Here is a 72,089-nt window from a genome sequence, read left to right on the forward strand (position 1 = left end):
ACACCTCCTGGTAAAAAACATCAAAATCATCATCATTAAAAATACTAACAAATCACTATGGTAACCTTAGTAGCTATAGTTACCTACAACAACTTTAGTGCATTTTGTGGTTATGATTTGCAAGAAAATGTAACATTACAATGTATTACACCCAGCGCGTACCCTGAAAATTTCTTACCTTAGCTTACTAAACAAATACTTGAAGGAACTTCTAGTATGTGTTTTAGTAAACTTCAAATTTTTAACTAAAACTTTATCACTTATCCGTTTGCGGATTCACTTTTACCACAACGGATAATACTGAGATAGTGAGCAACGTACATGTATGTCTAGTTCCGGCGTTGTAAAAGATATTTCAATGAATAGCATGTCGACATTATTTTTGTTATTTCATCATAATTAGTACAACAGTCGCTAAATTGTAATTTCAAGAGAAATTTTTGTTGATATCGTATAACAGGAAAACAAATTTGTTCTGTTTGAAAAAGCATCGAGTTTCAGAGTTGAAGATGTGGTTGCATCAAAAAAGCCGATTTAATGAGATTAAGACCAATAAAAGGCTAAAACATCAGCTATAATTTGATGTCATTTTTGTCTTTGTAGACTAAACCTGTCCATGCGTTTGAATGAGGTCATCTTTTAAAAAGCTCAGATTCCAACGGGTGCTTCATTCGTGGCGTAACTAGTGATACATTTGAAAAGAGTCAACAAGTGATAAATATAAGATCGTTTCATTAGCCAATCATCAGCACGAAAGTTTTAGAAATAGATGGATTTATGAAGAGTTATCAGAGCTGCATAAACATGCACTTTTGCATAGCTCGATCATTTGTTTAGTACTTGAATCAACTAATCAAATGAGACCATTGAATTTTTTTCTACAAATTGATACCAGTAATGACTCGATAACGTTGACAGTCGACTATACAATGTACACAACTTCCTTTCAAAGACGCAGCTTGCTTATTTTACTTAGTAAGAAACTAGTTTTCAATGTGGGCAATAATATACGGCCTCTTCCAAGGATAGGCGACGAGCATCATGTGGGTGGAACTTTTGGGGGCTGTATATCATTAGTGTGGGTATCGACGGAACTGTGCTGATACAAAGACCTTATTCTACATAGTTTGTTTGACATAATTACCGTAGACCGGTAGAATTGGTAGTCGGTACTAAAATGTTTACACAGCATTTAGAAGAAGCCAATATGACAAGTCTTTAATTTCCCTTGTTTGAGGCATTTGAGACATTGGTAATAATGCATCTGTAGCTGGATTTAAAAATTTATTTTAGCTAACATGAGCAAATACAAGATAAAACATATGCCAATAGAGCCGTGTAGGACTAGACTTGTATCGCAATAGCCAATGTGAATATGAGAGATAGAGACAGGTTGTATCACGCGTTACATCATTTTGGGCAAGTCTGGGCATGTTCTTTGGCCTGAGCGTTTTTACCGCGATCAGTTTTTTTCGATTTTACTTTTCAAATATCTTGACAATGAAATCGCCTAACACAACAAACAACATATCAACAGATAGGCCAAGAAAAATACTTTCTTTTAAAATCAACTCAAATTTGACGTAACCACATATTTAAGCGAAAAATATTTTGTTGTTATAGGGGCATCGTAACCCGTGAGCGCAATGTATCAATTAATATGGCATTTAGCGTGTGCAATCGAGAAAAGGCTATACGGTACATGATAAGAGCTATAAAATTATGAGAACTCCAGAGCCTTGTTGTTAGATGCGAGTATGGAAAATTGTGGTTGCATTCTTCGTGAGTTCAAATCCAGCAAAAAGTGAGCTTTTCAATCCAAAATTTTGATAGCTATAACTGAATAGGCAGACATCTGAACCTACAGATGACAATAAACTTTGAGATTTATATATATATATATATATATATATATATATATATATATATATATATATATATATATATATATATATATATATATATATATATATATATATATATAGATGTAGAGGCATATCTGTTAAACCAGACAATTGGCTAAACTGGGCCACCCACTTATTAGCACCACGGACCACTTCTTAGCGCCATGGACCACCTATTAGCGCCATGGACCACCTATTAGCACCACGGACCTCCTATCAGCGCCATGGACCACCTATTAGCGCCATGGACAAACTATTACTCTGTTTTAATGGGGTAGACTACATTAATATCTTCTTTCATAGTTTTACATTCAATCTTATCTCACCTACGATATATACCTAATAGTAAAATTATGTGCTCTTGATTCAAACCAAAGATTTTTTTCGTTATTTCACATCATTTAACCTATACTTACAACCATTAAAAGGTATAAATAAAAATTGTTTCATGAATTCACCTTCTCTTGCAGAGTTAGCCGCAGTGCTGTAAGCATTTGCTACAAAACACTTCAACTATGCTTTTAAAAATTACAATATGAAGATGGAAATTATGTTTGCAAAGCTTGTGTCCACGAACATGTAATCATAGGAAATAAAAAAAGGAAAACATTCAAATGCAGCTTGGTATCCTATATGGAAATCCATTTAGTAAATACACCTCAGTGGGCCATGTAATTAGTGTCAATCATTCGTAGCTAAAATTAGGCAGCATCTGATCTAAAGAGTTGAATCATGTAAGAATGACATGGGGCGGCATTGCTGCCAGTTTATATAATGTAAGTAACTTTTTAAAAGCATCTTATGAGCCAACAGAGAAGTGAAACTGCCCTACAATGCAGCTCGACAGTTCAAATTATGCCTAGTAAGGCTGAGTTTATTATGGTCAAAAGAAATTTACTAGAAATGTAACTTTCTGGTACTGCTGACCCTCTCCATACTACAACTCCTTCAAGTTGTTATTTCATAGCATTAGCTCATAGTGTGCGGTTTACGCCAATATGTTCAAAAATTCCTTACCCCAGCCATCGTCCTTCAGTGTAGAGAACTGTTGAATCACTCCAATAGTACTTGTTATCACCTGAGTTCAGTGTCAAGTCCATCAGTACATACTCAATGTTGTTACTGCAAATAAGAGATAAAAAAATCGTAACTACGATATATCTAGATATTCTTCATGAAATGAATAAATATCTCTGTTGTGTTGTCATATGCAGTATTGTCAATACAAGCAGGTAATAAGAAGTAGTTAAATACAAATATGTCTGTGTTATAAGATTAAAGATGCCTATGTGAGAGTAGATACTCAAGTTTGAGCGAATGTTCACTCATTTAAACACTTTTCTGCTAATCAAATGTAAATGTTCACTTACTTAAAAATCACACTCTCTACATCCTTAAAGATATCAGAGTTTGAAATAGTCAGCAATGAAGCGTATTGTCCTCGTGTAGTTTGACAATTAGTCAACATATCTACGCAGTCAGCATCTGACATGAGTTCAAAACAGAAGCTAGTTCCACTGTTGTAAGACAAGTGTGTTCCTGATGGACAATCTGTAAGAACAAATTTACATGAAACTGCAAGACAGTGCCATATCTTGTTTTTACTCCGAGTATGATATTCAGGTTTTGGTATTGATTATTAACCAATAGCTAACTTCAAGGACATACCAAGGTCAGATTCTTGTGACTCTGTAGCAGCGCTACAATCAGTTCCACCAAGACTAGCGGATGGTGAATCACAGGTTCTTGTTCTTTTCACAGCTGAGTCAGTAGAATCACATCCACCATTACAGTCCTGCCAACTTCCCCATTCACCATACCCTCCATCAACTACACAAAGTTATAAAACCAAACATCGGAACATAGTGAGAAAAGATGAAAATCCCCAAGTATAAGAAGATTTAAAGATAAAACTATATTAGGATAAACTAGTTAAGCTCACCCTGTGAGAATGTACAAATGGGCTTTGCATATGTTGGCAGTTCATCCCAGTCACCATCACGAACATGATCAACATATGAAGAGAGGACACAATCCCCAGATCCATCACATTCAAGACTTCCATATGGCACTGAAGGATCGTTTCTGCAAAAAAAAATAAAAAAATACATGTGCTGTCAGTGCTAACTTCTACAAAATAGAATCAACATGTAGAGTTTAAAATAATTATAAAAAGGGAAAAAATAGAAAATTTTCTGCTTAGAGTCAATGTTAGTTAGGTTGCTAAAAAACCTACCACCAGAACCTATAGTTACTGTAGAGGTGGAACGAGACACGAGACGTCTCGAGTATCGACCTGTCTCGTCTCGTATCGGTCTCGTCTCGACTTAACTATTGCCAAACTCGAGACAGGAAATAGAACTAAAGCGCCTGCGCACGGTTGTTAAAACATGGCTTCTTGCGGTAGCAACAACTCCATATATTGTAATGGATTTCGGGCAACTGCCTTTAAAGTTATACCCGGTCCGTTACTACCTGCTGCTACTGATTATGTTGGCCACTGAGTCTAATCATGTAGTCCGGACAACGGCCCTGTTATTTTTTAGTTCGGTTCTGTGTCCTTAAAACAGATACCGGGTCGTATCTAATTACTCTTCGGATAATCCAATTTAATAAATTAGACTTTTGCGGGTAAAATGTCTGTATTTTATCGTATCGTGTTTAAACACCAACTGCCTTTCATAAAATTTGGGCCTCTTTTACGTATATACTACCAATCGCGGGTAAAACTTGCCCGGACACAGAGAAACGAACGAAAGGCCGTATCGACCATAGTCCGTGTTCGGTTAACAATGACGTTTTGTTAGCTCAATATAAGAATATACATGTGCATGTATACAATAATTAATATAATTTCATGAGTACAATTTAAATATAATTCACATACTACAGCTAATACACAAACAAAACTTAACATTAATGAAACGATAAGAATGAAACTGTTATCGTGTGTTCTTTTAGTTGCGGTATTTCTTTGTAGAGCGACGGCTATCGGTTTCATTACACATTACATTAAAAAGTAAGAACTATTCAATAGATGGTAAAAATATACATGTACAAAGCAATATGTTTATAATAATTATGATCAATCAAGCTCAAAATTCTTAGAATATATAACTTTGGTATTTTAGAGCTGTTTGTGTCACTTTTGTTTACAAAAACTACATGCATATCACTATTAAAATGTTGTATTTAAATCGTTTACACCAGGTGAAAATTCAATTTAAAAAGAGTTTTATTAATTTTATATATACCAAGTAGCTAGTACTTGTGTAGTGAAATCATCACCAAATGCTCATTATTTTACTGTCTCGTGTCTCGAGTCTTGAATTTTTACAAGACAGTGTCTCGAGTCTCGTCTCGAGCTTAAAAAACCTGTCTCGTTCCACCTCTAAGTTACTGGTTTTGAAAAACATCAAACAACACTACATTTTACAATGGAAACCTTTTGTATCAAAATGTTGACTCATAACACATATAGATTAACTCAGCTGACTCATGTTGACTCAGCTTAGACAAGTAACTCACATTCCCCATCTAGAGTCTCCATCAGTCAAGTCCTCTCCAGAATTCCAAGTAAATTTCACTCCAAGATTTGACAGAGAGTCAAAGCCAACCCAGTAGTTAGTAGACCTATGAATATCTCTCTTACATGAGCATGAGCCGGCAAATTAAGTTCAAAGTTACTTATGAAATTTTATGCAAAATACTTCAATTTCTAATTAACTTTTGAAAAAGAAATGTTTACGTATATCAAGCAAAATGCTTTTGCTTTCCAGCAATACGTACGGCGAGACAAAGGTGAGAAGATAATTCCAAAGACCAGTTTCACTCTCTGGCAGGGAAATAAGTTCAGCACTAGCACCATATAGATCTTGACAGACTGTATGTACCAAAGTATCTGGGTTTACTCTGTAGTCTGTAGTACCAACTGCTATGCATCTCTCTACTCCACCAAATATGTCCAATTCTACACCAAGACTCGCACAATCTACAACATGTTATTCCCACTTGATGATTTTGTGCGTTAACGGTTTGAAAACTTGAAGCAATAAAACTTAAAATCAAGTTGCACCAACAACTTGAAAGCTTCACTCCATAGCTATCTCCTTACCTAGTCAATGAAGTGTCAAATTTCTAGGCTACATAAGTTAGAATAACTTACATGCTGCTAAATTTAAAGCTTAGTAATATTGTTATCAATTTCATGATTATTATTATTCTTATTATATCAACTCTCAAAATAAATGCTAGCCTAATGATAAAATGAAGTGGTTTGAATGCTTAAATCTGATTTCAAACATTTGAATTCAAGTATTTGATCTGATTGAAGGAAGTCAAATGCTTTTTCTCAAGTGTTATTCTCATTTAAAGATTATTTGTTAGTTAGGGTAAGTATGTTGGAAAGTTGACAAATAGTAGAATTTTGTACAGTTAGCTTCCATGTGAATTTCATTGCAATAATTCAACTACAAATAACGACTTAAGCAGCTAGAGTGCTAGTCAAAGTTTAAACTCGACAACTTCGTACATTAAAACATGTGCACAAACCTTTTATCCCCATTAAATCATAAAGAGTTTGCTTTGTCTTACCCAAAGCAGATTCTTGGGACGAGTCTCCAGGACAAGGGGTGCCGACTCCTAGTGGTGTTGGGTTGGTGCAGGTACGGGTTCTCTTAAGCAGAGATCCAGCAGAGCATGCTACTGATCCTCCACATGAGGACCAGGTAGTCCAAAGAGTCCAGGCTCCATCAACTTAATTAAAACAATAAATAACTTGGTCTGATATCAGAGTTGTAGTCTGGTTGTGACTCTGATATCCTATGATAACTACTAAAGAGCTTGTCTTATAATCTCTCAATATGGTAGTTTATTAAATCAGTTGGTCAGCGTTGTATTCGGAGCATATATAGTACTCTGGTGCTGACTACAGTAAAAAGACAGCACTCGGGATTAAGATAACATAAATACGGTTTTGGTTAAAAACAATATCTGCAAGTTAGGCAGTTGCTACAAGACAGCATTTGTTTACGTGAATTTTTATATGGTACAATTACAAACCACATTATATAAACAGAGTGATAGTTATAATATGATTTTTGAGACTACTACTTACTCCGTGCTACTTGGCAGATGTACGCTGTACTTGTACATGTATCATCCTCTGACCTGAATCCACACAGACCGTTATAATCTGTGAAACATCCGATTGCTCCAATCTCTTCACCTGAATTGGGGTCATCTCTGAAAAGACAACATGTCAATTTTCACCAAGTATGGCGTCATTCTTATGTAGGGGTTTTCTACACAGCCACGCCTGAACAGTTTTAACTTACTGCATTTGGTGGAGCCTATCGAACTAACTCGTCTTGAAAAATTATTAAATAAAAATTGGCTACAAACATTGAATTTCATATTAAAATACTAATAATCTTTACTATAATAAAAGCTGTATTTGTTCATCTTTCTACATGTATATCCACGGTCACAATGTTGAAATCAAATGCATCTCACGAGAATTTGACTCCGATACTGTATTTTACAGACCAGCGCACTTACAACTACACCACTTAGCTGCCTTGCCATTTTATAGAATAATTATACACATATCTATACTCATAACGATCTCTCAAAATATACCGGACTGCTAAGCAAACTACTAAGGTTTGCACATCGCTTGACTATCTGAAAATGGAAAACTGCAAAAACCTGAAATTGAAGAGTTTCTATCAAAAGGTCTCCATTGCAGGAAATATCAGAACTCTTGAGGCAGAAACCACGCCTACTTGTTGTTCCACAGTTGTTCCTTTGTCAACATATTTTACTCAGTAAAAACATTACTTTACAGAAAAGTAAATTATCATACAAAAGATAAAATATATACTGTAGATAAAATGAAGATATAAGATATATACTATAGCATATATTCTATATACTACAGAAAAGATAAAATTACTATACACAAAATACTATTCTACACTGTATACTACTACTGAAAAAAGGTTTGACTCTTCCAAGCTTTTTTCTCTTACACATAACACTTTTATCCTCAGAATAGCTTTAGTCGATGGAAACACTGACATTTGTCCACTGCAAAAGAAAACTAGTAATATTACTGTTTAAAAAATTACTGTTCCTGTAAAAGAAAGTATTTACCCTAGCCATCGTCCTTCAGTGTAGAGAACTGTTGAATCACTCCAATAGTACTTGTTATCACCCGAGTTAAGCGTCAAGTCCATAAGTGCATACTTAGTGTTGTCACTGTAATAAAAAAGTAAAAGAGAAATAATAATAAGACTAGGTCCTGATGAAACTTATATGCTAACTAAACAAACAGTGTCACCAAATGCTGCATATTAATATTATTAGATATTTTGGATATAAAACGCATAAATATTGAAATAGTAAACTTTAAACAAATTGGTAGAAATGCAGTAATCAACATAGATGAAAAGAGGCTAAATAGTTTCTCTGAGTTCTCAACACGCTTAGACAAAAAGCACAAGAATAGACAACTCCAGACATAAAATGTTTGATACTTCATGCTGACAGTTCTTATCAGGTGTTTTGGAACTGGGGCTAGTAAATTAGGTAGAGACGATATCTTTAGTACATTAGGACAAAGAAGAGTTGACAATCATATCTGTGTCTCCCTAACTATGTTCGTAAATGATTTTTGACATTAAATACTAAAATGTCAGATGGTTTTCACTTACCTAAGAATCATACTTTCTACATCCTTGAAGATATCAGAGTTTGAAATAGTCAGCAATGAAGCGTATTGTCCTCGTGTAGTTTGACAATTAGTCAACATATCTACGCAGTCAGCATTTGACATGAGTTCAAAACAGAAGCTAGTTCCACTGTTGTAAGACAAATGTGTTCCTGATGGACAATCTGTAAGAACAAATTTACATGAAACTGCAAGACAGTGCCATATCTTGTTTTTACTCCGAGTATGATATTCAGGTTTTGATATTGATTATTAACCAATGGCTAACTTCAAGGACATACCAAGGTCAGATTCTTGTGACTCTGTAGCAGCGCTACATTCAGTTCCACCAAGACTAGCGGATGGTGAATCACAGGTTCTTGTTCTTTTCACGACTGAATCAGTAGAATCACATCTACCATTACAGTCCTGCCAACTTCCCCATTCACCATACCCTCCATCAACTACACAAAGTTATAATACCAAACATTGGAACATAGTGACAAGACCAGAAAATCACTGCACAGGAAAGTCTAAAAATAAACATATACTGTATTTAGGTAAACCTGGTCAGCTTACCCTGTGAGAATGTACAGATAGGCTTGGCATAAGTTGGCAGTTCATTCCAGGAACCATCACGAACGTAATCAACATATGAAGAGAGGACACAATTCCCAGATCCATCACATTCAAGACTTCCATATGGTACAGTTGGGTCATTTCTATAAAATAACAGAAAAATTATAACTAGGATCACTAACACTATTCCTGATTAGCAAGTAAATATGGAGACCTTAGATAGAATAATAGAAGTAAATAGCCAAGTTAATATAACAGCAATGAGTAAGTAAAACAGAGTTGTACATGAGACTCTGTAGTTGAAGACTTCCTACAATCATCATATACTACAAATGTGCTGCAATCAATTGTAGTCAAACATTCAAAGTGCATTCTACTCGCAAAATAGATATATTACCTACCTAATATATGTTTATGGTATGTTTATGATTATGGTATGTTTTATTCTATCAAATTTTTCTTTTACTATTTCAAGCCAATTTCAGAATGTCATGGAAAATGAGGTCTAGTTATAGATGAGAGGTTTTTATTTAAAAATCTGGGAATATATAAGTGACTCACGTTCCCCATCTAGAATCTCCATCAGTCAAGTCCTCTCCAGAGTTCCAAGTAAACTTGACTCCAAGATTTGATAGAGAGTCAAAGCCAACCCAGTAGTTTGTAGACCTACAAATATGCATCCATTAAGTAAGCTGAAAAAAGCAGATAAAAACAAGAGAACTGTTCTCAAACTATTATTCTTACAACTGTATCTGTATCTGAATTATGTAGTATGAATCTACATATCGAAGAGTATAATTTGTAAATGACACTGTCAGCAATACTTACGGTGAAACCAAGGTGAGAAAATAATTCCAAAGACCAGTTTCACTCTCAGGAAGGGAGATAAGTTCAGCACTAGCACCATATAGATCTTGACAGACTGTATGTACCAAAGTATCTGGGTTTACTCTGTAGTCTGTAGTACCAACTGCTATGCATCTCTCTACTCCACCAAATATGTCCAATTCTACACCAAGACTCGCACAATCTACAAAATGTTATCCACTACTTGTCATGACAGTTGGTGGTCTAAGTTCTCTAAAGGCTGGTTCACATTACTGTATATCGCCAAATCTTGGCTTGGATTCCACAATACTTTGGTGATCGTCGATGATAACAATGTTCACACTATCACATTTTCATCCGCGTTTACATCAGCAAATACTCCGTGACGTAGTGCTCTCATTTTTCTTTTTAATTTTTGCGAGGAAACCTCTCTGTTTTCGCATGCTGGAATCAAAAACTAGTTCCGCAGCGACTATCATAAATGGAAATGAATAAATCCCACCATCAGTGACTGCGGATTATCCTCACCGAAATCGTTCACATTTAAAAGGCCGTCGTTGATGGTCGGCGACATATCGGGAAAGTTTGACAGCTGCAAACGTTCTCGACATGTCCACGATGCTTCGACGATGCCATCGTTTCACGGTTCACATAATTGACAATGTATGCCAAAAGAAAAACGCTGACTAACGGCGACATAGTGTGAGCCAGCCTTAATGCGCCAGAGATGAGACAAATGAATCCTCTTTGCATTCCTCGTCTGTGCAAGCTTGTATACATATATACGATATACTTGTATACAATATACTTGTACATATAGCTTGTATACATATAAACTACATAACAGAAAAGAACTGTGAGAAATATCGGTGAACTTTACTGGAGTTGTTTCTCATCGAGTTTTCGCACCAATTCCAGTAGCCTCGCAAACTATTTTTACGCTCAAAAAGTCATCTACTCACTCAATTCGAGACAATCAATCCATAACAATAGTCAAATAACATACTAGGATTCATTTTGCTCACCTTAGTCCACAGGACTTACAATAGTCCTGTTAATAGTGTTACATAACGTTTATACGTTCCATTTTTAAAAGCTAAAGAAACCGGTAATTACTTTTTTTACCAAATAATCGATTTGACAAACAGTTATTGTGGTTTCAGTGTCTAATTAGTTATTAACTCTTTGCGTGCCCCGAGCTACGCAGTCTCAGTGCAACTTTCACATATGGCCAAAAGCCGAGTGGTTCGGCGTTCGTAGGCTTTGCACAAGTGGGTAGTTTCTGATTAGTGGGTAGTTAATTAATTAACTTGTCGTGCCTGTGCTTAAAAAACAATAATCTGAGTGTATTGAGCCAATAGAACACATGTTTACAACCCACCCTAAGCATAGTTTCACTTTACAAAACTTTATTTTTATCATCATTTCTTCTTAGCATTGACCAGTCCAAACGAATTATAATTGTGGAGGCTTCACTAATTGTAGATCAACAGACTTTGGGTGATTTTTATTAAACAATAGTACTAATGAGATGATTTTTTTATTTCTAACAACAACAATAATAATCACAATGATAACAATGGCGTGAGCAGCAATAATATTGATAACTCGTCCGACTCGGACATATTAGCAAAAGTATTAGAGATGGCCAAAAAATTGACTGAGCTTATTTTGCAACACATTTGTGGTACATTTTATGGCATCAGCTGATGTAAAATTTTATGCTGATTAATTTGATATAAAAAATCTTTTACAGTCTGTGTGGTTTAAAATTTATGACAATTTATATGCGCCCTTGTCAAATATTAGGTTTATTAGGTTTTACCGAATATGTAATTATTTCCCAGTAAAATAATTAGTGTGACAGCAAAAGAATATATTTAAAGCATTAAATACTAAAAATCCAAAAGATTATAAAATTCATCCTGATTACCATTCAAACAACACCAAGATTTGTACTTTCTATAGAAGAAAAATCCAAAACTCTAAATGAAATATTACCCAAAGCAGACTCTTGGGAGGATTCTCCTGAACAGGGGCTGCCGACTCCTAGTGGTGTTGGGTTGGTGCAAGTACGAGTTCTCTTAAACAGAGATCCAGCAGAGCATGACACTGAACCTCCACATGAGGACCAGGTAGTCCAGAAAGTCCATCCTCCATCAACTGTATTAAAACATATAAATAAGTGAGTCTGATATCAGAGCTGTAGTCTGGTTGTGACTCTGATATTCGATGGTAACTACTAGAAAGCTTGTTTTATAGTCTCTCAATATGATAGTTTAGTTAATCAGCTGGTCAGCCTTGTATTTGGAGCATGTCTAGTTCTCTGGTGCTGACTACAGTAAAAAAGACAGCACTCGGGGTTAGGATAACAGAAATACAGTTTTGGTTAAACACAATATCTGCAAGTTATGCAGTTGCTATAAGACAGCATTTGTTTTCGTGAATTTTTATATGGTACAATGACAAATCACATTATATAAACAGAGTGATAGTTATACAATGATTTTTGAGACTACTGCTTACTTTGTGCTACTTGGCAGATGTACGCTGTACTTGCACATGTATCATCCTCTGACCTGAATCCACACAGACCATTATAATCTGTGAAACATCCGATTGCTCCAATCTCTTCACCTGAATCGGGGTCATCTCTGAAAAAGTCAACATGTCAATTCTCACCAAGTATGGTGGCATTCCTATGTAGGGATGTTTTAAACAACCATACCTGAACGGTTTTAACTTACTGTACTTGGTGAAGCCTATCGAACTAACTCATCTTGAAGTGTTATTAAAAGAAAAATTGGCTACAAACATTGAATTTTATTAAAATACTAACAATCTTTGCTATAATAAGAGCTGTATTTGTTCATCTTTCTATATCCACGGTCACAATGTTGAAATCAAATTCCTCTTACAAGAATTTGACTTTGATACTGTATTTTACAGACCAGCGTGCTTACAACTACACCACTCAGCCGCCTTGCCATTTTATGGAACTAGAAATTCCACTGTCATACAGTCCACGACCAAAGTGATATTGGAAAAAAGAAAGGGTACTGATGGTTGAGAAATGCAATATTAGCAGTCAAATGGCACTGCAGTGCAATAGGATAACTGCAATGGTAGCTGTAATGTACTGGGTGTGGGTGTTATTATATACAACAAATAGCAATAATGAAAGAGGAATTTGTGAAATTAGTGACAGATTAGTAAATTAAATAAAATTGAGTGATTTTAAAATTACAGTAAATTTAAAAATCAGTAAAATTAGTGACAGTGATATTTGAAAGTTGGTTGTTGGTTAAAATAAATATTAATTCAAGCTGTAGACCTAAACTACTGTACGCAATTTAACTAACAACAGCAATAATGAAATATGTTTATTATATCTCTAAAATGCAATATTAAAAGTAAAATATATTGTAATATACAGTTTGAAAGTTGGTTGTGTTGAATGCAGAACGGTTTTGACAACGATATGTAACAGAAATAAATATTAATAAAATAAATATTTAACTATCTCAAACTTATGTTTTACAATAATAAAATAAATATTAATTCAAGCTGTAGACCTAACCTACTGTACGTAGTTTAACTAACAACAGCAGTAATAAGAAATATGTTTATTATATCTCTTATTATATTGAAATGCAATATTAAAAGTAAAATGGCAAGCTGTCGTGTAATATACAATTTGAAAGTTGGTTGTTGGTTAAAATAAATATTAATTCAAGCTGTAGACCTAAACTACTGTACGCAAATTAACTAGCAACAGCAATAATGAAATATGCTTATTATATCTCTGAAATGCAATATTAAAAGTAAAATATATTGTAATATACAGTTTGAAAGTTGGTTGTGTTGAATGCGGAACGGTTTTGACAACGATATGTAACAGAAATAAATATTAATAAAATAAATATTTAACTATCTCAAACTTATGTTTTACAATAATAAAATAAATATTAATTCAAGCTGTAGACCTAACCTATTGTACATAATTTGACTAACAACAACAATAAATAAATATGTTTATTATATCTCTGAAATGCACTATTAAAAGTTAAACGGCAAGCTGATGTGTAATATACAGTTTGAAAGTTGGTTGTGTTGTGAATGTAGAATGGTTTTGACAGCGATATGTAACAGAAAGCAAGCGTTGGCATTTACGCGTCTGGAAGTTTTATGCAAACTGGAGTGAAATAAAGAAATATTCTTGTCATAAAAGGGCGTTGTAGAAACGCCCTACTTTGTAGATAAGATGTAAAAAAATCTGGCTGATGTTCTAGATAATTTGAAAAACCTTCGGTAATTGGACAAAAACGTAGGCTGATAAACTGTGTACCACATTTTTGTACCTGTAAATCGGTCAACACCTCAAACAGTCTCAAACAGTACACAAACCTTCTAGGCAAATAAACAATGCAATAGACTGGTGAAATGAGCACGTTTTTCTTGTGCTGAATTGCGCACTGCTAAATAGTTCTACTATCTATCGCACGGCTTTATTGGCGTTTCGTAGGTTGGTCGAAACTATTAATAAACCAAGCTGTTCAAGCGTTTTGTGGCAATTTTGGGAAGAATTAATCTGTCTATTTATGTATAATCCGATCAGATGGGTTAGTTTTAGAAATTTGCGATAACCTTTCAAAGGCTTGGTAACACATTTAAATAGGTTTATATGCGTTTTGTATCATTATTATACTTAACGACTTTACTAAAAAATAGTTAAATTTGTTGATAGGATTTCGTTACAAGGGTTTGGTGACGGCCGTTAACGGATAATTTTTTGGGAGTTGTGTGCACATGTGCATTTATCATAAATCTCCCAATAAATCGCTTCGCTCTTGTTTGGTCGTGGGATAATTATACACATATTGATACTCATAACGATCTCTCAAATTGCACCGGACTGCTAAGCGTAGGTAAAGCTACTAGTAACGTTAACACATCGCTTGACTATCTGAAAATGGAAAACTGAAAAAACCTGGAAATTGAAGAGTTTCTATCAAGAGGTCTCCATTGTAGGATATGTTGGAACTCTGACGCAAAAACCACTTCCACTTGTTGTTCCTCTGTTAACCAATTTTACTAAGTAAAAAAATTACTTAACGGAAAAGTCAATTACCATACAAAAGATAAAATATATACTGTAGATAAAATAAAGATAAAAAATAAGATATATACTATAGCATATATTCTTTATACTACAGAAAAGATAAAATTACTATACAGAAAATACTATACTACACTGTATACTACTACTGAAAAAAGGTTTGACCCTTCCGAGCTTTTTTCTCTTGTACATAACACTTTCATCCTCAGAATAACTTTAGTCGATGGAAACACTGATATTTGTCAACTGCAAAAGAAAACTAGTAATATTATTGTTTAAAAACAACTGTTCTTAGTATTTACCCCAGCCATCGTCCTTCAGTGTAGAGAACTGTTGAATCACTCCAGTAGTACTTGTTATCACCTGAGTTAAGTGTCAAGTCCATAAGTACATACTTAGTGTTGTCACTATAATAAAAGAGAAAAAGAGAAATAATAATAAGATTATATCCTCATGAAACTTATATGCTAACTAAACAGACAGTGTCACCAAATGCTGCATATTAATATTATTAGGTATTTTGGATATAAAAGGCATAAATATTGAAATAGTAAACTTTAAACAAATTGGTAGAAATGCAGTAATCTACACAGATGAAAAAAGGTTGATAGTTTCTCTGAGTTATCAACACGCTCAAACTAAAGTACATGATTAGACAACTCCAGACATAAAATGTTTGATATTTCATGCTGACAGTTCTTATCAGGTGTTTTGGAACTGGTGCTAGTAAATTAGGTAGAGACGATATCTTTAGTACATTAGGACAAGGGAAAGTTGACAATCATATCTCGGTGGCTCTAATGATATTCGTAAATGATTGTTGACATTAAATACACAAGTTGCAGCAGGTGTTCACTTACCCAAGAATTATACTTTCTACATCCTTGAAGATATCAGAGTTTGAAATAGTCAGCAATGAAGCGTATTGTCCTTGTGTAGTTTGACAATTAGTCAACATATCTACGCAGTCAGCATTTGACATGAGTTCAAAACAGAAGCTAGTTCCACTGTTGTAAGACAAGTGTGTTCCTGATGGACAATCTGTAAGAACAAATTTACATGAAACTGTAAGCCAGTGCCATATCTTGTTTTTACGCAGAGTAAGATATTCAGGTTTTGATATTGATTATTAACCAATAGCTAACTTCAAGGACATACCAAGGTCAGACTCTTGTGACTCTGTAGCGGTGCTACAATCAGTTCCACCAAGACTAGCGGATGGTGAATCACAGGTTCTTGTTCTTTTCACAACTGAGTCAGTAGAATCACATCCACCATTACAGTCCTGCCAACTTCCCCATTCACCATACCCTCCATCAACTACACAAAGTTACAAAACCAAACATCGGAACATAGTGAGAAAAGATGAAAATCCCCAAGTATAAGAAGATTTAAAGATAAAACTATATTAGGGTAAACTAGTTAAGCTCACCCTGTGAGAATATACAAATGGGCTTTGCATAGGTTGGCAGTTCATCCCAGTCACCATCACGAACATGATCAACATATGAAGAGAGGACGCAATTCCCAGATTCATCACATTCAAGACTTCCATATGGTACAGCTGGGTCATTTCTATAAAATAACAAAAAAATTATAACTAGGGTTACTAACACTATTTCTGATTAGCAAGTAAATATGGAGACCTTGGATAGAATGGTAGCAGTAAATAGCCAAGTTAATATAACAGCAATGACTAACTAGAACAGAGTTGTACATGAGACTCTGTAGTTGAAGACTTCCTACAATCATCATATACTACAAATGTGCTGCAATCAATTAAAGTCAAACATTCAAAGTGCATTCTACTCTCTAAATGGATATATTATCTATGTTTTATTCTATCAAGTCTTTCTTTTACTATTTCAAGCCAATATCCGAATGTCATGGAAAATGAGGTCTAGGTATAGATGGAAGGGTTTTATTTAAAAATCTGGGAATATGTAAGTGACTCACGTTCCCCATCTAGAGTCTCCATCAGTCAAGTCCTCTCCAGTGTTCCAAGTAAACTTGACTCCAAGATTTGAAAGAGAGTCAAAGCCAACCCAGTAGTTAGTAGACCTATGAATATCTCTCTTACATGATCATGAGCCGGCAAATTAAATTCATAGTTACATATGAAATTTCATGCAAAATACTTCAATTTCTAATTAACTTTTTAAACAGAAATATTTACGTATATCAATCAAAATGCTCTTGCTTTCCAGCAATACTTACGGTGAGACCAAGGTGAGAAGATAATTCCAAAGACCAGTTTCACTTTCAGGAAGGGAGATAAGTTCAGCACTAGCACCATATAGATCTTGACAGACTGTATGTACCAAAGTATCTGGGTTTACTCTGTAGTCTGTAGTACCAACTGCAATGCATCTGTCTACTCCACCAATTATGTCAAGTTCTACACCAAGACTCGCACAATCTACAACATGTTATTCCCACTTGATGTTTTTGCGCGTTGACTTTTCGAAAACTTGAAGCAATAAAACTTAAAATCAAGTTGCACTAACAACTTGAAATCTTCACCCCATAGCTATCTCTTTACTTAGTCAATGAAGTGTCAAATTTCTAAGCGACATAAGTTAGAATAACTTACATGCTGCTAATTTTAAAGCTTGGTAATATTATTATCAATTTCATTATTATTATTATTCTTATTATATCAACTCTCAAAATAAATGCTAGCTTAATGCTAAAATGAAGTGGTTTGATTGCTTAAATCTGAATTCGAGCATTTAATCTGATTGAAGGAAGTCAAATGCTTTTTCTCAACAAGTGTTATTCCCATTTAAAGATTATTTGTTAGTTAGGGTAAGTATGTTGGAAAGTTGACAAATAGTAGAATTTTGTTCAGTTCGCTTCCGTGTGAATTTCATTGCAATAATTTAACTAAAAATAACGACTTAAGCGGCTAGAGTGCTAGTCAAAGTTCAAACTCGACAACTTTGTACATTAAAACATGTGCACAAACCTTTTATCCCCATTAAATCATAAAGAGTTTGCTTAGTCTTACCCAAAGCAGATTCTTGGGACGAGTCTCCAGGACAAGGGGTGCCGACTCCTAGTGGTGCTGGGTTGGTGCAGGTACGGGTTCTCTTAAACAGAGATCCAGCAGAGCATGCTACTGATCCTCCACATGAGGACCAGGTAGTCCAAAGAGCCCAGGCTCCATCAACTTAATTAAAACAGATAAATAAGTTGGTCTGATATCAGAGTTGTAGTCTAGTTATGACTCTGATATCCTATGGTCACTATTGGAGAGGTTGTTTTATAGTCTCTCAATATGGTAGTTCATTGAATCACTTAGTCAGCCTTGTATCAGGAACATGTTTAGTACTCTGGTGCTGACTACAGTAAAAACAGCACTCGGGGTTAAGATAACAGAAATACAGTTTTGGATAAACACAATATCTGCAAGTTATGCAGTTGGTACAAGACAGAATTTGTTTACGTGAATTTTTATAAAGTACAATTACAAATCACATTATATAAACAGAGTGATAGTTATACAATGATTTTTGATACCACAACTTACTCCGTGCCACTTGGCAGATGTACGCTGTACTTGTACATGTATCATCCTCTGACTTGAATCCACACAGACCATTATAATCTGTTAAACATCCGATTGCTCCAATCTCTTCACCTGAATCGGGGTCATCTCTGAAAAGTCAACATGTCAATTTTCACCAAGTATGGCGGCATTCCTATGTAGGGATGTTTACAACAACCATACCTCAACAGTTTTGACTTACTGAATTTGGTGGAGCCTATCGAACTAACTCGTCTTAAAGTGTTATTTAAAGAAATATTGGCTACAAACATTAAATTTCATTAAAATAGTAACAATCTTTACTATAATAAGAGCTGTATTTGTTCATCTTTCTAAATTCATGGTCACAATGTTGAAATCAAATGCCTCTCACGAGAATTCGACTCTGATACTGTATCTTACAGACCAGCGTGCTTACAACTACACCACTCAGCCCCCACTCAGCTGCCTTGCTACTTTATGGAACAATTATACACATATTTATACTCATAACGATCTCGCACAATGCACGAGACTGCTAAGCATACTAGTAAGATTAACAAATTGCTTGACTATCTGTCATTGGAAAACTGAAAAAACCTGAAACTGAAGAATTTTTATCAAAAGGTCTCTATTGCAGGAAATATCAGAACTCTTGAGGCAGAAACCATTTCCACTTGTCGTTCCACAGTTGTTTCTTTGTTAACATATTTTACTCAGTAAAAACATTACTTTACAGAAAAGTAAATTACCATACAAAAAATAAAATATATACTGTAGATAAAATAAAGATAAAAGTAATATATAGAATATATGCTATATACTACAGAAAAGATAAAATTACTAAACAGAAAATACTATACTACACTGTATACTACTACTAAAAAAGGTTTGGCCCTTCCAAGCTTTTTTCTCTTGTACATAACACTTTCATCCTCAGGATAACTTTAGTCTATGGATACACTGAAATTTGTGCACTGCAAAAGAAAACTAGTAATATTACTGTTTAAAAACTACTGTTCTTAGTATTTACCCCAGCCATCGCCCTTCAGTGTAGAGAACTGTTGAATCACTCCAGTAGTACTTGTTATCACCCGAGTTAAGTGTCAAGTCCATAAGTGCATACATAGCGTTGCCACTATAATACAAAAATAAAAGAGAAATAATAACAAGATTATATCCTGATGAAACTTATATGCTAACTAAACAGACAGTGTCACCAAATAATGCTTATTAATATTATTAGGTAATTTGGATATAAAAGGCATAAATATTGAAATAGTAAACTTTAAACAAAATGCAGTAATCTACATAGATGAAAAAAGGCTAAATAGTTTCTCTGAGTTCTCAACGCGCTTAGACTAAAGCACAAGATTAGACAACTCCAGACATAAAAAGTTTGATACTTTATGCTGACAGTTCTTATCAGGTGTTTTGGAACTGGTGCTAGTAAATTAGGTAGAGGCGATATCTTTAGTACATTAGGACAAGGAAGAGTTGACAATCGTATCTCGGTGTCTCTAATGATATTCGTAAATGATTTTTGACATTAAATACACAGTTGCAGCTGGTGTTCACTTACCCAAGAATCACACTCTCTACATCTTTAAAGATATCAGAGTTTGAAATAGTCAGCAATGAAGCGTACTGTCCTCGTGTAGTTTGACAATTAGTCAACATATCTACGCAGTCAGCATTTGACATGAGTTCAAAACAGAAGCTAGTTCCACTGTTGTAAGACAAGTGTGTTCCTGATGGACAATCTATAAGAACAAATTTACATGAAACTGCAAGACAGTGCCATATCTTGTTTTTACTCCGAGTATGATATTCAGGTTTTTGATATTGATTATTAACCAATAGCTAACTTCAAGGACATACCAAGGTCAGATTCTTGTGACTCTGTAGCAGCGCTACAATCAGTTCCACCAAGACTAGCGGATGGTGAATCACAGGTTCTTGTTCTTTTCACAACTGAATCAGTAGAATCGCATCCACCATTACAGTCCTGCCAACTTTCCCATTCACCATACCCTCCGTCAACTACACAAAGTTATAAAACCAAACATTGGAACATAGTGACAAGACCAGAAAATCACTGCACAAGAAAGTTTAAAAATAGACATATGCTGTATTTAGGTAAATCTGGTCAGCTTACCCTGTGAGAATGTACAGATAGGCTTGGCATAAGTAGACAGTTCATTCCAGGCACCATCTCGAATGTAATCAACATATGAAGAGAGGACGCAATTCCCAGATCCATCACATTCAAGACTTCCATATGGTACAGTTGGGTCATTTCTATGAAATAACAGAAAAATTATAACTAGGGTTACTAACAATATTCCTGATTAGCAAGTAAATATGGAAACCTTGGATAGAATAATAGAAGTAAATAGCCAAGTTAATATAACAACAATGAGTAAGTAGAACAGAGTTGTACATGAGACTCTGTAGTTGAAGACTTCCTACCAATCATCATATACTACAAATGTGCTGCAATCAATTGAAGTCAAACATTCAAAGTGCATTCTACTTTCAAAATGGATATAATTATTATCTATGTTTAATTCTATCAAGTTTTTCTTTTACTATTTCAAGCCAACTTCAGAATGTCATGGAAAATGAGGGCTAGTTATAGATGAAAGGTTTTTATTTAGAAATTTGGGAATATATAAGTGACTCACGTTTCCCATCTAGAATCTCCATCAGTCAAGTCCTCTCCAGAGTTCCAAGTAAACTTGACTCCAAGATTTGATAGAGAGTCAAAGCCAACCCAGTAGTTTGTAGACCTACAAATGTGCATCCATTACGTAAGCTGAAGAAAGCAGATAAAAACAAGAGAACTGCTCTCAAACTACTATTCTTACAACTATATCTGTATCTAAATTATGGAGTATGAATCCACATATTGAAGAGTATAATTTGTAAATGACACCGTCAGCAATACTTACGGTGAGACCAAGGTGAGAAGATAATTCCAAAGACCAGTTTCACTTTCTGGCAGGGAGATAAGTTCAGCACTAGCACCATATAGATCTTGACAGACTGTATGTACTAAAGTATCTGGGTTTACTCTGTAGTCTGTAGTACCAACTGCTATGCACCTCTCTACTCCACCAAATATGTCCAGTTCTACACCAAGACTCGCACAATCTACAAGATGTTATGTACTAATTGTAATGACAGTTGGTGGTCTAAATAATCTAATGCACTAGGGATGAGATAAATAAATGCTCTTGGCATTCCCTGTCCAACTCTGAGCTCACTAATGACATGGCTGTACAAGCTTGTATACATGTAAACTACATAACAAACAAGGAAACATTTCTGATTAGTGGAAAGTCAAGTAATTAACCTGTCGTATCTGTGCTTAAGCAAAAAAAATCTGATTTTTGACACTATATTTCATGTTCGAAAGTTATTTAAACTGCTTTAAAATTACCATAATTACAGTACAGCTATGTCAAGATCTAATGTATCAACTTGTAATTTCTACATGCATGCATGTTTACTTATAAGTTCTCGTGTTACTCATAAGGCATTAATGAGATCAGCATTTTATTCAATAGGTGAACAGACAACAATGTGTTTGCGCATTCAGCCTTGTAACTAGTGTATGTTCAATCAACAGAGAATTTATTAGGGATTATTATACTACAAGTAAACTCATATAATTCACAATTTACATTCAATTGTTTTAATTTTAAATATTCTATATCACAGAAACATTTCTAAAAAGTTTTTCATGCATTGAGCAGATAGAAAACATGTTTACAACCCATCCTAAGCGTAGTTTTACTTTACAAAACTTTATTTTTGTCACCATTTCTTCTTAGCATTGACCAGTCCAGACGAATTATAGCTATGAAAGCTTCACTAATTGTAGATCAATAGACTGGGTGATTTTTATTAAACAATAGTACTAATGATATGATTATTTCATTTCTAAAAATAATAGCAATGCCATGAGCTGCAATGATATTGATAACTCGTCCGACTCGGACATATTAACAAAAGTAGTAGAGATGGCCAAAAAAGTGACTGAGCTAATTCTGCAACCCATTTGTGGTACATTTCATGGCATCAGCTGATGTAAAGTTTTATGCTGACTAATTTGATATAAAAATCCTTTATAGTCTGTGTGGTTTAAAAGTTATGACAATTTATATGCGCCCTTGTCAAATTAGGTTCATTAGGTTTTACCGAATATGCAATTTTATCCCAGTAAAATGATTAATGTGACAGCAAAAGAATATATTTAAAGCATTAAATACTAAAAATTCAAAAGATTATAAAATTCATCCTGATTACCATTCAAACAACACCAAGATTTGTACTTTCTATAAAAGAAAAATCCAGAACTCTAAATGGAATATTACCCAAAGCAGACTCTTGGGAGGATTCTCCTGAACAGGGGCTGCCGACTCCTAGTGGTGTTGGGCTGGCGCAAGTACGAGTTCTCTTAAACAGAGCTCCAGCAGAGCATGACACTGAACCTCCACATGAGGACCAGGTAGTCCAGAGAGTCCAGCCTCCATCAACTATATTAAAACATATAAATAAGTGAGTCTGATATCAGAGTTGTAGTCTGGTTGTGACTCTGATATTTGATGGTAACTACTAGAGAGCTTGTTTTTTAGTCTCTCAATATGATAGTTTAGTTAATCAGTTGGTCAACCTTGTATTTGGAGCATGTCTAATTTTCTGGTGCTGACTACAGTAAAAAAGACAGCACTCGGGGTTAGGATAACAGAAATACAGTTTTGGTTAAACACAATATCTGCAAGTTATGTAGTTGCTACAAGACAGCATTTGTTTATGTGAATATTTGTAAGGTACAGTGACAAATCACATTATATAAACAGAGTGATAGTTATACAATGATTTTTGAGACTAATACTTACTCCGTGCTACTTGACAGATGTATGGTTTACTTGCACATGTATCATCCTCTGACCTGAATCCACACAGACCATTATAATCTGTGAAACATCCGATTGCTCCAATCTCTTCACCTGAATCGGGGTCATCTCTGAAAAGTCAACATGTCAATTCTCACCAAGTATGGCGGCATTCCTATGTAGGGATGTTTACAACAACCATACCTCAACAGTTTTGACTTACTGAATTTTGTGGAGCCTATAAAACTAACTCGTCTCAAAGTGTTATTAAAAGAAATATTGGCTACAAACATTGAATTGCATTAAAATACTAACAATCTTTGCTATAATAAAAGCTGTATTTGTTCATCTTTCTAAAGCCACGGTCACAATGTTGAAATCAAATGCCTCTCACGAGAATTTGACTCTGATACTGCATTTTACAGACCAGCATGCTTACAACTAGCCCACTCAGCCGCCTTGCCACTTTATGGAATAATTATACACATATTTATACTCATAACGATCTCTCAAATTGCACCGGACTGCTAAACGTAGGTAAAGCTACTAGTAACGTTAACACATCGCTTGACTATCTGAAAATGGAAAACTGAAAAAACCCGGAAATTGTGGAGTTTCTATCAAAAGGTCTCCATTGCAGGATATGTTGGAACTCTGACGCAAAAACCACTTCTACTTGTTGTTCCTCTGTTAACGAATTTTACTCAGTAAAAAAATTACTTAACGGAAATGTAAATTACCATACAAAAGATAAAATATAGACTGTAGATAAAATAAAGATATAAGATAAATACTATAGCATATATTCTATATACTACTGAAAAGATAATATTACTATACAGAAAATACTACACTACACTGTATACTACAACTGAAGAAAGGTTTGACCCTTCCAAGCTTTTTTCTCTTGCCATAACACTTTCATCCTCAGGATAACTTTAGTCGATGGAAACACTGATATTTGTCAACTGCAAAAGAAAACTAGTAATATTACTGTTTAAAAAATTACTGTTCCTGTAAAAGAAAGTATTTACCCTAGCCATCGTCCTTCAGTGTAGAGAACTGTTGAATCACTCCAATAGTACTTGTTATCACCCGAGTTAAGCGTCAAGTCCATAAGTGCATACTTAGTGTCATCACTATAATAAAAAAATAAAAGAGGAATAATTATAAGATTATATCCTGATGAGACTATTATGCTAACTAAACAGACAGTGTCACCAAATAATGCATATTAATATTATTAGGTAATTTGGATATAAAAGGCATAAATATTGAAATAGTAAACTTTAAAAAAATTATTAGAAATGCAGCAATCTACACAGATGAAAAAAAAACTAAATTGTTTTTTTGAGTTCTCAACACGCTTAGACTAAAGCACATGAATAGACAACTCCAGACATAAAAAGTTTGATACTTCATGCTGACAGTTTTTATCAGGTGTTTTGGAACTGGTGCTAATAAATTAGGTTGAGACGATATCTTTAGTATATTAGGACAAGGAAGAGTTGACAATCATATCTGTGTCTCTCTAACGATGTTCATAAATGATTTTTGACATAAAATACTCAAGTTGCAGCTAATGTTCACTTACCTAAGAATCACACTCTCTACATCCTTGAAAATATCAGAGTTTGAAATAGTAAGCAATGAAGCGTATCGTCCTCGTGTAGTTTGACAATTAGTCAACATATCTACACAGTCAGCATTTGACATGAGTTCAAAACAGAAGCTAGTTCCACTGTTGTAAGACAAGTGTGTTCCTGATGGACAATCTGTAAGAACAAATTTACATGAAACTGCAAGACAGTGCCATATCTTGTTTTTACTCCGAGTAAGATATTCAGGTTTTGGTATTGATTATTAACCAATGGCTAACTTCAAGGACATACCAAGGTCAGATTCTTGTGACTCTGTAGCGGTGCTACAATCAGTTCCACCAAGACTAGCGGATGGTGAATCACAGGTTCTTGTTCTTTTCACAACTGAGTCAGTAGAATCACATGCGCCATTACAGTCCTGCCAACTTCCCCATTCACCATACCCTCCATCAACTACACAAAGTTATAATACCAAACATCGGAACATAGTGAGAAAAGATGAAAATCCCCAAGTATAAGAAGATTTAAAGATAAAACTATATTAGGGTAAACTAGTTAAGCTCACCCTGTGAGAATATACAAATGGGCTTTGCATATGTTGGCGGTTCATTCCAGTCACCATCTCGAACATGATCAACATATGAAGAGAGCACACAATCCCCAGATCCATCACATTCAAGACTTCCATATGGTACAGTTGGGTCATTTCTATAAAATAACAAAAAATTTATAACTAGGGTTACAAACACTATTTCTGATTAGCAAGTAAATATGGAAACCTTAGATAGAATAATAGAAGTAAATAGCCAAGATAATTTGACAGCAATGAGTCAGCAGAACAGAGTTGTACAGGAGACTCTGTAGTTGAAGACTTCCTACAATCATCATATAAATGTGCTACAAATGTGCTGCAATCAATTGAAGTCAAACATTCAAAGGCATTCTACTCTCTAAATGGATATATTTTCTATGTTTTATTCTATCAAGTCTTTCTTTTACTATTTCAAACCAATTTCAGAATGTCATGGAAAATGGAGTCTAGTTATAGATGAAAGGGTTTTATCTAAAAATCTGGGAATATGTAAGTGACTCACGTTCCCCATCTAGAGTCTCCATCAGTCAAGTCCTCTCCAGTGTTCCAAGTAAACTTGACTCCAAGATTTGAAAGAGAGTCAAAGCCAACCCAGTAGTTAGTGGACCTATGAATATCTCTCTTACATGAGCATGAGCTAGCAAATTAAATTCATAGTTACAGATGAAATTTTATGCAAAATACTTCAATTTCTAATTAACTTTTTTAAAAGAAATATTTATGTATATCAAGCAAAATGCTTTTACTTTTCAGCAATACATACGGCGAGACAAAGGTGAGAAGATAGTTCCAAAGACCAGTTTCACTTTCAGGAAGGGAGATAAGTTCAGCACTAGCACCATATAGATCTTGACAGACTGTATGTACCAAAGTATCTGGGTTTACTCTGTAGTCTGTAGTACCAACTGCTATGCATCTGTCTACTCCACCAAATATGTCAAGTTCTACACCAAGACTTGCACAATCTACAACATGTTATTCCCACTTGATGATTTTGCTCGTTAACTGTTCGACAACTTGAAGCAATAAAACTTAAAATCAAGTTGCACCAACAACTTGAAATCTTCACCCCATAGCTATCTCCTTACATAGTCAATTAAGTGTCAAATTTCTAGGTTACATAAGTTAGAATAACTTACGTGCTGCTAATTTTAAAGCTTGGTAATATTATTATCAATTTCATGATTATTATTATTCTTATTATATCAACTCTCAAAATAAATGCTAGCCTAATGATAAAATGAAGTGGTTTGAATGCTTAAATCTGAATTCGAGCATTTAATCTGATTGAAGGAAGTCAAATGCTTTTTCTCAAGTGTTATTCTCTTTTAAAGATTATTTATTAGTTAGGGTATGTTGAGAAGTTGACAAATAGTAGAATTTTGTACAGTTAGCTTCCGTGTGAATTTCATTGCAATAATTTAACTAAAAATAACGACTTAAGCGGCTAGAGTGCTAGTCAAAGTTCACACTCGACAACATTGTACATTAAAACATGTGCACAAACCTTTTATCCCCATTAAATCATAAAGAGTTTGCTTAGTCTTACCCAAAGCAGATTCTTGGGACGAGTCTCCAGGACAAGGGGTGCCGACTCCTAGTGGTGCTGGGTTGGTGCAGGTACGGGTTCTCTTAAACAGAGATCCAGCAGAGCATGCTACTGATCCTCCACATGAGGACCAGGTAGTCCAAAGAGCCCAGGCTCCATCAACTTAATTAAAACAGATAAATAAGTTGGTCTGATATCAGAGTTGTAGTCTAGTTATGACTCTGATATCCTATGGTCACTATTGGAGAGGTTGTTTTATAGTCTCTCAATATGGTAGTTTATTGAATCACTTAGTCAGCCTTGTATTAGGAACATGTTTAGTACTCTGGTGCTAATTACAGTAAAAAGACAGTACTTGGGGTTAAGATAACATAAATACGGTTTTGGTTAAACACAAATTCTGCAAGTTATGCAGTCGCTACAAGACAGCTTTTGTTTACGTAAAGTTTTATAAAGTACAATTACAAATCACATTATATAAACAGAGTGATAGTTATAATATGATTTTTGAGACTACTACTTACTCCGTGCTAATTGGCAGAAGTATGATCTACTTGTACATGTATCATCCCCTGACCTGAATCCACACAGACCATTATAAGCGTTGAGACATCCGATTCCTCCAATCTCTGAGAGGGGGTGATCTCTAAAAAGACAACATGTCAATTTTCACCAAGTATGGTGTCATTCTTATGTAGGGGTTTTCTACACAGCCACACCTGAACAGTTTTAACTTACTGCATTTGGTGGAGCCTATCGAACTAACTCATCTTGAAAAATTATTAAATAAAAATTGGCTACAAACATTGAATTTCATATTAAAATACTAACAATCTTTACTATAATAAGAGCTTTATTTGTTCATCTTTCTATATCCACGGTCACAATGTTGAAATCAAATGACTCTCACGAGAATTTGACTTCGATACTGTATTTTACAGACCAGCGCGCTTACAACTACACCACTCAGCCACCTTGCTATTTTATGGAATAATTATACACATATTTATACTCATAACGATCTCTCAAAATATACCGGACTGCTAAGCGAACTACTAAGGTTTACACATCGCTTGACTATCTGAAAAAAGAAAACTGCAAAAACCTGAAATTGAAGAGTTTCTATCAAAAGGTCTCCATTGCAGGATATATTGGAACTCTGAGGCAAAAACCATGTCCACTTGTTGTTTCACAGTAATTGTTCTCTTGTCAACATATTTTACACAGTGAAAACATTACTTAACAGAAAAGCAAATTATCATACAAAAGATAAAATATATACTATGAATAAAATAAAGATGAAACATAAAATATATACTATAGCTTATATTCTATATACTAAAGGAAATATAAAATTATTACGCAGAAAATACTATACCGCACTGTATACTACTATTGAAAAAAGGTTTGACCCTTCCGAGCTTTTTTCTCTTGTACATAACACTTTCATCCTCAGAATAAATTTAGTCTATGGAAACACTGACATTTGTCAACTGCAAAAGAAAACTAGTAATATTACTGTTTAAAAACAACTGTTCTTAGTATTTACCCCAGCCATCGTCCTTCAGTGTAGAGAACTGTTGAATCACTCCAGTAGTACTTGTTATCACCCGAGTTAAGTGTCAAGTCCATAAGTGCATATACAGTGTTGATACTATAATACAAAAATAAAAGAGAAATAATAATAAGATTATATCCTGATGAGGCTTTTATGCTAACTAAACAGACAGTGTCACCAAATAATGCATATTAATATTATTAGGTATTTTGCATATAAAAGGCATAAATATTGAAATAGTAAACTTTAAACAAATTAGTAGAAATGCAGTAATCTACACAGATGAAAAAAGGCTAAAGAGTTTCTCTGAGTTCTCAATACGCTTAGACAAAAAGCACATGATTAGACAACTCCAGACATAAAAGTTTGATACTTCATGCTGACAGTTCTTATCAGGTGTTTTGGAACTGGTGCTAGTAAATTAGGTAGAGACGATATCTTTAGTACATTAGGACAAGGAAGAGTTGACAATCGTATCTCAGTGGCTCTAATGATATTCGTAAATGATTTTTGACATTAAATACTGAAGTGTCAGCTGGTGTTCACTTACCCAAGAATCACACTCTCTACATCCTTAAAGATATCAGAGTTTGAAATAGTCAGCAATGAAGCGTATTGTCCTCGTACAGTTTGACAATTAGTCAACATATCTACACAGTTAGCCCTTGACATGAGTTCAAAACAGAAGCTAGTTCCACTGTTGTAAGACAAGTGTGTTCCTGATGGACAATCTATAAGAACAAATTTACATGAAACTGCAAGACAGTGCCATATCTTGTTTTTACTCCGAGTATGATATTCAGGTTTTGATATCGAGTATGATAATCAGGTTTTGATATTGATTATTAACCAATAGCTAACTTCAAGGACATACCAAGGTCAGATTCTTGTGACTCTGTAGCAGCGCTACAATCAGTTCCACCAAGACTAGCGGATGGTGAATCACAGGTTCTTGTTCTCTTCACAACTGAGTCCGTAGAATCACATGCACCATTACAGTCCTGCCAACTTCCCCATTCACCATACCCTCCGTCAACTACACAAAGTTATAAAACCAAACATTGAAACATAGTGACAAGACCAGAAAATCACTGCACAAGAAAGTCTAAAAATAGGCATATACTGTATTTGGGTAAACCTGGTCGGCTTACCCTGTGAGAATGTACAGATAGGCTTGGCATAAGTTGGCAGTTCCCTCCAGGAACCATCACGAACGTAATCAACATATGAAGAGAGGACACAATTCCCAGATTCATCACATTCAAGACTTCCATATGGTACAGTTGGGTCATTTCTATGAAATAGCAAAAAAATTATAACCAAGGTTACTAACACTATTTGTGACTAGCAAGTAAATATGGAGACCTTAGATAGAATAATAGAAGTAAATAGTCAAGTTAATATAACAGCAATGAGTAAGTAGAGTCAACTTGGACACGAGTCTCTGTAGTTGAAGACTTCCTACCAATCATCATATACTACAAATGTGCTGCAATCAATTGAAGTCAACCTTCAAAGTGCATTCTACTTTCAATATGGATATATTATCTATGTTTTATTTCATCAAATTTCTCTTTTACTATTTCAAGACAACTTTAGAATGCTATGAAAAATGAGGTCTAGTTATAAATAGGATGTTTTTATTTAGAAATCTAGAGATATGCAAGTGACTCACGTTCCCCATCTAGAGTCTCCATCAGTCAAGTCTTCTCCAGAGTTCCAAGTAAATTTTACTCCAAGATTTGACAGAGAGTCAAAGCCAACCCAGTAGTTTGTAGACCTACAAATATGCTTCCATTAAGTAAGCTGAAGAAAGCAGATAAAAACAAGAGAACTTCTCTCAAACTATTATTCTCACAACTATATCTGTATCTGATTTATGGAGTATGAATCTACATATTGAAGAGTATAATTTGTAAATGACACCGTCAGCAATTCTTACGGTGAGACCAAGGTGAGAAGATAATTCCAAAGTTCAGTTTCACTCTCTGGAAGGGAGATGAGTTCAGCACTAGCACCATATAGATCTTGACAGACTGTATGTACCAAAGTATCTGGGTTTACTCTGTGGTCTGTAGTACCAACTGCTATGCATCTCTCTACCCCACCAGATATGTCCGGTTCTACACCAAGACTCAAACAATCTACAAGATGTTATCCACTACTTGTCATGACAGTTGGTGGTCTAAATACTCTAATGCACTAGGGATGAGACAAATGAATGTCCAAATGTTTTCCGCTACTTTTGAATGTGGAATGTAAGAACTCTTCGGTAATGCTTTGAAATTTTTGTATATGATTTTATGTATATTTTTGTAACACGTATATGATTAATGATGAGTATTCGTAACAGCAAATGATGCTGTTTAAACTTTTTTATTATTATTTCTTTTATTTATTTTCAGCAAAAAGTTTGTGTGATAAGCGGCGCTGCAGATCAGTAAAACTTTTTAGTTGAGAAAAGTACTAAAAGTCATGTACGACTAGGACAGCTTGTGTAAATGATATCGCTGACACTTATCATTGTCACTTCTATGCATATAAATTTTAAGCTCCTAAATATGATATAACTAGATGAATGCCCCGCCTTGGCAGAATAATAATAAAAGTCTTTGCGTAAAAAACTCATTTTTATTTAACATAAATAACATTTACCATTCTAACTTTTAAACTTCATATCATGAGAAAAGTGTTTTGGGGCAGCCCGAAAAGACTAAGAGAAAAAATAAACAATGAGTATTTAAAAGGGTGTGTATAAAAAAGGTTACTGTTGCAGCGGAAGCTTAATTTATTCAAAGTTTTGATGTACGGTGCTGATACCTATCGATACTGGTACCAACAAATGAGATATCGGACTGTCTTTGTGAATCATAGACCTATTAACTATACTACTAACTATTATAGTTAATAGGTCTATGGAGTGAATGAAGAGAAAATTTAGAGGCAATTCCTACTTCAGATAATATAATTGTCCATGTGAAAAGTATTATTTAGCTTTTACAGATTTACTGAAACCAGAATTAGGAGTGTAATGGCACATTTGAAATTGAAACGGCACACTTGAAAATTACAAATTAAAAAATAGGTAATAAGTGATGGTAAAAAAGTTGGCTTTCAAAACCTTCTAAAAAACAACAAACGTGAAAGGTAATATTAATTAGTAATGAAAAGTGCATATTTGGCATGCGCAATGGCGATAAGGATATATGTGGTACGAGCTTTGGGATTGGTAAAAAGCCTAACCGTTAGGCGCCTTTGATTGTAGTCTCGCAATTTAAATGTTGCGAGTTCAAATCCTATGCAAAGCATGTTTTTTGATTGATAGATTTTAATCCCTTCAACTGGATACAAGTTAGAAGACAAAAAGGCAAACACTGAGAATAATATAATACAATGAATATCAAGCCAGACTAACTGATTCACGCTCACCAATTGCAACTTCTTGAGTGTCACCACCTGTACAAGGGAGACCATTCATTACCGGAGTTGGGTTTGAACAAGTGCGAGTTCGTTTGTATATGTTGCTGCCAGAGCATGTACCACTGCATGCTGCCCATGATGACCAGACACTCCAGCCTCCATCAACTATGGCTACGACTATAACACAAGATGCGCTAAATATAAGCTTTTCTAATCTATAGTAACAGGTTGCACAGATGTGAACAAAAGTATCATTGCGGGAGTAAGATAGCTTTTCCTCTAGAAACAACTTATAGTGTTTTGCGAGCTAGAGGCATCCGATGGGATAGGATTTTGGTACAAGGGTTTGGCAACGGCCGTCGACAGATAATTTTTCGGGAGTTTTGTGCGCATATGCATTTATCATAAAGCTCCCAAACAATTGCTTCGCTCGTGCTTGGTCGTGGGATTAATATCTTTAGCATATATATTAACAACTTTAACATATAGTAACAACATTTTTGATATATGTGTTAACATATTTAACATATATACTAACATATTTAACATATATACTAACATATTTAACATATATACTAACATATTTAACATATATACTAACATATTTAACATATATACTAACATATTTAACATATATACTAACATCTTTAACATATATACAGCAGAACCTCTACTTACAAAAAGCTCTACATACAAAATTTTAAAGTTATGAAATGTCTTTTCACAGAATCCTTGTTATGACTTAAAAAGTATGTTTTAGATATGAAACGCAGTAAAGACTTTTTTTATTTCGGCAGAAAGAGGTAACCATTATTCTGTCATCCAAAATCAAAGACATTATCGGTAAAAATCATAAAAATTTTGAATTCATGGAAAAGAGTAATACAGAAAAGGTTCTTACCAATCAGGCTATCTCTCACTTCGAAAATAGTTGCCTTTTGCATTGAAAAAAATTCTAGAAGTCGACAACAGCGAACATTATTAGGTCTTAAGATTGCTTCATTATGTACACGTACATGTACAAATACATGTAAAAAGCTGTGTTGTAATACAATTGAAACAAAAATAATGAAATAGCTAAGCTAGGCTAATAAATTGAATTTTAAGGAATCTTAGGGCTTGTCATTGAAATTCAATAATTCAGTACATTGAATGGATACAAATGTACTACAATAAACATACACGTACATTGTGTGGATACAATGTACTATAATAAACATACACGTAAATTGTGTGGATACAAATGTACTATATAAACATACACGTACATTGTGTGGATACAAATGTACTATATAAACATACACGTACATTGTGTGGATACAAATGTTTATTTATAGAACATTGTGAAGGCAATATGAGTGTAATCATATAGTATTACACTAAATCATACTAAATACTAATAATTTTTGTTGACGAAAAAATAGTGTTGTATTATTGTGCTGTATTATAGTGTTGTATTATGGTACACTATGGTGCTGTAAGTCAAAACTTAAGTCAAAACTTAAGTCAAATCATGCCGCTCTCAAGTCATGTTGCTCCTAAGACAAGTCATGCCGCTCTCAAGTCAAGTCATGCAGCTCTCACGACAAGTCATTCTGCTCTCAAGACAAATCATGTCGCTCTCAAGACAAGTCATGTCTTTTAACTGTTACTGCTAATCAAATTTTCAAATTGCCTTTCCATACCAGTCCACGCAATTCAAGCAGCACCTTATCAAAACAAAAGCCTTTGCCGGCTTGTGCTTTTTTTGATATACATTTTAATACTACACTGGCACGTGCACCAAAGCTTAATAATTATTTTTAAAGAAACATACTTTTAGTTCATAAGCAGCACATGTAGCTAAAGATTTATAAGACCAATTCCTAGAATTTTATGGAGTGATCTACAATGTAAATTAAAAAGCTTCCTGAATTGATTTGCAGGAATTAGACCAATTCAAAATTTAGTGCTAGACAACAATAATCATTTCGCAACAGTTGTGCAAAAGACCTTGGTAGCCTATTCATCTAGGTTGAGTACGAGTCGAGCAAGTACCTTGCATGTGGTGGCAAATTACACAGGTCTAGATTTTTGCTTCAGATATATGTATATTGTTAACACATTACTAGATTGAAGCACTATTATGTATTGACTATAAAGTATAAATAGATATTAATTTCTTATACAAAAATGTAGACGATGGAAAGCAGAAAAATGAAGTAAAATTGATTTCTTTTGCTATTTTTAAATATTTTTTGAAAATTTAATAAGGATAAATTTTACACTATAGGCTGAATAAATACCGTAAAAATTCTTTTTGACGAATTTCAAATAATAAATGCTTTTTAAAAGGTAACCAGTGTCAGCCAAATCTGCTATCACAAACTATAAACTTGCAGCATACACTGTTTATGATTTCAGGAACATCTTACCATAATGCTAGCATAATTTTTACATAAGTATTAGGTAAAACTCTCTTACTTCATTAGTATTTACATGTATATTTTTTAATTTTGCAAATCTTCAAAAAGATTCTATGTGAATTACCTTATAAGCCATTCATAAATACATAGAAAGTAAAAACAGTAGTTAACTTGTACACTACTTACTATGCTTTTTGTGAATGCAATATTCATTACTAAAAGTTCAGAGCCAAATTACATGTTTAAACTTTGTTAAAATTTTTGCACGCAGGAAGTATAATAGAGAAGCCTTTGCTCCTCAGTATAGCTCACTTGATAGTGATATCCCTGATGACTCAATTGACACATCGCTTGTCCCCGCCGGCTTTAAGGTCATTGTTAAAGATGATGAGGAGAAAATGTTTCCCTAAAATATGTTACAAAGGCTATTTGTAGGAGTTCAAGATGTATTCCCTACACATTGCTAAAGAATTGAAGTATTTTATCTCTATTACAGTCATTGCAAACTGTATTAGGTTGTAACAGCAACACAAAGAAAGCCAACGGAACTAAATCAATAATAGTTATTTATTGTTTTCCAATGGCAAGGATTATATATAATGTATAATGAAAAAAGGAAAGAATCAAGAAAGGTCGCTTATTTTTGTATGAACTGAAAAAACAAGAATTCTCTGGTTTAGAAATGTTGTTGCAATATACATTTACAAGAACTATTTTAAGTATTGGTAGCTCCTGAATGAGTTCATCTATATATATATATATATATATATATATATATATATATATATATATATATATATATATATATATATATATCTACTATATAAACGGCAATCGTTGTCTGTCTGCGTGTGAGATTGATTGTCCGCCTTATAGAGTACCGTACTTTTCGGACTATTACTCGCTACTAGGTATCTAGGGCACCTTAACGGAAATCGACGGTTAGTACACGCCTCTATACATAACCTATTCATCATTTTTACACAAAAACACGTCACCTCTGGTTAGCGCGCCCCTCTTTACGGCGTCCAACGACACTGGTGCGTTTGAAACAGCAAATTTGCTGCCGTGTTAAAAAGCACCGTCCTGAGTTCTGCGGCCTATACAAAGGTGCCTATACAGCTATACAAATGTACTAATCATTAAATAAAATAAATTAATGAATAGTAATTTACATGCGATTAATATTTACTGCCAACGTGCACCGAGAAGGTCACGCAGACGTTGGTTTCTTGCAGTGTCGTATAGGGAGAGTTACGCCATCAACCGAGCCTATACAAACGCATCGAAAGTTCCAAACAAACATCGGCCACGCCTACTTTTATATAGAGTTACAATGGACTGCTCTTACCTGTCTTTGTTTATCGGTTGATAAAACTACTTTGAGTAACCTTATAGCACCATCAAGTATACCACAAGAAAGCTCAGGTTTTGCTCTAACTCACATAGCAGTTGTAAAAGTGACAACTCCATATTGACAGGTTTTCTGTTACTTCATAGTAAATAACTCCTATTATCTGCACTAGAATGTCTTAGCTAAATTGTGTGTACTTGCAATTTCACAACTTTGGGCGGCCAAACAAACAATTTAATGTATTCACAATGATAATTATATTTATAATACCATCACTTGCCAATTTATTTGTTCATAAAAATTATAAACAGGCTTGTTTTATGCAAATTAATGGACAACCACAAATTTATTACGAACAATGATTTCAACTAAATGTGCAAGAAGTATGAGGTACAACATAAAAATTGAACAACTTTCCATAATAAAACTGAATACTAAAAGGGCATATTAAACTACATAGGAAATCTTCTATAGCAATGTTACAATAAAAAATTATTAACTTCGAATAAACAAGTCAAAGAAGCTAAGCTATTACAGTACTAGTACTATAATAAGGTACGCCAAAGAAGTATTTTGTGTGCAATGGCTGACTTACACATGTTTATAACATATATACATATTATACTAGTCAACAAGAATGAGTGCAGTAAAAATACAGAAAGCATCAAATTTCACCAACACTGATTTCAACAACTGATGAATATTCTGAGCTAATGTTTGCATGGCCATGCTTTTGCTACCAAACTGCACTGACTGTGAGGTGGAGGTATGTTTTTGACTTAAAATATGAAGTCTAACATTCACAAACTTCCTCACTAGTTTCTACAATATAGGATGACAAGTGGACAGTTGATGTGGCATATCAATATTCAATATCAATGGCATATCAATATCAATCTTCTAAATCGCTTGGATGCTTGACCCCGTGTCTGAAGTAACAGCAACATCTTTCAGACCAATACCGCTTGCATGCATTATGACATCAATAATAAGAGAAGCTAGACTGTCTCCGGAAATAGATTTACCAGTGAGATGGAATGCGACAATTTGTTTCCATCTTTCAGTAATTCCTGCAAAGATACAGCCAACACTTGGATTCAAAGTACATGTAATATTAGTGGTAAAACTGCAGACACAAAGAAGAAAGTAATAAATGAAATAAACAAGAAACTAATCTCACCAACCTCTAAACATAACTACTAAACCATGACTAGCAAGGCCACTATGGCTAGGTAATGTCACTTCTATTACGGAGCTGTTGCTAGCATCATACTCAAGGGCTTCAGTAATCTCCATCTCATCCAACACAAGGCAACGCTGTCAACCCCTCTCATCCATACTCGCAGCCTAAATCAAAGAAGCTTGTAAATGCAATATGCAAAATACTATATTCTATTTTTATTAACTTCAATAATAACACAAATGCAAAGCAATACAACAGATAAGAAAACTTTGGTAATATACCTAATAATAAAACATGACAAAAACAATAGTGGTACTATACAAACAACTAAACTTATGAATAGCATTAATGATAATTATAAAATGTATTCTAACAACTAGCAGCAATAATTACAATGACAATAAGACTACCAATATGGTTTAAAAACCGATATACGTATAACAAGATAATTTTATATTGCATTTTGGCTAACCTCACAAATTATAGAAGAAACAGTTTGCCGCAAAAGTTTTGGATTCCTTTTGCTACTTCCATAATCCAACCTGTAATTTTCACATCGACACTGTTTAAATAAAATAATAAAAAATTACTCCATTCACATAGGCCTGCCATGGCTGTGAATAATAGTCTACAACCATCTTTAGCTTTCCTACTAATCAGTTAAACATTAAATTAATAGTAATATCTAAATCTATACAATTGCAAACACTAAAAACAACGTGAATCTTACCTGCCCACTATAACAATCCATGCATTCTTTCTTTCAGGATCTTTTGAGAACTGAAAACCTGTAGGCCTAACTCTGATCTGCCTGAGTATCTCAGAGCCCAACAATTAACCACTACGACGAAGATGCTGCTTAAAACACAATTAAATTTCAAATTATAAAAAATTAAGGGGAAAAGTGTCGATGTAAAGATCGAAATAACTCCATGCTGTTTGATAAACGGAACTTTGCGTTTAGCCTGCTGTAAATCTAAGTAACCACAGATAAGATCTTCATGTTATACATGAAAAAAATCAGAAAATTCTGACGATCTTTGTTGTATATAAAAAGGCTAAGAAAATGGTGATTCGACTGTGTATAAGTTGTGTTTCCGATTCGGCACCTTAATTTTCAACAGAACTTTATATAGTAAAGCAAGTTTGTTTGGAACTCTCGAAAATGACATAACTCCAGTTGGCGTAACTCTCCCTATACGACACTGGTTTCTTGCGGTCACTGGAGAACGCAGTTCTCACCTACTAACTTTCTACATAAAAAAGGTAAGTATTTCTTAATCAATGTTGTATTGTCTATGAATTGCTCCACTTCCACTACATAACTCTTTCACTTGCCTCGGTGTACAAATTTAGCTATCGGCCTAGTGCCAGCCATTTTGCCGATATTGCTTAATATGTATACAATATTTTTTCAATTTCAAACTCCATCTAGAACGTTTGCTTTGGTTATATATTTCATTTTGCCAACATGTTAACAAGCGCTGCTATACAAAAATTTGTATCTATACTTTGTGCATTTTAATTATCTATGTAATCACAAAAATCTGAATCAGCTATAATTTCATCAACAGAAATGGTTATTTGTTTTTTAACTCGGACGCATTTAATGAACTCGCACAAAAAATTTTCGTTTTCAAGTTAGAAATTCTCAAACAAAGATTTAAAATTAAATTTTAGGCAAATTTTATAGAGAAATCTTAGGACAACACAGTCACTACCATAAAATTCCTAAAGATGGCTGGTTATGTTATCAACGAATAATAAAATTCAGTTACTAGCAATTGCTGGGAAAGTCGCAAAAATGTGTCTACAGCGGTCGACCATAAAAAACGCATAGATGAGTCTACTTCGGTGGAAGGGTTGAAAACGTTGGATTTGCAACTGTTTGTGATAGTAAACATGTTCATTTCCTTCCGCAGCTGAGTTTCTTTTACTTTTTTCCAGCTAAGAGTACTACAGAACTACAGCCACTACAGAACTTGCACAAGCACTCCGAGCGTCGCGGTAGGCGACGGTGAAAAGAAAGTGAGCAGTGTATATTACAAAAAAAGCACACCATCTCTTTTAATTTTATTTTAGAAATGCTTGAAGCAGTGCAATGCCTTCCAAAAAGCCTACTGCCCAAACGCAAAAACAGATTGATTCCCGTAGAGAAAGAGACCGAATCCGCAAAGCAGCAGCTAGACAAGCAGAAACTGCAGAGCAAACACAGCTACGCCCACAACAAAGCAGTACTGCTACTGCAGCTGCTAGAAGTGCAGAAACTGCAGAGCAAACACAGCTACGCCTACAACAAAACAGAATAGCTACTGCATCTGCTAGAAGTGCATAAACTGCAGAGCAAATACAGCTACGCCTACAACGAAACAGAATAGCAGCTTCTAGAAGAGCAGAAACCGCTTAACAAATGCAGGTACATCGAGAGCGGGCCAGAATAGATGCTGCAGCCGCTCGAAGTGCAGAGACTACTGAACCGACCCAGCAGCGACTCAAACGGCTCAAAGCAGCCGCTACATCGGCCAGACGTGCAGAGACCTCCGAGCAGATGCAGCGGCGACAAGAACATGATGCACTAGCTACAACAGCTGCTCGGTGAGCTGAATTTTCGGAGCAGATAAAACGGCGACAACAGCGAGATGCACTAACCACAGCAGCTGCTACCAGGCACTGTGTATGGACAGAAAACTTCACACTTGACTATAGTCCTGCAACACAGTATAGGGCCAAATTTTCTATGGGATGAATGTCCAAAAATGCTCCAGATGTAATGACTTACGTTGGAAAGGCGAGAGGCCATACATGGAGTTTATATAGTAAATTTTATTGATAATAAATTTTATCAACATGACCACATTACTGCTGCACAGTTTGTATATACCATGTCAATACACAGGCTATAGACGAAGAACTGGTGAGTCATGATTAGTGTTTCAAGCATGTAGAAGTCTCAATTCAATAAATGCTGGCAATAGCTAAGCAGTGCAACAGCAAAATATTTTGTAGAATTTCCTAAAATATGTAAAACTTTTCAATGCTGCCAGTTTGAAGAGCTTCAGTTTGCCTAGCAATGTCAATTTCATTATCAGTTCTGTGTACAAAATTGGGACAATTCCGATTTGAGGGGTTCGAGACTAATACATTGTAGACTAGCTGTAAAACACATTGCATTTTTCCATTGGTCTGTCCAACATTATTGACATGTACAACTACATATGTGTATGCAGTCAGATCAGCACAAAATTTTAAGTAGATTGCATATTTGGAGTTGTTTTACAGTATGAAAGACAACTCTCAATAAAACTATTGCTTTACGTAAATCTGTTCCCGAACACGGGTAGTGCAACTAGTATATATATATATGTATATATATATATATATATATATATATATATATATATATATATATATATATATATATTATATATAAGCCTTTGTGCAAAGCTCATCACTTTTGTGATTTGAGCACTCTGGTGCCAGCACATTGACTTTCTTAAAGTCTGTGAAGCAACTTAGTTGTTTCGTGGCAGGAAGTCAACTCTCAGTGGTAATGGGATTTGTGTCCCTTGCCTAAGCTCTGAGCTGCACTGATGAGGCTTCAATAGCTGAAACAGTACTGTCTGTAGCATGAGTATATATATATATATATTTATATATATATATATATATATTTATATATATATATATATATATTTATATATATATATATTTATATGTTTTTTAAATTTTGTACCAGACCGACACCTTACTAGCTAAACCACACGAGCTTGGTGCATTTGCTAGGCAATATATGTTGCTATATGGCAAAAAAAAGGCGACCCACTTTTGGTCATGACGCAAAGTCATGACAGAATGTAGGTAGCTCTTATTAGTAAGCTTACTCAAATTATCCATTGGCAGTGTGCCATGCTAATAGCAAGTGGCAAGCAATTGTTATTACCTCTCATTGTTTATAAGCTAACTTTTAACACCCGGGCAACGCTGGTTAGCACAGCTAGTCATAAATAAAATGCATTTGTTTATTATTATTATTTATTCTATTTATAAAAAACATGACTGATGCCAAAAGTCAACATTCATAACAAATTATTCGTGTTTGAAGTCATTTAACTGTAGCCAACAGTTTTCTCATTTGAAAGCGTACGAATGTACCACTAGCAATTTATATAACCTATTAGGAAGGTTTTGTGATGCTAGAAATATATGCCCTTGGCTATCATCAGTAATCACTGATGAAAACTTTTAAACCATAAATGCACAGCAAAAAGTCTGTGCAAAATGCAACTCGATTGCTTTCTTATAAACCTCAGGCTGATCAAGTGCTAACTGTTTAGTTGAGTCCCCTTCCTCAGGTGATTCTGAATCTCTGTGTAGTGAAAATGATTCTTCGCCGACGCAAAGATATTACTACTTGTGAAATAAATATGCACAACCACGCATCAAATATTTTTGAAATTTTCAATTTTCATAAAATCACCATTGAAAATTGTCTAATGATTGACATATCGTATTGTTTGTTACTAAAAAGCTGTTGTATTTTTAAAGAAAATCTTTAATATTTCAAAATGCATTATATCACTTAAGCGCTTTGCCCAATTGTTTGCCTTACTTGCAGGTGAATACTTTCAGCTCGATGCAATTTTTGAGCACTATTTTCAAGTGCCCATTATAGTGACATTTATCATAAGCATTGCTAGTAGTGCTCAAGATTTACTTGTTTCAGACGAGAGTTAAATCAAATTGAACTCTAGCCCTAACAAAGTGGGCGGTTCCTAACAAAGTGGGCGGTTCCGACAAAATTTAGAAGAGAAAAGAGGACTTAGGGTCAGACTTAGGGTAAAGCAGAAAGTGACAATAATTATGAAAAAGATAGAAAGAGAGGAAAAGAGGAAAAAGAAAAAAACCGCAATGAGAAAAAAGACAGTTCGTTTTAAAGAAAAATATCCAAGCTTTTCAATTGCAACTTATTGTCGATTTATACACTGGACAGTTACTGTAATATCTTTCATAATTCACAGGTTCATATACTAATTGTCGTTTTTGCTTGTTCACTTTGGTAAGTTATAAATTAACGATCTCCAACATCATTTTGGTTAAGCCTTCTCGTCGGAGAACTGGTTAATCAAACTTGACATTTCATAATAGAAATAGCTACTCATCATAATGCTTATCATAGACCTTCTACAAAGTGACATATAACTTACAGAAGGACAGGTAGTAAAAACATCAGTCACTTGTGATGCAGTGAGTGAGTAGTCCCAGATATTGATGCCTGCAACTTCTCCTTTGAATCGTTTAGTGTTAGTTAGTTTACTCCAATCAGGAACTGGCGAGTCATCAGCTAAAGTGATGATTTGCTCAAATAGAGAAACTTGTACATACAAGGAGCACTATGAAGTTACTAAGAATGTATAAAGTTTAGTTATCAAGTATCTTCTTTCAGATTAAGAGATGATATTGTATGTCATTTATATTGTATGTCATAGATAAATATATATGATATATATATGATATATATATAATAGGTATCATATATATAAAATATATATTATATATATCTAATATATATAATACATATCTAATAAAAAATAATATTATATATATATAATATGCATGTAATATGCATAAATGTTAAATGTTCTAAAGATAATATGTACTCGAAGTCATAAAATACTCTTTGTGAATTCAAAGCTAAAAAATTCTACAGCTGGCAAGAAGATTGAAAGTACATTAAGTTATCATTAGCTAATTCAGAGCATTTTAAATACTTACAGTCATCAATTATATGATCATCAGCGCTAGCGTATATTCCGACAAACAAGGCACCGCCGGAATGTAAGTCTTTAGCAGTGTTAGAAGTGTAGACGCCGTTTGCTTCACCATCACAGTAGAGTGTATAAGAAGACCCCTTTGTATCTAGAGAAGTTCAAATTCAGGCACATTACATAAAGCTTTGGCAATAGATGTCTTTGTCTTTGCTTGTTAGTCTTTCTATAAATCATATTGTTAGTTTTATATGCTCACCAACCTACTATAGACAACAATCTATAATTCTGTTGAACTGCTTTCTGCTTTTTATGAACTACTTGTACCCTAACTGGAAATGTTGTCTGTAGCTCATCGATGAAATTATTTAAGTGGTCTTAAAAGTTGTCTTGTAGGAGTTGTGAAAGTTATAAACCTGTTTAGTGGGTCTTACTGAAGATTATAAACATATTTAGTTGGTCTCACTGAAGCGTATAAATCTGTTTAGTTGGTCTTACTGAAGCATATAAACCTGTTTAGTGGGCCTTACGGAAGATTATAAACATATTTAGTTGATCTTACTAAAGCATATAAACCTGTTTAGTTTGTCTTACTGATGAGGATAAACATACTTAGGTGATCTTACTGAAAAGATTAAACTTGTTAAGCTGGTATTGATGAAAAAATATACCTACTTACTTATAGGTCTTACAGAAAAGAATAAACCCATTTAGTGGGTCTTAGTTTGTAAGTGAGTATTGGTCGTGAAGGTAAGTTAATCCCATGATGAATTAACAACGGTATGTTTGAGTTTCTATTTCATGTCGTGATATTGCGATAAAACTACCTCATTAGTTAGATTGTTCAAAATTGGAATAATTATTGTTATATTTTTGTTACTACAGTTATACTTTAACATAAGAGGGTTCCAACGCATGAGAAACTCGACATGCGAGTAATGTTCTGAGAAAACTTTCGCGTTGAAATCCGAAACGAGTTGAAGATGCGAGCATACGAGATGATGCTCAATGATGTTGGTAAGTGGCTGAGCATGTGAAAAACTGTATGTAAGAACAGCATCGGTCCGTCATTCTTGCCAGATAAGTTTGAAAGTTTTAAAGAAAACTGACTAAAAGTGAAGGCAAAAAATATTGAAGCAAAAAGAACCAAGTAAAAAGAAAAAACTCTAAAAAACTGAAAATGAAAACAAAGTTAGAATTAGATTTAGGGTAACATAAAACATAAAATTAACTAGTATTTTAAAAAAGTGTATATAGTCAGTGGATTTAAGTTAAATTTAAAGATATGTTATGTTACGTGTTGAGTGTTAGGTGTTGCATACCAAATGTGTTGTCGTCAAGTCTTTCTTGCACTGCCGTTAGCAGGTACCGCCTTTATCGAAGTTAAAAACCCATGCAGGGCTGCACATGATAATTTTACATTTTATTGCAGATCATAACCACTAAATAGGTATTTGTTTCTTTGTGAGTGTATAGGTGGTGAGTTAGAACAACTAAAAACATGTTATTCTACTGTAATCCTTGTTTGTTGGTGGTTTTCTCGGAGGGTGGTAATGGATTAATTTGTTTGTTTGTTTGCTTTATTTCATCTATAATATATGAATATATACAAAAGAAATGAAAACTAGACAACGAGCATCCAGAGAAGGTGATGATGAGGCAATGTGCGTGAGAGCAAAAGTTAATATTTAGCACGGACCTAGGTGGCAGATTCCAGGCAGAAATTAATTAAACATCATAGTTAAAAAATTGTCTCAATAGCCATGACCTTAAGCTCCTTTTTAAAACCTAACGTGTTTTGTATGCTGCAAATAGAAATAAGCAGAGTGTTCCATAAAACAGCTTCTTGATAAATTGTTCTTTTGTGACCAGCAGCAGAAGATAATTTAGGTAGAGGTAAGTTGAATTTAGAATTTCGAGTGAAATAGTGCTGTGAGAGATGAGAATATGTTGAATAAAAAGATATATGAGCTTTAAGCAAAGTCCAAAATTTAAACAACTGACTAACATTCAAAATGTTGCATTTTTATATAGATCCTAAGTTAAGAAATAAAAAAGTTTCTGGTTAATATTGCGAACTACTCTCTTTTGATAAATAAATAATTTTTCAAGATAAATTAATAGAGCATTTCTTCAGGCTTCAATACATTATGAAATTTTTGAATTGATTAATGAGTTATAAAGTAAAATTAGAATATTTCATGGTAAATGAAAAGATAATCGGTACAATAGGCCACTAAGTGGACGTAACTGTTTTAATAAGCTTTCTATATGTAATTTCCAGTTTAAATTGTTGTAAATAAATTTAATAACTAAATTTAATTTGCATTTAGTTATTCTATATATGATAAATTGATTTCAGATAGGAGAGAATTGACATATGAGCTCGCCCTAGGAACGCATGAAGCTCGTATGTCAAGATATGATTTTGTATAATAACATTTTGCCAGTTCCCAGCAGGGCATGATTGCTAAACAGCAAATAATTATAAAATAATTTTACACACATTTCAATGTCTCAAAACAACAATTTATAGTAAGTTTGAATGCAGTAGAATCAACATCTTTGGTAAAATGAGACTTGAGGTTCTGAGAGAACAGCTTTAAAAACTGAAAGAATTATTGGCCCATTATTGTACTAGTTAAAATATCAGTACATATAGCTTCGCAAATTCAATAGCTATAGCAAGGCTACAAAAATATGTTAACAAATAGTAAATTCTAATAAGAGTCATAATAAAAAAATAAGCTTACATGTCACACAGAGGTGATGAAACGTGCCATCAGCTATGTCAGAGTATTGACGACCAACAGCTTTAGAAGCATCAAGTGTATATGTAAGTCCATCCACACTGAGTATAAATGTACTCGAGGCGGTCAATGCAAGCCTGAAAATATAAAATTACAAAATTAAACTAGTTTTAGTTAAATATATTATATGCAAATCTTTAACATTGGGCATAAGGTGCACTTCTGAGAATGCATGCACAAAAATGTAGAAGTATAATTTAATTTTGTAATTCTGACAGTGAGTAAGACCAAGCTATTGCAAAATATCTCTCAGCTTCATAGACCAGAACCATAATGAGCTTGAAAAACTTAGACCATGTAAATTATACTTAGATGCCATAAATGTCATAAAATTCAACTAGCCTGAGAAGAAGCTGCTTTTTATCCTTAGTGCCCTGCAGCAAAGTCATCTCCGATTCAGAAGTCAAATCCGATGCAGCTATCTTAACCCATAGGCAGACGGTAAATGCTTCTGTTTTGGTAAAAGACGTCCATGATCGGCTGATAACCACTCTATCATTGGATATATCTGTAAACTTGAATGACTCTGAGCAACCTATCAATAAAGAACTTCAGAAATTGTGCAATCTATTCATGCGTGTTTAGATTTGTTTACAACTTGTTATAACGTTGTGTACTGCATTCAGAAATCATCAGCCAAATGCAAATCTGCTGTTACTAACTATAAACATATGAATTTTATTACACATACATGTATTTTTACAAAGTGTGTATTAGTCACCTCAATATAATAAACTAAAATATATTCAGTTTGAATACCTAAAATTTTTATTAATATTATCTGTCTTTTGAGATTTTATACATTTAGGTCACTTACGCCTTGCTCTTTTTTACCCTTATCTCTTAGCAGTTACTCTCAAATAATTTTACTCAGCATATCTTACTACTATAATTTTTTATTATATCAGGAGAAACCAATTAACTAAATATCGTGCTGACACGGATAGCATTTTTTTTATTGCTCATAATTTACATTAAAAACCAGCAACGACTTACTTTTGAGTGTTTAGAAGACCACATCAGTCGTTCCAGCAAAAAAACTATGCAACAAAATGTCCTAAATCACTTGTTTGAGTTCGAACACAGTTTTGTTGGCATTATTAAATTTCACAAGCAATTCCTACAAAGACATGTTAAAACTTGGAATTCAATTGATTTGTAGAGTTTAGGATAGGGAAGTGAATGTTCTTATATTTTCTTTATCAGGTTGTTATTTTTCAAGTAATTTGTGTTTGAAATAAAAAAAGTTACGACTCTAATAAGAACTAATTCATTACCTTTGCAAAACCAAGAATCAGATTTTCGAGACATAAAAATGACTGCTACAGGAGCTTAGAAGGTTTGAAGGCGCTGAAGCACTTTAGATTAGTCAGGTTTTTAAATCTAAGCAAAGAAGAATTTATCAGAATACCCGGCAACTGTCATTCCTGCCTCTCAATAAAATATTAAAAACATTAGTTGAATATCACTCTATTTGTAGGGCAAGCCATTAGATTTACCGTATTGTCAAAACATGAATTTTTAGCGCTTTTTAGGTGCTGGAAGTGAAATGTAAAGATCTTTATAATGGCATAAAAAGCATTAATTTATATGTTGTATTACTATAGCAATTATGAATACAAATGAATAAAGCATACAATTGCGGAGGTTGATTTTAGACATGATGAGCAAGAGCTGAAGAAAGCAATAATACTAATAAGCAGTGATGGCAAGATACAAAGTGAAGCGTACTGTAGAGATTAAGAGGGTATAGCTGGGGTACACTCTTTCTTTCAATCAAAACAGCACATGCTCGTTCTAAAAGCCCCAAGTCTTTATTAATACATCAATTTTTCCTAACCGCCTCCAACTATGTTAAGCATTCTCTGAATAGGCAATGCTTTATACATTTACATGATCTACTCATTAGGCCATAACAAAGCAATTTTTCACTTTCTACTTCTCGGTTTCCTGCATTCCATTTAAAAAAACAACAAATAACATATTCCAAAATTACAATTGAAAAACCTTTGCAAAATAGGCAAAGACCTGAAATTTCATTTAGATTTGTATTTGAGGATGACAGTTACTGTAATACAATAACAACATAGCAACGAAGACTAACGTGACATCATGAAAACTGATCTGATTATTTGATTACATCTCAAACCAGCAGGAGAAACAGGCAGCTTAGCTTAAAGACGACACGAAACTGGCAGTTACTGATTTGGTTTCAGATTCTTTTGACTGGCCTTCATTACATAAATCAATAAATAAATGCAAATATGTAACATCTTGTTCACTCTCGAATGTAACTCACCTAATCCTAATCCTGCTCCTGATAGCCCTGATGATTGAATTGTAACATCACTTGTTCCACTTGGCTTTAAATTCATTGAGTATGATGATAAGGAGAAGATATTTCCCTAAAAGTTTAATTTAAATCTTTATTTAAATTAAACACCAAATTTAAATCTGTTAGACAATAATAAGCATGTAAATATCAGTACTGTGAGCAATAAAGTAAGCGCTAACACTTAGCCTTAAAAAATTAGATGTAAAAATTTGGCAAACTTTAAACAACAAATAATATTTTCTAGTAACTGATTTTAAATTTGCTCTCTTCAGTCTGTTCTTTGGAAAATATTCAGTTCACTACTGCTGATTCAAGGCTTTATATAAGCTTGGATAAAATTTGAAAAAATGTGATTGCTATAATATTTCTAGAGCAGATAAAATATAAAATTCTGCATGTGCTGTGTTGTATATGTACTGTATAATGTACTGTATATATATAATATATATACTATATATACAGCATATATATATATACAGAATATATATACTCTATATATGTTGTATATATACAGCATACATACTGTATATAGACAGTATGTATACTGTATATATACAGTATATATAACATATATATACTGTATATAAACATTATATATACTGTATATACTGTATATATACAGTATATATACTGTATATATACAGTATGTATACAACATATATATACTGAATATATATACTCTATATTTTGTATATATACTGTATATACTGTATATTTTGTATATATACAATATATATACCTACTGTATATACAGTATATATATACCACAAAAATATACGGTATATATACAGTATGTTGTGTATATACTGTATATATACAGTATATATACAATATATATACTGTATATATACAGTGTATACAGTATATATACAACATATACATGTATATACTGAACATATACACTTTATACATGTTGTATATATACAATAATTTAATAGAAGATAAAAATTTTGACTATTATATTTACACTACTAATAGTTTCGTGTTAAAAACACTCATCAGGTGACATTCATTTATGCGCAGAAGCTTATATATACGTAGGAACATACAAGCTAGGCAGTGATCTTATAATGAGGCATGCAAGCACTGTAAATTCCCAAATTGATGGCAGTAGTAAAAGTGCAAAGGCTAAGGAATAAAATTGTAAACAATAAAAGGGATGAAAAAAGCTAATCTATTAACTGTTTATTAGCAAAAATTTAATTGAGTGTCTACACCCAGATACCATTTCAGATTTCTTATTCAGTGTCGCCATGTACACTGAATAAGAAATCTGATGTCGCCATGTACAGTATATATATATATATATATATATATATATATATATATATATATATATATATATATATATATATATATATATATATATATATATATATATACTGTACATACTGTATATATACTGTCTATATACTGTATATATACTGTATATATACAGCATATATTCAGTATATATACTGTATATATACAGTACACATACAGTATATATACTGTATATATACAGTATACATACAGTATATATATTGTATATGTACAACATATATACTGTATATAGACAATATATATACAACATATATACTGTACATAGACAATATATATACAACATATATACTGTACATAGACTATATATATATATATACAACATATATACTGTACATAGACTATATATATATATATATATATATATATATATATATATAGACAAAGTGGACGCTGCACAGTTCGTTACAGAGTTCGTTATAGTATATATATACACAGTATATGTATATATATATATATATATATATATATATATATATATATATATATATATATATATATATATATATACTGTGTATATATATACTGTGTATATATACTGTTTATATATGCAGCATATATACAATATATATATACTGTCTATATACTGTACATTCATACTGTTTATATACAGTATATAAAATACAGTATATATACTGTATATATAGGCCAACTGTATATACTGTATATATGTATAGCATATGTAGACAGTATATGTATACAGTATGTATACTGTATATATACACCTTACACTCTATATATACTGCATATATACTGCATATATACTGCATATATATATATATATATATATATATATATATACTATATATACACAATATGTATACTATATATACTGTGTATATACTCTGTAGGTATAATTATGCTGTATATACTGTTTACATACCCAGCATATATATGCTGTATATATTATGTTTATATATTCTGTATAGGTATATACGTATTGCTTATATAAACTGTTTATATACAGAATATATGCACAGAATATATACTATATATATAGTGTACATATATATATTACTTCCAGTGTTTTCAAGGAATTGCATGAGTTTCTCCTCTATCATAAAGAGAAGAAATTAACATACTCCAAGGAACAGGCGGTTGGAAGTTTAAAAATATCAGATTCATCAACTAGTTTGACTACAAGACTTAGGCTGGGAGTGACTGCTCTAGGTTTGCCACCCTTCATCATCTTTTTTCAGCGAGCCTACATGAGAGAGGAATGAAATGGTAGATCCATTTTTGTCTCTTCGTGGTGCATACTTATTACTTGATGTAAACTGAGGTATAGGCACTGGACTGCTAGAGATCAGAGGCTTCTAGACTACTACGCTCTCATAGACTTTGCATTTTGAATAAGTCTGCTCAGAATAGCTTATAGATACAATCTAAACATTAGGCGAATGACTACCAGGCTAATCGTATTAACGGTATTCCTGCATATTAATAAAAAACACACAATTCAAAGGCCAGCTATATTCTTGTTTCAGACTACCTCTTGGCAAAGATTTAATAAATTTTAAGTAAGAACTTTATTAAGTACATGTACATGTAGCTAGGCATAGCAGAGAAGAGCAACTTTATAAATTACTTGTTACAATAACTTGAGGTTTTGCAAAAAAGGCTGACAATGCACTTTAGCTAGTTAAGGTTTTATAGATGTATATATATATATATATATATAAAATGTACACTCCTATAACGTATACCTCCTATAACGTAAATTCCAGATAACATAAAGTGACAAGTCGGGCGAGTTTACAAAATCGATTTGAATGTTAGTTTATTTTCCGGCACTTGCAGAAGAAAAAACGTCATGTGTTTAGCGTTATATCTATTGCATGTGTATATAACTTTCGCGAGATTCTAGTTAGTCATAATAGATTATTAAATGTGTCAACTAAAAAGCGAATAGGATGCTGCGCAATTGTTCATAAATACAAAGGCAACCGATTGGTACAGGTGTTACAGCGTCGGTCTACCAGTTTTAATGTCACAAGTTGGAGTATCGTCGAAAATTATCTTAATCCTAACCTTGACCTCTGGATATTGATAGACGATGAAAAGGTAGAACTGCTTTTTGTAGTAAAATTATTTTGTTGTTCTGCCTTATTGTAGTCGCACAAAATATTTGTTAATAGTTTGACTTTGCAGAATAGACTATGTTGTTTAGAAAAATAAGCAAATTGTCGTAAATGAATGTCGAAAATGTGTCGTCCTTATCAACATGATGTAAATTTACCACAATCATGGTTTATAAAACCAGGGAGATTGATCATGAAAAAGAGAAAGGTTGTTGATGCAAACCAATAATTCTGTAGTTACTGTACAGCCCACAAATTAAAAGAGTGAAGTAAAGTTTTTCCTTTTTGCATGACCAACGGGGTGAGTTTGGAAAGATCTTGGAATGGATTAGGCAATTTACATGTATTTTACTGTTCTTATAACGTAAATTCCCTATAAGGTAAGCGTTCCTGGAACAGATTATTTACGTTATAGGAGCGTCTACTGTACAATATATATATTTTATAATAGCTTTTCCAGTTAAGGTTTTGTATAAATAAAAGCTCTTCGCAACCAGTTAAGGGTGCATCTGAATACACGATCTTACAGTTTAAGAAGCAAAAAACGTGAAAATGCCACAGGTTATCCAAGTTATTCTTTTGAAAAAAATCATGGCGAGGTTCTGCCAGAAGTCTAACTGTGATGCTGATAAAAAATGAGTAACCATAAAAAAGCTCTAAGTAACATGGGTATATTTGGCTTTTGTAATTCATTTTTAGTTACTACATTGCCCCCTGCTTGCTAATACTTATTATTTTCTATAACGAAGGTGTCAGTTCACTCTTACTCTTTTATTAATGAGACTCTGTAGTGCAGAGAACCGTGCTCCGGTATTCAACATTCTATAGAGTAGGTGATCTCTCAACTGACTTTTATGAGAACATAGTAACTAACCACCCTGCCACATATATAACATTCACTTCACTAGGTGGCATACCACAACTTACAGCAAAGCACTTGGTGAAGACTGTAGACACTTCTTCTGCAGTAAATGTGAAGTCCCAGATCTCGATGCCTGCAACTTCTCCTTTGAATCGTTTAGTGTTACTTAGTTTACTCCAATCAGGAACTGGCGAGTCATCAGCTAAAGTGATGATTTGCTCAAATAGAGAAACTTGTACAGACAAGGAGCACTATGAAGTTACTAAGAATGTATGGCGTATAGTTATTATACATGAACAACTTCTAGCAATTGTTTAGCTAAGAGATAATACTGCATGTCAAAATCTATGAACACTCACATAATTTGCATGCTGTACCGCTTTACTAACAATTAGTTAGCTAAAGTGTTTTATAGTAATAACAGAAAACATTTATTTACTTTCTATGAATGTTTAAAATTAGGCATCTGCTAGGTTGTGCTCAACATGAAACTGTTTTTCACCATCCCAACAGTTACACAGATATTCTTTTAAATGTTAACAATATTTACTGCTTTTTCACCAGTTTGAGGTTGTGGGATGAAATTTTGCAGTCTAACCTCTATTTATGGTTATTTAATGATACAAAATTCAAATGTGAAATGTATACAAACCGAATACAAATTAATATAATAATGAATGAGTGCAAAAATCAAGAATTCTAGCAAATGTAACTCCAGACCCACAGTTACTTTCAACATATGCAATCCGAAGTTTAAACCATTATAATGCTATAAGTGACGACGAAGAAGCTGGTAAACTAAAAGTATAAAAACCTAAAAAGCTAGTAAATAATTGAAAAGTTAACTTTTACACTAATGAAATGAAATATTAATTCACTTATATTGTGGGCTGGGCATTGCAACACAATAAATGCTGACAATGCGTAATTTGGTTCATAGGTTTAATGGTTTCTGTCAGAAGGAAGCAGTACTCAATCCTACATTTTATGTAAACATCTTTTTTCAATTTTGCTGGGTATGGTAGCACACATCAGTAGCAGGAACCAACAATAACTCTCAATAACTCAAAACCTTCACCACCAAACTTTCAAATCCATCATGTCAGTTTATCCTTTGAAAGGCCATGTGTCATGTTGAATGTCCTGTAATCCTACTTTGTTAATGTTTAATCTTGTCCAATTCATAAGCATCAGATGTTGACAATCTAAAGTCATTTAGTGCCCATCAACCATTCAACCATAGCTCCAACGTATACAGAACCTAAGAGGTCTATGTATGTTTGCTCAAAAGCTTTTATGTGGAAGATTAATCTGCAAAATCAGCCGTTCATATTCACTGTCAAAATAGTTTCATGTTATACCGTTTTCACTTTACTAACGTTCTGATGTAGTTCAATATTCTTTCTCATTTTTAGTTTTTACCAGCATTGTAATGAACAAAATAAAAGAGAATTTCTACTAAAAGTCTAACAATTTGTAGCATTTGAAATCTCTTAATATACGAGGCAGCTACAATCAAAGTGAAAATACTTCCACTTTTAAAGCATTTTAAAGAAAACTTTAAATTTCACTTCCCATTTTAAAGAAACGAATAATGAGGTTAATAATAATATAATAAACCCTATAATGAGGTTCAGTAATCATGAACACAGTTTTTATTGTTCATTACTTAAGCCTTTTACATAGATATAGTTGTTTAATGGTTGTTTTTTAATGTTATGTGTAATTCTCTGTGTGTTTGTTGTAGACTGATTATAGGTTTTGAAGCTATGAGATAAATTAAACCAATTGCAGTGTTCCTATATTCACCACTCTAAAATTAAAAACAATATCTCAGAAAATAATTAACTTTCAATGTAGAGGCTTGGCTGTAAAGTTTTTGTATCTTTCTATACCTTTCACATGAACCTTGTTCGGTGTCAAAGCTCGTTCAACTTGGCTGTATATTTGCTTTTGTTACTAGCCAAATGCCTAGCATTGCTCGGGTAATGAAAGAATTACCCAACGAATTTGAGTAACTTACCTGCTAAGCCGGTAAAGGTAAGCTTACTTTTTCTAAAACGATTGCTGTGTTTGCAGACAGCCTAATAATCGTTATATAATGTGTAACTGTTGACCATGCTAGTTAATGACTCGAAATGCTTCAAGTTTTATTTTTTACAGTCATTCACAGCTTAGCTATCATAGTGTAGTGGATTAGATCGCTGGTCTGCTAACCGGGAAATTCACAGATTAAAACATCTGCCTTGATTTTAATCTATAACTATAACTGGACAGATTGACAGAAAAACTTTGAGATTTATATATATACGTGTATATAATATCTATGCTACTCTGAATGACAAACCGACATGTACAAGATGCTATTTCCACATCTTTCATACCTTAAAAAGTAGACGGTACATATAACATAAGTGTACAATTATTGCGTAGTCGCGATGTTCAATGCCAAAAGAATTGATTAAAGACAACGAATTGTAAATATAATCAATTATTCAGCATGTCAGAAGGTAGGGAAGGAACTTGTTCGACAAGTATTCTAAAAATGGACAAGATTGTTAAAAAAATAGAAAACTACGAACATGCAGGCGTGATTAATTACCAACTACTGTTGTTGTAAACTAGCTAAAACCTAATTTTATATAATGAATTGTGTAGATAAAATAGGAAACAAATTATATGAAGTGTTGGGCAACAACATAGCCAATTATGGAGAATATTTTAGCAGGTGAAATTTGTATAGCTTTTTCTTTCCGCTACTTTAATTGTCATTGAATTTTATATTCTTGGAACTTTCTAAATGTTTAGATTACATCAAACTCTACCGTGTACTCAGATTACGTGTACTTGAATCACGTGTACTCAGATTACGTGTACTTGAATCACGTGTACTCAGATTACGTGTACTTGAATCACGTGTACTCAGATTACGTGTACTTGAATCACGTGTACTCAGATTACGTGTACTCAGATTACGTGTACTTGAATCACGTGTACTCAGATTATGTGTACTCAGATTACGCGTATTCGGATTACGCGTACTCGGATTACGCGTACTCGGATTACGCGTACTCGGATTACGCGTACTCGGATTACGCGTACTCGGATTACGCGTACTCGGATTACGCGTACTCGGATTACGCGTACTCAGATTACGCGTACTCGGATTACGTATACTCAGATTACGTGTACTCAGATTACGCGTACTTGAATCACGTGTACTCAGATTATGTGTGCTCAGATTATATGTACTCAGATTACGTGTACTCAGAGTACGTGTACTTGAATCTCGTGTACTCAGATTATGTGTACTTAGATTACGTGTACTTGAATCACGTGTACTCAGATTATGTGTACTCAGATTACGTGTACTTGAATCACGTGTACTCAGATTACGTGTACTCAGATTACGTGTACTTGAATCACGTGTACTCAGATTACGTGTACTCAGATTATGTGTACTCAGATTAAGTGTACTCAGATTACGTGTACTCAGATTATGTGTACTTGAATCCCGTGTACTCAGATTACGTGTACTCAGATTACGTGTACTCAGATTACGTGTACTCAGATTATTTGTTCTTGAATTCCGTGTACTCAGATTACGTGTATTCAGATTATGTGTACTCAGATTACGTGTATTCAGATTACGTGTACTCAGATTACGTGTACTCAAATCACGTGAACTCAGATTACGTGTAGTCAGATTACGTGTACTCAGATTACGTGTACTCAGATTACGTGCACTTGAATCACGTGTACTCAGATTACGTGTACTCAGATTATGCGTACTCAGATTACGTGTACTCAGATTACGTGTAGTCAGATTACGTCTACTCAGAATATATGTACTAAGATTATGTGTACTAGGATTATGTGTACCGCCTTAAAACAGCCTCCGTGAGTTTAAAACCAAAATTCTACAACTGGTAGGAAAATTGAAAGTTAGTAATCTTGAGCTAATTTAGAGGATTTCAGATACTTACAGTCATCGATGATATGATCATCAGCGCTAGCGTATATTCCAACAAACAAGGCACCGCCAGCATGTAAGTCTTTATCAGTGTTAGAAGTAGAGACGCCGTTTGCCACACCATCACAGTAAAGTGTATATGGAGACCCTTTTTGATCTAAAAAAGTTCAAGGTCATGTATATTACAAAAGGTTTTCTGTAATCGGTTTCTTGATGGTGTGAAAGTCAATTGTTATACCATCTTTAAGTAGGAACTGTGTTGACAGTTTTGAAGCACATGGTATTTCCAAAAAATAACGTAACGGTTTAAAAAAAATGGGCTGTTTGAATTTGCCAAAATGTCCATTGTTTTTGTAGGTTTAACCAGTTGATTTTGAGGCAAATTTAGCAAAAGTATATATCTTTATAAAGCCTAAAGTTTGCAGAATCCAAAATTTTACGTAAAGTTGTTTAGTGTAAATGCATGCCAACTCACATTCCAGTTAAAAGTGTCACAACATACCAAGTTCACGTTTTGCCAGTGTATGCCCCTTTTACATCGGTGTAATCAAATATTAACACAAACACTACACAACTCACTTAATTTGATAAAAAACACAACTTGAGCAATAGAACAACTGTTGAACAATATTGGCGGCCATGAAAAGAGCTGTTGAGGTATGAAAAATTCTCACTAATGCTTAGTTGGCCAACCATTGTTTTGGAACACCATCTGGCATCTTCTTGGCTTGTTGTCTGTCAATGTCTTCAGATATTTTGGTGCCACCACCCTATACCAAGCTTTTATTCGTGCTTCAATCAGTGGATATTGCAAAAAAGTTAACCAGTAAGATCTAGATTCATCTTAATTTTAATAAACTACAATTATTTTTACTTACTTGAACAACAGATTTATGGAAACATTCTAAAAAGTATGAATTATTACTAGAATAAACACCTTCATTAACACAAATTTAGAGATTTAGAATAATTGAATTGTCAGACATTGCAAACACTTTCAATGCTGAAAATTGTAATTTTTCAAGTAACTTTGTCAAAAAAATTGATAAAAAAGTACGACACTTTCCGAAATATCTACCAAAATAATTGGCTATGTCAACCCATCTATGATACGTGGTTAATTAAAGAATTTGAGCACTGCTTATGCTTGTTTAAAAAGACCAACAAGTAAGTTGTTATACACAATACAATCAACCTACATGTCACACAGAGGTGATGAAACGTGCCATCAGCTATGTCAGAGTATTGAAGGTTCACAGCTCTAGATGCAGCAAGTGTGAACGTATCTCCGTCCACATCGAGTATAAAGCTACTTGAGGCAGTCAAAGCGAGTCTGAAAATACAAACCAGCAAATTTGAACTAGTCTCAGTGAAATGACCTGCAAGTCAGAAGAAAATGATAATTAATCAGCTGCAGCAATGCAAACTGTCATCTGTAAGCCATAACGTGAGCGGCTCATAGTCAATGATAGTTATCACTCTAACCAATCAAATTGTTTTTTACTTGAAAACACTCAACTTGTCTAAGCATGCTTTACTGATGCTAAGACCTAGACAACAAGGCTAGCTATATAAACATCAGTTGAGACGGCCCCTGCCTGACTTTGTTTTGACCAGTAGCGGTGTATCTAAAGATCGACCGACTGCACAGTCGCGCAAGTTGAATATTTAGCAAACAGTGAAAAAAATGTAAACAAAAGAAAGACGTGTAGCTAAGTACTGCATCATGCTAGACACCTATGATTACTTAAAAAAATCTATTTTAAGGGGAGATGACTCTAAGCTAAGAAGATGCACACCATTTTAACGTTGATCGATATTGGAGACAGTTTGCAAAAATACAAGAATGAGATAAAGGGCTAGATAATAAATTAAAAAATTAATGCTTTTGAACCTTTTTTCTTTCCTAGTAACATGTTTTGCAACAGCAGCAATACAATAATCGACTTTCATTGTGGTACTTCGTTTGTATGATTATAAGGTGTTAATATTTTATACTTGCTTTTTAGCTAATATCTGAATAGATTTGATTTTTCACAACCTATATCTCATTCTGGAGGTGATCGATTGTCAAGGTCAATAGGTTTTGAAGTATTGGTCTACATCTATGTAGACCTTATGCAGAAACACCATTGAACCTAATGAGCAGGAAGGTGTTAAGCGCTTTTTATAGTGGTAACTCAGACAATAGTACTAGCAAAAGCTAAACTAGTAAAAATAATAACAACAAACACGTAATGTATTTAGGATGAATGTTTCTGTCAATCAAACATTTTTTTTATATTTATGACAGACAAAGTATTAAACAGGAGATGGTAATGTAGCAAATGCAACAGAAAAATGTAACAGATAGTTAGACATTTTTACAACTTTTTATAGACATAAAGCATCATTCCTGGTAAGCATACACATAGTTTAGGAAAGAATGGCTAGCCTGAGTCATTACGTATGAGAATAATCATGCTTTTATGTGCAAAGTTGAAGTTTACAATGTTAGGTTTGGTGCTTTTATACAATTGCACCTTTAATTTCACTAGACCGGTAATAAGAAAAACACCAGACAATCCGACACATTTTTGTCAAAAACAAATCTCTGAACTCTTCAGACCATAATTATAGTAAAATTAAAAACTTCACACAATTTAAATTATTTTCAAGTGCCATAAAAGTAATAAAATTCAACCAACCTAAGAAGGAGCTGCTTTTTATCCTTAGTGCTCTGCAGCAAAGTCATCTCCGATTCAGAGGTCAAATCCGATGCAGCTATCTTAACCCATAGGCAGACGGTAAAATCTTCTGTTTTTGAGAAAGATAGTCATGTGGTGCTGATGGCCACTCTATTATTTGAAAAGCCATTGAACTTGAACGAATCTGTACAATCTACAAATAACTTCATCAAAGTGTATTCTATTCACGTTATTTTGCGAGTATCTTCTGTAAGGCATGAACTTCCTCAAGACATGTTTAGCAGAAATAGTACTAGAGATCCAAATGAAGACTGAGATAAGAGTGTTATTCCTAAACTACTTGGCTCGCAGCTAAACTCAGAGCAAAGAATAACTATTCATGGCTTCCCTCTGGGCCTACTAAGTACAGTTTCCTGGATTGTATTGTTGTGTAATTTCTAACAGCTAATATCTATAACATAACAGTAAGATTTTTTGCTGTACTTCAGTTTTTCATTTCCTGAAAGACAACTTGCTTTCTTTGCTACTGTGGCGAACGGCGGGCCACGAATTGATTCTGATGTTTTATATACTCTCTATAATTACTCTTATATATTTTTTGCATATTGTGCCTGTCTTTATTATGTGTCTTATCGCTAATACTTTGTTAGTTTGGCCGTAACTAAGCCAACGCGTTAGTGACTTTATTAATCATTATTCTTTTATAGCTTCCTACCCGGTTTCATTATACGGTCCGGAAAAAAATATGTATACAGAGAGTGCTCTCGATAGAAGAGTAGATTAGTCACAGCTCCACGACTAATGAAAATTCCTTCGGAATAAAACAAATGAAAAACCATACTCACTTTTCTTACATTTATGCAGCATTTATTACAACCTAGATCGTGCCTGAGTAAAGGCCAGCCAAACCCTTTACACTACTTCACTCACGTCACTCACTGTCACTCAAGGACAGCACACATTTACTTACCTATTTGTGATGTAAAAACCAGCATTTTTGTAAGAATAATACGCTATTTAGTGGCATGTTATTCTTAAATTGATCTTTTCATTGTCCACAAGCTGATGTGCAAATAAACTATGGGTGGATTTTATGTCATAATCCTTTGAAATGTTTACTAAAATACTGAAGTGCTATTACTGTACCACCGAGTGTACATTGAAGGGAGCACAGATGTATTCAATTTAAAATATGTTTTAGCTTATTTCATTAGCATACATTCCAAATAAAACTAGCATTTTTACTGCATCTTATACCAATACAAATTTAAAGGGAAAAGAGTAAATTTAAAATGATCTGTTCTTACACAAGAGAATGTTTTAGCTAGAAAGCTGAACAGCAAATAGAAGAGACAGGTTTGTTATTGAAAAAAAGAAATAGTGAGGGTTTTTTGCTATGTAGAATTTCATTAATTAATGACTTAGAATAAATCACCAATTGCCGTACAAAGTAGTAAAGTTTTGTAACGATGACAATATAATAACCAACAGGTAATTACAATAATGGCTGTTTCGACATGTAGCCACCATTCAAAATAACTATTTATTCACTGCTAAGAAAACTCCTATTTTTAAATTGGCTGATGTAATGCTAAACTGTTAAAAATTGAACTAAAACAAATTCATAGCATAAATACATTAATAAAAATTTAAACAGATTAATTTAATATTTCTCAATCACACTTTTTCAATGTTGGCAGCACATAGGTTGACACTAGACTTTAATGGAAATAAGCCCTTTTTGGGTTTAAGTTGTTATGTTGTACCATCAACATACCACTGATCAAAGAAAAGTACACCGAAAATTTTTTACTCTTATGTTTTGCAGTTTCATTTGGCATCAATGCTAAATGCAAAAGTGAACAAATGCACTTGCAATAAACAGTGATTGCTTTCTCCAGTTGTCACTTTGCATTGATTGGTTCAGTGATTATCGGCAAACAAGTTTAAAACAAAATCTGAACCTGAAAAAAACTGAATCACGCTATAACTATAAAAGGCAACTTAAAGTATGTTTTTACAATAATATTACTAAACAAATTATTAATAGAATATTCTAGTTTTGTAACAAGTTTTATAATAGAAATGAGTATTTAGAAATATTGAGCCAAAATATTTCAAACACATTTCTTGCCTTTGTAGCGCAGTTATTGAAAGTTCTAGCATTTTGCAAAACCTTGTTAGTTCACCTCTAATAGTATCTGGCATGCAGAGCCATGCAACATGTTCTAACGCGCAACATAAAACTAGTTGACTTTTAATGAACTTGGAAAATCTCCTAATGCTACTGTTGTCAAAAGCTATAGAGCCGATAATCCTTATAACGCTCTTGGAGAATAGAAACATTGTACAACAATATATTTATAAAATCTTTATTAAAAGTTTCCAAACTTTCAGAGATTTTAGGCTTTCAAAATGTTGAAAACCCAAAATCGTCCAGCAACTTACAAGCCATTAGGCTCAAAATGTAAAATTTTATATTTGTTGTTGTACCAATAAGCATTCAAAACTTACCTTTGAATTCCTGTTAAAGTAACTTTTTGCGTAGTACTAAATGTGGCATTTCTTGAGAATTTGGCCATGAAAAGATAATTAGCTTTTAAGGTCATCTGAATCAGTGTTGATATTAGGCTCAAAGATCGATAAATACTCACTCCCTTTTCACGTGAGGCTTCCAGGCATGTACACCTAAACTATTCATTATTGCTGCCTACACAATACAGGCCAGGAACGAAATCAATACATCCATTGTGTTCTTCAGTATGTTACCAACTGGTGAATTGAAATATGAAGTAAACTCAAGCATGATCGATGAATGAAATATGTTATGACGCAAGCTGTTCCACATTATAACTTTCTAGAACTATTGCATGACAATAGGATGTCTTGTTAAGGCGCATATGCTTTCAAACCTTAAAAACTCAAGAATGATATAGTTGATGCTTATGGGTTTTAAACAACAAAATTGAATGTTTAGCAATAAACCATAATTATAATGAAAGCAAAATTAGCAGGGTCATACATGCAACATTTATGGCTATTTAATGCGATTTTGGTGAGAAATGACTGATGATGAGTCGATGCTCTACAATATTTAAGTAAAAGTATTCCTAGTACTAGTAGACATTATTAAAACCCTAAAGGGTACTTTACAGCTTATGACTCTTACTGACCCTCTTGTATATTTTGTCTTGATTAGTAGGCATTGTTGACAGATTTGGTCTCTAAAACAATTACTTTATGCTTGTCTGTTCATTTAATAAAATTGATGTATTGCAAAAAAAGTTTTCCATACGTTTCAATAAATCTTTAACAAAAGTTTTCAATACGGTTGCAACCTTGATGTGATGGCTACAGTTTAATTTACCATGAATTATGCTAGAAGCCATTGTTGATATAAGCTTTATATTAAAACACATTTCATTGTGTCTTTAGAGAATATATGTTTCCTAGTAACAAAGATATAACACTCTTTGCAAAAAAACATAAAGTTCAATTTCAAGAATCATTAATTTGTTGTGAGAGACTACAAAAGTGTTTTTGCAAAATGAAGTAAAAAACACTGCGATAGTTTTATGATTGGCTAGAGCATGGTAATAACCACCCGAGAGATTTAACCTATATATACTGTATATGAATTGTAGTTCTGCCAATTGTATGAAAATCTTCTGAATAATACTTCTGCACTTTGGTAGACACAACTGGCAGAACCATTTCAAAAAACCAGCAAGCACTACGCTGAGAATCACATTATGGTTACATGTTGAGTTTAAGAGTCTGCCATAATATTGCTAGTAATGTTTAGCAGTGGCGTCAAACATTCAATGAAAATGGGCTCTTAACAATAACTCATTTTTCAGCTAGTAGGTAAAATAAAGTTTTTGAGTAACACCAAAAAACGCAAAACTGCATGTGTGTTTGTTAATCAAGACATTAAGGCAACAAAGAATACCTGCTGACACTTGCGTGAAGTAGATGGCCACACAAGCACATAGAGCTTGCAGCATTCTTGCCAGTTTCATTCTGACACCTACAATAAAAGTAGATTTGTTTTAAATCAGACTTTTCATAGCACCTTATTTCTTAAAACCCGCATAGTTAATAATTAGATGTTTTTTTAATAAGATTGTCAAATCAGAGTGGCTCAAATTTCTACCACATTGATTCATAAATTTAGAACTTGATGAGAGAAAGCCTATATAAATATTTAGAAATAAAGTTGGTGCTTTAACACTTGCAAAAATCTGTCAATATAATTCAATATAATTATAATATAATATAAATCTGCCCACTAATTCAACTCAAATTAGTAAAATAAAAGTGTTTAGGGTTTCCTTCAAAAAAATACTAGTGCGAAGATAAATACTATGAATATTTAAAAACTAAATAAAAATCAAACCAAAGCACCACATGGTTTTCTGTCTTTCAGGTTACACCCACTTCGTTCATGTTAAAATGTATTTAGTTCAGTAAACTAAAAGTAGGCTATCCTGTAACTTCAACATATTTGTAAAGGGAACCAAATCAAGCAGCAAGCTGCCAATTCTCTCTTAGACATTAAGTAACTGCATGCAGGATGGCTCTAAGTACAGATTACTGAAAATTTTTTCTCTCCATCAAACTGATTAATAGCCAAAGTTCACATTATTGCCACTTTTTACAACATCTCACACTTAATTTTGAACACTTTTGATTAGGTAAATGAGCTCTGCTATGGGTTGATAAGGTTTTGTGTTGAAATGCTTTAAGCTCAATCATAAAAAATACAGAACAATTGCTACATTTGAAGATAGTTCATTTTAAAGGTTGACTTGCAACAAAATTTGCATTACAGTTATTTGGTATCAAAAAATTCACTATGTCTTACTCTGCTGTGTTGTAGGTACAAAATATGTGGAAATGTGATTACACGCTCTTAAAAGCTCAAAAACGAACAGTTAAACGCCGTTATCACAAAAACGCCATAGGTTGGAATCATTTTATTTCTCTGACATACTCAAGCAATTTTGTTGCTGTTTTGACACGTGATGTTATCACGTGAATTGAAAGGCCAATAAAGGGCTCAATATAAAACTTCTCGTAGCACTAGCTTATGACAAACACTTCAGGTTTTACCGAAAAAGCCTGTATCAAATATAGATGCTCGGTATTTAAAGTTTTGTTTTGGCTTGGTCTAATCATCTAGTCATAATCTGATCATGTGACCCATACTTCCTGCCAAACAGCATGAATAATTTTTGCAGCATTTTTCGACTATCACAAGTGACCAACAGGCTCATCATGTTTATCAATGGATGATATGCACTCCTTCGAGCTAAAATTAAAAAATTAAACAAATTTTTACAGGTGGTTTTGAGATATCAGTGCTCAAAAGGACAGCATTACAATGACAATGAAATAGACGCCTAAGGACAATAGACATGGTTTTATTGAATATGAGAAGTATATTTTGAAAAATATTTCGACGCATGAGGTTGCATGAAAGTGTAAACAGAAGCCATCTTGTTCAGCTATGTCCCATTTTAGCCGTTTTGGAAAGGGATTCTAATCTATGGCATTTTTGTGATGGCTGCGATTAACTGTTCGTTTTTCAGCTTTTAAGAGCTTGTAATCACATTTCCACATATTTTGCGCCTACAACACAGCAGAGTAAGACAGTGAATCTTTTGATACCAAATAACTGTTGTGTGAATTTTGTTGCAAGTAAAGCTTTATGATCTACTTCATATGTCAAAACTCTTGTATATTGAAGAAATACTCCTGTAAGAATACACTGTAACTCATTCCACAGTCTAAAAACCTATGGCAGTTCTTTAATAATTACTGTGTTAAAAAAGTTAATTGTAGAAAAATATATAAAAATCAATATGAAAATTTAGATTTTTTGTTAAAAGACAAATTCGTAAAATAATCTTTATACCGTAAGTCCTCATGCTCAAGCCGCGCGGCTTGTGCTTGCAAACAGATGACTCTCAAAAGAAAAAATAATCTGCCAACAAGCCGCCTGTGGTATCTAGCCGCCCTTACCAACAAGCCGCATATGCCGACAGACTGCGGCTAATGATTGATGTTTTGTCGTCCTTGACCCCTTTGGGAACGAAAGTGTTGAGACGGGTTTCGCTATACCCCGTTCTCTTGAATAAGAAAACAGGCTACATCAGTACGCGTGAAAAGGATTTTCTTTTACTTCCAAGTTCGAATTAAAATTCTTAAACCCTTGCATCAAGAACTTACTTGCCATGCCTCAGCTAGATTTTTATTGCGCTGTTAGAGGGCTTATAGGCTAGATTGTAGGTTTATCGTGAAGGTTTAGAACTAGTGGACATGGTTGTGTCAAGTTAATGAGTTCAGTCTTGCTGCTGCTAACGGTGTGAAATAACTGAGCGCCTGTGGCTTGCTGCAATTTGTTTGATGTGGTGAGTTTTGCACTCAGTTTGGTCCATAGTTTCTGCTTCGATGTCAGCAGGTATTAACACACCCCCAACCACTTGTCTCTCACTCCTGTGTCACCAATTCATCTCGACTCAGAGCGATAAATTCTTCTTTAGTCTAAAGTATTCCATAAACATGACCTTGAAAATAAACGAGTAGGTCGCCAAAACCCCCATACATAAAAGTGTATCGTGAATGTGGTTCTATGGTTATAGCGCGGGAGCTGAGCAGAGACCGCATTTATCGAGAAGCCTCCCTGAGCCCCACATAAGTTTTAAAAGTTTGGACTTTGGCCGCGGTCTATGACCTTGAACCCGAAGCCGCGCCCAACGACAAGCCACGCGGCTTGAGCATGAGGACTTACGGTATATTGCTCAAAGTTTGTCTGTGTTTCTGTGTATTCGTGTCTGTGTATGTTCAGCAATAGTTGTTAAAATATTTTGACATTTAAATTTCCGCATGCTGGATTAGAACTCACGTAGATTGCAACCACAAGTGTAAAATCCACACACTCTACCACTGAGCTATACAAAGCGCATCTATCTAAGGCACTATCTACCACATTCGGTATAGCGTAGGCACACGCTAATTATTTTAGCATTGCCCCCCAGCATTGCGACGCCCCTGTTAAGAAATATTTTGAGACCTAAGTATATGCAATGTATATGTATGTATGCATATATATATATATATATATATATATATATATATATATATATATATATATATATATATATATATATATATATATATATATATATAAAAATATATGTATATATATGTATATAAATACATATATATATAAACATATATATATGGTATTTATATGTATGTTTTTTTGCTAATGCTAATTTGCTCCGCCACTTGATATCAACAATAAATGATCTGGAATTCACAATTTAACTGTTTGCGTACTGATTATATACGTTATTAAAATACATATGTTGCTCGCGATGGCAAGTTTAGCGTTATCCATTATAGTAAAAACGGATTTGCAAATGAATAAATGTTAAAACTTTAGCTAAAAGTTTGAAGTTAACTAAAATACATACTAAAACCTCCTTCAAGTATGTGTTAAATAAACTCATTTCATTTGAGTTAGATTCAGCGTTTATGTTATACGTCTGTCTCGCAGGTAAGAACTCTCCACGTAGTACATTGTAATGTTACATTATCTTGAAAATCATAAATACAAAATGCACTAAAGTTATTGTAGGTACCTATAGTTACTAAGGCTAACATATTATTTTGTAACTAATTTTTAATGATGATTATCTTTACCAGGAAGTGATTGCATTAGATAATTACAATGGGTTTTTATACAACTCTATGTACGTTTATAGCCTACGATATTTTCGCATGCCAACACTGGCATGCACAAACTGGCAAGCCAATTTTTGCATGCCATCATTGAGACGAACTAAAGTCATATAACTGTATACCAAATAATTGTTCATTATAATAGTAGCAAAACAGACTATATTTAGCCATTACTTGCTAATGACTTCATTTATTGTCAAAAGCATGGGATGCAATTCACATAATCAATTTTCTTGACACGAAAATTTAAGAACAACAGAATTTAAGGACACAAGAGTTGATTAATCATTTCAGTTTTTTAATTTCATTATCAAATTTTATAAAAGTTTAAAAAAATTGTAAAAAAGTTACGATATTGTAGTATAACTACAACGAAGTACTGCAGTCCGTGTATACTCCCATAATTGTACAGAACACATATCAATTTCCTCACTGTCACCATTCACTCTAATTGGCATCATGGCATCATATAGAACACTGAGTTCAGTAGCAATTGTGTACTGCTCTTGAAAGAGTTCTCTTGTATTGGACTATTTAAGTATTCGTAGTCTTTCAAACCAACTAAAACTAGGTGAAGGTAAGGCAAAGGTCAATTAGAATATTGAAAGTAGCAAATTTATCGAGATTCCTAAAATATTCATTATAATTGCAAGTACTTCACACCTATCTGTCTTACTATTATGTTATTAATCTGTTAAACAAAGGCTCTGAAACGGCCACCAAAATTATAAAAATATGTTTCAATTATTTGGAAATAAATACCACAAGTATTAGAAGTTTATGTTTGCAGTACATTAAGTCTCGCCTGCCTTGAAAGGGATATTTCAAAGCAGTATCCAGGCGGACTAGTGTGAAAAAAGAGATCGTCATGTATGCCAATAAAATGCAGAGAATAACTATGTGCACAATAATTCTGAAATACCTAATAATGGTTGATTAGCACTAGCATTGGTCTAGTAAGCTGAATGTCTCGAGTTTCAGTCACGTTGAAAGTAACCTTTTATACTAACCTCTAACACAAGCTTTTACCGAAAATACTTTTCATCAGGAGCAATTACGACTACCATATCAGATCGTCTTCCAACCTTTGTCTTAATTGAATATATCACTGAACAATTTTTCCAAAATTTTCGATATTTAAGAGACCTCAAACACTATAAAGAAAACAAGTTTTTAGCAGAATGTCTTAACACAGATTGGTACAAGCTTGTCTGCTCTCATACTGACATAAATACTATGTATATATGATGAATTTTGGAGCAAATTTCAATCAATTTGTGATAAGCATGCCCCTTTTAAAAGCTATCTAACGTCTTCTAGACAACAAATATAAAAAACCTTGGATAACCGATGAAATTTTAATAATGATGAGAAAGAGAGACTACAATCTTTAAATTCCCCTTTCAACACAAAATTGAAACAAAAATTCAAATTTTTTCGAAATTTGGTAAACAAAAGACTACGTAATGCAAAATCCTTGTATTTTAAAAATTTACCAGAGTCAGCAGGGAATGCCAAAACATACTGGCAAATTTTAAATCAGCAATTAGGGAAATCAACAATATGTAGCGATGCTCCAAAATCAATTATTCACAACGATGCAGAAATTAAAAACTCACAAGATATAGCCAATTGTTTTAACCAATATTTTACATCGATTGGAGCTACATTAGCCGAGGCCTTCAACAGTACCCCAGGTCCGCGGGACAATGCAGAAAATGTTTATCTCTTACCAACAGACTTGCAGTTTCAGTTTAGCAGTGTTGGTGAGGATTATGTTGAGGATTTGTTGTCCGGGCTAAAAGCAAATAAAGCTACAGGATTAGATTCAATTCCCGCAAAGCTTGCGAAATTTGCAGCACCTGCTTTAGCTTATCCTCTAGCTCATATTATAAATACTAGCTTACAATTATGTATATTCTATGACAGCCTTAAAATAGCAAAAGTTAAACCTTTGTTTAAAAAGAGTTCAACAAAGCTTTTATCAAATTATAGACTAATATCCATATTGCTAGTTTTTAGTAAAACTTTTGAGAAAGTTGCTAATGCGCAAATATGCCAATATTTAGAAAATAAGAGCGTTCTTACGACAAAACAATTTGGTTTTAGAAAAAACTGAAACACTAGCCAAACATTAATTGAGCTCACAAATAAAGTTTTATCGGTGATGAACCATGGCAGAGCAGTATTAGGGATATTTCTTGATTTTAGTAAAGCTTTTGACACTATTGACCACAAATTATAAACTCATTCACAAATTGAAATATATACACTTTTCATTGTCTTCTATTCACTGGATAAAAACTACTTAGAATATAGAAAACAAGTAACCTTTATAGAAAACTATAAATTTAGCTTTTCAAGTTTAAATTGCAGCGTTCTTCAAAGTTCTATCCTGGGTCCAACCTTACTCCTAATATATATTAATGATCTTGTGTTATCTACTAACCATCTAAAGCCTATACAGTAATACTTAAACTTACGAGTGCTTCAACGTACGAGAAATTTGAGATACGAGCCAGCTTTCAAGCAAGTTTTAGCACTAACATACGAGCCATGTTTGAGATACGAGCATTTGAGTCAGTTGCCAAGTATGCCGGAGGTGTTTTCTGAGAACAGCATCACTCTGTATTTTTCGACTGCTCAGGTTATACTGTTGTACCGTGTTTTTTTTGTGCACGATTTTCTGTGCAGAATTATGTGAATTAAAAGTACTGTGCGTAGATCGAAAGTTTGCCAGTAAAATGAAAGATAATACAAAGAAAAAGCAAATGATAACAGTCGATATTAAACGGAAAAATATTGAAAAATATACGAAATGTGTATGCGTGATTGAGCTAGCTCAGCAATATGACAGAAATACATTCATAATTATCAAACAGAAGGATTATATTCAGGGCATTTAGTTCGCATAAGACTAAACATAGTTTCTAAACGGTGCAGCGATCTTTGCGACTGCTGATGGCATTGGACAAACAATTGGCCGGTGACAGCGTAACTGAAACGATGCTATGTGAAAAGGCGGGCGCTATCTATCCAAACTGTTTAATAGTCATTCGGACAAGTTGGCTAGTGGTCGTGCATTAACCAGTTGTGACGACACCTGTGTGATAGATTATTTATTGATATATAGATAGATTTATCTTAAAACGACCGGCTAGTCGTGAAAGCGAAAAAAAGGAAAATTTTCTCGCTAACCAGCGAGAAACTTCAAACTAGGAACGCCGAAGAAATTTTAATTACGTTTAGTTGAAAATGAAAGTTTGCTTTTAGGTTTGCTTCTAAGTTTGTCTTTTAAGACTTTAATAAAATCCAAATTTATCAAAGTCAACTGTTGTAACGAAGGATAACTTATATCTCCCTCTCTGGCAAATGCGAGTGTTAACTGCTATTGTATGTATTTAATTTTACATTTTAATTAATCACATTTTCTGGCATTATTTTTTATTAGTTGCTTTTTGAAAGCATGTAGTACGTAAGGACAATAACCAACATGTTCTTTCTGTTACAATATCTTGTTTTGAGTGTTTTATTTGCTTTTTTAGAGTATGGAAACCGATCAATATATATTTAATTGTTCTATATATAAATGAATTGCACCAACATGCGAGTAAATTGACATACGTGCTCAGTCTTGGAACGCATTAAGCTCGTAAGTTGAAGTATGACTGTGCTATATGCTGACAACACAAATTTATTTTTTGAGTCTAACAATTTGAATAATGACATTAATATAGTCAATAATGAACTTTAAAAAATTGAACAATGGTGTAATACAAATAAATTAACTGTAAACATAGACAAAACAATGTACATTGTAATGAGAATTCATCCAAAGAAAATTCAATTAGAAAAATCAATAAAATTACTTGATTCAGAGTTGAAAGAGACATCTTCACTCAAATTCTTAGGAATTCATTCGGACAGTCACCTGATATGGGACACACATCAATTAACTAAATAAGCAGATAGGATCTATGTCAGGCCTGATTGGTAGAAGTTCTAAATTTTTACCCAGAAATATTATGAAACTAATATACAACGCGTTTATTAACTCAAAAATTAGTTACTGTCTTGAGTCCTGGGGAAATGCTGCATTTTGTTATTAAAAAAATACTGATATCACAAAAGCATCTAATGTGTATAATATTTAATAAACCACTACTAACTTAATCTCAGTCCCTGTTTGTTCAGCTGTCTGTGTTGCCTGTTGACAAACTTTATCAGTATAAAATTCTCTTGATAGCTCATTCAAAATTTTATTCAAGTGATGACAAAACCAAAAAGGATTCGCCCTATAACACCAGATTTTTAGAAACCAATCTACCTTCACCATTATTTTATACTGCTTCAGGTAAAAAAGCAATCGCATTCAGAGTACCATCGCAATGGAACAGTCTTCCAATAGACTTGCGCAAAACCTCTGCTTTTAGTAGTTTTAGAGTTAATATGAAAGCTATTTGGTAAACCTAGATTCCAAGAGGGAAGACTTGCCATTTAAGTTTGGCAATTCCTGTGGGCCCAGCGCCTCGACTAGCTGCAGTGTTACTGCGCGTGTGGGCCTCATCACTCCTTAACAATAGGAACTAAACTTCATTATTTTGTTCAATCTAATCAATATTATTACTGTATCTCTATTTTGTCTTAATGTTATATTTCTACTAATTGATGAAATAAAACACTCACAGACACAAGCTTTTGACGGACGAACAAACTGATAGACACATTCAACTGCCCAGCTCCTATTATAGTAAAATATTTATAACTTATGTTAATATAACCTACCCATGCTTAAACATGTTTCAATGAAATTCTTTAGTCTTTCAGCTGACCAATAACATTGATCAAAGCAGTGTAGTTGAGATGTAAGATCTGACAAGTGACAACACCTGACAAGTGACAACACTTAGCTTTGATTAGTCAATGGTGTTATTAATGAAGGTCTAGTACAAGTTCCTACTAGTAAATATGTAGATTTAGGCTATGCGTAAAATGCAAGGTTATCAGCCAGCTGATCTAGAAGACATTGAATAGGATGGCACAAATGTTTAAGATACTAAACATTGTTGACCCTTCAAAATATTCATTAAAAGTATTTTTGTGTTTCAGACACTTCTCACATTTTTGTGTAAAAGGAAAAAATGACAATAACAGTGATAGGACATAGTTAATAGATGTACTGTTTTCTACTTGTAAATCAAAAACCGCATAATTCTATCAAAAACATGCTACAACTATTACTATAGAAAAAAGATGCTTAAAATGTT

At 33.6% G+C, this 72,089-nt stretch overlaps 3 protein-coding genes and 2 long non-coding RNA genes across 5 annotated transcripts; all 5 read right to left on the minus strand.

Moving 5' to 3' along the window:
- Positions 1-5,626: 5,626 nt before the first annotated feature.
- On the minus strand, positions 5,627-9,252 carry LOC137405142 (hemicentin-1-like). The gene is made up of 7 exons (XM_068091366.1): positions 9,196-9,252; positions 8,919-9,045; positions 8,621-8,801; positions 8,061-8,165; positions 7,021-7,148; positions 6,498-6,659; positions 5,627-5,895 (listed from the first exon to the last, which is right to left on the minus strand). The coding sequence occupies exons 1-7, from the start codon at positions 9,250-9,252 to the stop codon at positions 5,627-5,629; spliced, it is 1,029 nt and encodes a 342-aa protein (XP_067947467.1).
- Positions 9,253-16,676: 7,424 nt separating this feature from the next.
- Positions 16,677-17,451, minus strand: LOC137403716 (uncharacterized). The gene is made up of 3 exons (XR_010979613.1): positions 17,360-17,451; positions 17,099-17,203; positions 16,677-16,717 (listed from the first exon to the last, which is right to left on the minus strand). It is a non-coding gene; the product is annotated as an uncharacterized lncRNA (long non-coding RNA).
- A 618-nt stretch (positions 17,452-18,069) lies between these two features.
- LOC137405143 (coadhesin-like) lies at positions 18,070-21,150 on the minus strand. The gene is made up of 7 exons (XM_068091367.1): positions 21,122-21,150; positions 20,830-20,972; positions 20,553-20,714; positions 20,254-20,434; positions 19,705-19,809; positions 18,675-18,802; positions 18,070-18,314 (listed from the first exon to the last, which is right to left on the minus strand). The coding sequence occupies exons 1-7, from the start codon at positions 21,148-21,150 to the stop codon at positions 18,070-18,072; spliced, it is 993 nt and encodes a 330-aa protein (XP_067947468.1).
- A 1,838-nt stretch (positions 21,151-22,988) lies between these two features.
- On the minus strand, positions 22,989-25,798 carry LOC137405144 (SCO-spondin-like). Its single transcript, XM_068091368.1, has 6 exons — positions 25,742-25,798; positions 25,468-25,594; positions 25,170-25,350; positions 24,610-24,714; positions 23,579-23,706; positions 22,989-23,215 (listed from the first exon to the last, which is right to left on the minus strand). Exons 1-6 carry the CDS (start codon positions 25,796-25,798, stop codon positions 22,989-22,991), a joined length of 825 nt encoding a protein of 274 aa, XP_067947469.1.
- Positions 25,799-25,826: 28 nt separating this feature from the next.
- On the minus strand, positions 25,827-30,996 carry LOC137404659 (uncharacterized). Its single transcript, XR_010979727.1, has 3 exons — positions 30,818-30,996; positions 30,551-30,655; positions 25,827-25,884 (listed from the first exon to the last, which is right to left on the minus strand). It is a non-coding gene; the product is annotated as an uncharacterized lncRNA (long non-coding RNA).
- Between the last annotated feature and the right edge of the window lie 41,093 nt (positions 30,997-72,089).

This window comes from Watersipora subatra, chromosome 9 (genome assembly GCF_963576615.1).
Source record: "Watersipora subatra chromosome 9, tzWatSuba1.1, whole genome shotgun sequence".
Lineage (NCBI taxonomy): Eukaryota > Metazoa > Bryozoa > Gymnolaemata > Cheilostomatida > Watersiporidae > Watersipora > Watersipora subatra.

Coding starts and splice junctions, on each gene's coding strand:
- LOC137405142 (XM_068091366.1), bottom strand. CDS start 9,252: ATGGTTCCTGGAATGAACTGCCAACTTATGCCAAGCCTATCTGTACAT. Junction 7,149..8,060: donor ACTGAAGGACGATGGCTAGG/GTAAATACTTTC, acceptor TTGTCTTTTCAG/AGATGACCCCAATTCAGGTG. Junction 6,660..7,020: donor CATCTGCCAAGTAGCACGGA/GTAAGTAGTAGT, acceptor GTTTTAATTAAG/TTGATGGAGCCTGGACTCTT.
- LOC137405143 (XM_068091367.1), bottom strand. CDS start 21,150: ATGATTGGTAGGAAGTCTTCAACTACAGA. Junction 20,973..21,121: donor AGGAAGTCTTCAACTACAGA/GTCTCATGTACA, acceptor GTTATTTCATAG/AAATGACCCAACTGTACCAT. Junction 20,715..20,829: donor TATCTGTACATTCTCACAGG/GTAAGCTGACCA, acceptor AACTTTGTGTAG/TTGACGGAGGGTATGGTGAA.
- LOC137405144 (XM_068091368.1), bottom strand. CDS start 25,798: ATGGTGACTGGAATGAACCGCCAACATATGCAAAGCCCATTTGTATAT. Junction 24,715..25,169: donor GTAGAGAGTGTGATTCTTAG/GTAAGTGAACAT, acceptor TTTTTATTATAG/TGATGACACTAAGTATGCAC. Junction 23,707..24,609: donor ACTGAAGGACGATGGCTAGG/GTAAATACTTTC, acceptor TTGACTTTTCAG/AGATGACCCCGATTCAGGTG.